Below are 72,089 nucleotides of genomic sequence, written 5' to 3' on the forward strand. Positions count from 1 at the left end.
ATGAAATTATTAATCTCGATCAGATGGGAAAAGTATTTTTTAAGTGATTCTTTTTCATCTAAGCATGCCATAGTCTTTATATGCCAAATCAAGATAAGCATGAATGTTCAAGACGTAAAGGCAAAATCTTATAAAACAACTCATCAAGCAAGATTTTAAACATCCATTTTTAAGTCATATAAAGAGTAAGTCAAGGATTCAATTATCTCATGTCATGAATTCCAATAGGCATCTCAAAATATCAACATCACATTAAAAAGATATTTCAAAAAATATATCAATAAGTGATTCATTTGTATCATTTCATTCGTTTAGAAGATTCTCCTCTTTGGTAAATAAATGTAGGAGAACAAAATGAATTAAGGAGATGTAACATGATTGAAGCATTGAACATGATTCATATTTAAAATGTGTCTCATGTCATAAGTATGAATCAAGCATTTGTAAAATCCGAAATCATCCTCAAAGTCACATTCAATAAATTCATTCATGACAAGCATAGATTTATTGAAAATACGATAAGATAGAGGATCACATTTTATTTTTATAAATTTTTATTCATGTAATTTGCTTCTTATAAGCATGCCTTTACTTTTAATAAAACAAGTGTCAGCATTTAAGACGGAAAGGTAAAAAACAAATCATCAAGCATGATTCCATGATAACATCCTTTTAATATCTTGATATTCATCATCAAGTATGATTTCAAAAAGTATGTTAAAGAGAAATCATTAAGACCAAATGCATGATACACTCATTTATTTTCAAAATATTCATCATGTTTATTTTCATGAGATTCACAAGATTGGTAAAATAAATTCATTAATCTCAATAGGATAGAAAATTATTTCCATTTCATACAATTGATTTCATGTGAGGGTATTCAAGTCTTTTATGAAAACATGTATCATCATTTAAAATCGAAACATAAGTTTCGTCATGAAGCCATCAAGACCAAACACATCATGATATCACATCTATCATCAAAAGACTATCAAGAAATTCTTACATAGATGTACATGCACTATGTCATATTAATATGTCATGAGAATGTCATCTTAATTCGTCGTAGAAATGATTAGGCCAAAAATATATTAATCTAAAATGAGAGTTTCAAATCAACATTTACTTCAAAAACTTGCATGACATAAAATCATCAAGATATACATGCATGGATTAATCCTAAGCATTATCACATATCATATTATCATCCCTAATATTAAATACATAATTCAACATTTCCAAACATAACATGCATGAAACCTTAGCAATATACTTTTCATGATCAAATTTTTAATTTTTCAAAGATGCTAAAAAGAAAAACATGATATAATTTTTGAAAAATAATTTATTTATTTCCTATTCCTACTATCTAAATTAAGCACTATGAAGGACTTCAAGTAATTTCAAACTAATTCAAGAGAGTTAAGTTACTTACCTTGTAGTCGAAGCCCGTCAAAGTCCAATTCACCGTTTCACCTTTGGAAGTTCTTGATTCATCATTGGTTGCCTTCCTCTTCTTTGGCCTCTTCCTCTGTTCAAGTTCATTGTTTATTTTAGATTTTTGTTTAATAAACTTATTAAGATTTAGCATTCGAAGTTCAAGTTCATCATTGTCCTCATCACTTGAGTCATCGCTCAAGTGGTATTCATTTGTCCTGGGTTCCAAATCCTTCCTGTTCTTTGGAATGTTGTTTTATTCATCATGTGCATTGTGCACCATTTCATATGTCATCAACGAACCAATTAGTTCTTCAAGTAGTAAGTTGTTTAGGTTTTTAGCTTCTTGTATTGCAGTTACTTTTGAATCCCACTTCTTAGAAAGAGAACGCAGAATCTTGTTTACGAGTTCAAAATCCGAAAAACATTTGCCAAGAGCTCTTAAACCATTGATGACATTCGTAAAACAGGTGTACATGTCACCAATGGTTTCGCTTGGCTTCATTTGAAAAAGTTCGAAATAATGCATCAAAAAGTTGATTTTGGACTCTTTCACTCGGCTAGTGCCTTCATGAGTGAACTCAAGAGTTCTCCAAATATCAAAAGCCGAATCACACATCGAAACGCAATTAAATTCATTTTTGTCAAGTGCACAAAACAAGGCATTCATAGCCTTTGCGTTTAAAGAAAAATACTTCTTCTCCAAATCTGATCATTCGTTCATCGGTTTAGAGGGAAGTTGAAAACCATTTTCAATAATATTCCATAAATCCAAATTCATAGAAATCAAGAAAACTCTCATTCGAGTTTTTCAATAAGTGTAGTCCAATCCGTTAAACAACAGTGGACGACCAACCGAAAAACCCTCTTTAAAGCCATGAAGAGCCATTTCTCGGGTGTAAATCTGAAATGAGAAACTACATTTGTACGTTGAAATCCAATTCCGACATAAAAGTCATTTCATGCAGATAATAACTTTGAAAGCTTACAGAAATATATTTGAAGTAAAGTAAGGAAGGCAGTTTGCAGTTAAGATAGAAATCAGAATGTAAGCGCAAACTGAAATATGATGTTCGTACGATAAAACCGATTTCCATCTTAACGCTGATTCGGAAAATACTTAACTAAGAAACACATTTGTAAATGAACAAAAGGCAGTAAGCTACTGAGGAGGTTTACAGTAAAGATAAGATGCTCAAAGTAAATGCAAACCAGAGAAGATGAGAGTTTATAGTGGTTCGGTCAATTGTGACCTACATCCACTACTTCGATTCCTCTTCCATCGAGGCCACCGGCATCCACTAACGATCTTCCTTTACTAGGCGAAGATCAATCTCCTTCTTACACCTCTTTTTTCCTTTTACTGGGTTTAGGAGACAACCCTTACAAGCACTCACTCTCCTCTCTTAAACAGAATTCTAACACTTAAGCTAGAGGAGGGAAATTCTAGAGATTACAGCAGCGTTTTCTCTCTTTTAATCTCTCTGTGCTTATATATTTTACCCAGGGATGGGAGGGGTATTTATAGGCTCCAAACCAGTTCGAATTCCGAGCTCAAAACTGTCATCTCTCGGAATTCCGGGGTCTGGCGGTTGCACCGCCTGGCAGAGCTCGGAGACTAAGACTCTAGGTGGTGTCACCGCTTGTCAGGGGCGGTTGCACCGCTTGGCAGAGCTCGGAGACTGAGCCTCTGGGCGGTGCCACTACTTGACAGGGGCGGTTGCACCGCCCAGTCTCGCTCGGAGACTGAGCCCTAGCGGTGCCACCGCTTGTCAGGGGCAGTTGCACCGTCCAGTCTCGCTCGGAGACTGAGCCCAGGCGGTGCCACCGCTTGCTTGGGGCGGTTGCACCACCCAGCTTTCCTGGGAGACCCTTTCCTAGGCGATGCCACCGCCGACCCTAGCGGTGCCACCGCCTAGTAGGAATTCTAGTCCGAATGGGTCGATCCATTCGGCCCAATTTGGGTCTGTCAAGGGCCCAATTGCCCCTAGATTAAGTTAATGGGATCATCTCTCATTCCTAACTTAATCTACATGTTAACTATGACAATTCTTAAGACATTTACTACAGCTTGCTCCGGTGCGTCAATCGCTTCTTCCGGCGAGCTTCCAGTGAACTTCCGGCGAACATCCGACGAACCTCCAGTGATGCTCCGACGGACTTCCGGCAAACTCGTGGACTTGCGACGATCCCCTTGGCGAGTTCCGATGAGCTTCTTTTGGCAAGCTCTTGGACTTCTCGGATTTGTTCCCGTAGAACCTCCGATGACCGTCCGGACTTCCGTTGAGCTCTCGAACTCCCAACGTGATCATAGTCTTTGACTCCGACTCAACTCCTGCTGTATGTCTTACTTTCATCGTAGTTAATCCTGCACACTTAAAACAAAACTTCGATCGAGATAATTAATCCTAAGCAATTAACTAAGTTGTCCAGCATGTCATTGGTCCCTCGACGCTTCGTCCGATTCTTCCGTGCATCGTCCTCTCCTGCGGCCTATTGCCCAATCGGCTAGTTGACTCTGCAACTCCGATTTCCCTTGCGCAATACCCGCTCTTCTTGGCCCGATGCCCAAGTCCACGGCCTGAAGCCTTCTGTCGATACGTCGACCGATCCATCGGCCTGACGTCCAATCTTCTGACATATTCCTCCAGCACAACATGATTTTTCCTGCTTTAATTGTCTCATCTTGATCGAAGCATCCTGTGTCACTCAAAATGCAGATTAAAATATAAACACATATCAAGTGGTTTCATCATCAAAATACGAGATTCAACAGTACTCATATAGGGTATCATTGGTATCTTAAGTCTAAGGATCAAATACACAATTAGGACCACGGAATCACAGTCTAACGATGAGGTATCATTAACTATTCAATATTCTGTGAATAGATTATTAAGTGAATTTATTCTTCAATAAGCAGTTGCATTGTATCACTAATATCCTCACACAAGCAGCTATGAGACTAATTGTCTCTTTCATAGAGATGAGTATATAATACACAAGTCTCTCCGGTTATCTCGATATCCTTCTCAAGTAATCTATAACCGAAAATATTTAGAGTCTATGTTTATAAACGAATTGGTCTCATTATTATAATCTCATCGTGATCCAATTCTCTATTGAAATCATAATATATCAATCAAATAATATAAAATAAAAAAATATAATAATAATAATAATAATAATATGTCACATATATTATCACTCACGTGATTGACTTACGAAACACCTATAATTAGCATATTAATCATGAAAACTCTCTCAACACCCAGACTCCTTAACCCATTTATAGCTAATCCCTCTCTTATCTTGTCCTCGCTACATAGAGATGGAACGGACTCTTCCTCCCCGTCCATTCCCTATTTGAGTTTCTCGCATCCCTAAGTTACTTCCACCGCTACTCCACCTCAATGCCTTAGTGGATCATTTGGCTACTACCTTTCATAGAGTGATCGAGGAAGGTAAGCTGGCCGAAGATAATCCAAGATCGATGATTAAACTCTGTAGTTACAGTGTTTTATTCCCTTGGGAGGGCCTCACTTTAGAAGAAGGATCCATCTAGTAATGTCATTCCCACCTCACTTTTCCTGAAACAAAAAAACAAAAAGTAAAAAACTACAGTGGTTTTGGAGACCTCATGTATGGAGGAGCCTACAGTCTCCTCTGCCCCACCTCCCTCTTTTTGTTAGCTCTATGTCTTGCACAATACTTTCTTGGAAATACATATGAGCTGTCAAACCTCAGTTTTGCATAATTTTACTTCATATCAAAACTTCTAATTTGAACCTCATCATCCTGTTGGAGACTCATCTGCTTGAATAGAAAAGCCTCTTCTTTTAGCGAAAGCTCATAATAAAATAAACTGGATCAGTACTTTCTCGACTATAGAAGGATGTTCTAAAGGTATTCTGGTGGCGTGGAAGGACCATGCTCTCAAAGCCTCAGTGTTGTTCACAAACATGCAAGCTATCAACTTGATCTTGCAGATTCCAGGTAATGTCCCTTGTCTCCTCACTACTACTATATATGCTAGTACCGCTTCTTATGTTCATAAGTCTCTCTAATCTCTTCCTTCTCATATCGACACTTTTTGTGATTTCATGGCTTATTTGTGATAACATGGACATTATTGTTTGTCCTAGTGACAAGCTCCACGATAGCTCTTTTGTTTTTTCCCATTCGGTTTCAGACTTTAAAATTTTTATTTTTTTATAGTGGTTTGGCTGACACTGAATTCTTTGGTAATTGTTTTACTTGGTGCAACAATCAATTTGAGAAAGATCATATTTTTGCTCACCTTGATAATTTTTTTTAATAATTATTGGGATTCTATTTTTAGCATGACTTCTGTTTTGCATCCCCATGCATTGCCTATGACCACTTGCCAATGGTTATTAAACTTAGTCACTTTTCTAATCAAAAAATTTCTAAACTTAGTATTAAGATTGAAGTCCATTGGTTTAAACTTGAAGACTTTTTCAAGTTGGTTGAAAACTTTTACTCCTCTACTAAGTCGACTGGACTCACCCTGTTGGGCTTCCCCCCTCACTTATTAATCTTAATAAAACCATTTCTAACTGGGCCAAATCTAACATGAACTTGGACCTCAACATCAAATTTACCACCAAGGCTATTGTTGCTCGAGGACAAAGATACGAATGGCCTGCTCTTTGATGATAAATTTACCTTCCTTCTCTGTGATTACAATTACAATAAAATTACTATTTTGAATAGACAACTCAACCTCAAATGATGAGTTAGAGATAAAGTGTAATGGAACCTTAAAGGTGACAAGAACTCTAAATTCTTTCATCAAATTATCAATTCCAAATGCAAAAAAAAAAAAAATCTATCATATTAAAATAGACAACAATATAGAGTTTCATGATTTTCCTAATTTACTTACTCGATTTGCCCTCTGGTACAATAATCTCTAGAACAATTTCCCTTAGCCCTCTTTTACTAAGTATACTGGTTACCTGATTTTATCTAATTTTCATAACTTTAAATAGAGAAACCTTAACCAACCTTTTTCTTTTCTTAAGATTTGGAATACTATTAACCGGATGGGTCATGAAAAAACCACATGGCTAGATAGTTATAATATTGAGTTTAACCTTAAATTTTGGGGAATGAGTCGAATTCAATCTGAATTTGACAGCATTTACTACACTATCACTCTTCCCTTGGTTGGGGTAAGACCTAATTAGTGTTCATCCCTAAAAAACCTAATATTTTTTGTTGGTAACCTTATGCAATGTTCTATGTAAGATCCTTGCAAAGGTTTTGACCAAATAGACTTAGGATGAAGATTAGCCCCTTAATCAACAACAATTTATTTTCATCAAATGAATGATGATTCATGAAAATATTTTTATTGTATGAAACGAATTTATTCCGTAAGCAACTCTAAAGGGAAGCACCTCTTATTCTTAAACTTAACCTAGAGAATGCCTTTGACTTAATATCTTGTTCTGCTATCCTCCTTCCCCGTCAATTTAATAGTTGGATCAAAACATACATCTCCTCTCCCATCTTTTCTAGTCCTATCAATAGTTCAAAAGTGAAAGAGGTATCAAACAAGGTGATCCTCTTTTACCACACTTGTTCATTATTATGCAACAAATCATCTGAACTCTTATTTCCCAAGCTATTAACAAGAGCAAAATCACACCTTTCAACCTCAAAGGTACCAAAGTCTTTCATTTTATTTTTAAAGATGATTTACTCCTAGCTTTTAGGTCCAATCCCAAATCTTGTACTCACATCATGATCATTCTCAAAACCTTAAAAATCTTACCAATCTCAAAATAAATCTAAACAAATCTAACATTTACTTCCCAAAACACTATCTCGTCAAAACACATTATCTATGCTACCATTATCTATGCTACCTTTGGTATTGTCAAGGGAAGCTAGCCTTTTAAATATCTCAAAACTTACCTTTCCAAAGGCAAACTAGGAGATCAATACCAACACTCACTGGTGGACAAATTCATATCCAGGATTCAAAGCTAGTACTAAGGATTATTGTCGCAAACTAGTAAAATCATTTTGATTAACTCAATCATCAACTCTACCTACTAATATCTTGCTAAACTCTTGGATATTTAACAAGGTCCTCAAAAGAATCTTTACCATTGAGTAAGGATTTTCTTTAGAACGGTAATCCTAATAATCACAATATGCACTTTATTAGTTAGAAAAACTTAATTGTTTAAAGAGTATAGGAGTCTTGGCATTAAAGATTTCACCATAGCCAAATGATCAATATATTCCAAAAGACTAACCCTTATCTTTAACAAAGATGACTACCTTTAGATCAAGATTTTCATCTTGAAGTATAAGCCCCTACACTCCTAGATGGACCAGACCTAGAATAAAATTTTCAAACTTCCTATACAAATTTCACCTTATCTCACTCTTTCAAGAATAGCTTCAAGAAACTTAATAGTTTTAGCTTGTCTATAGACTATTAGGATGACCTATGATTCGATAATACTCTAGTTCTTGATTCATCCCAGCTCTCTAAACTTTGTTTCATGATTGAACTCTATTTTATGACTCATTAGTAAATAGAATCTATACCATTCACCTCTCTTATGTCCAATGATGATATATAAGTTTAGGTGCTCACCCTTTTTGAAAGCACCTCAATAAGTAGCAATAAGTAGCGCTTACACATGCTTAAACAAAAGACTGAATAAAGACTAAATCCTATGGAGGGGAATTGGCTGAAAGGTAGATTTGGTGGCATCTAAGGTTAAATTTTTTTAATGAAAATTTCTTTGGCAATACTTACCACTTATTCTTGGTTATGTTGCACACTACATTGTCAATTTGAATATTATTTTATTTTTAAAATGGATTATGATTCCCTCCCCTCATATCTTCTTCTCTTGTCGAATTGTCATATGTTTTTTTGAACCTTCTCCAGTCCAAACTCTCTCATCACTTTAAGCAATTCAATGCTTAGCACCAAGGAGCCTAACTGGAGGAAGGCTTTGATCTTGACAAATCATCCTCTGCCTTACTCCTTTATATTATTGCCATCGATTTTTGGTTCCTTTGAAACAATAGAAACAATGTCAAGCATCACATCAGTTTGGCTAATTCTTTCTCCTTGATTCTTTGTGTTACTTGATTTAAACTTGATCAAAGTTAAGGAATAAAAGGACTATACGATCACTTGATAAAGCTGTAAGCTGTAATTCAAACCTTGGACCAACCTCCTTTAGCTCAACAGACCTAGGACCACCATATTTTTCATATACATGATGCCTAGGTCAAATGATATAAGAAAATAAAATGTCAACATAAAATGCTAAGATTATGATCAAATAAATATGAAGACTTTATAATGATCGTATACTCTAACTCCATCATAGCACAGTATAAGTTATCTACCAAAAATGTATTTCAAGTAGAGGTCAAATAATTACTTGGGATTTTTGTTCATGACAAGCAATAGATACCTATAACATCTAATGATAAAAAAATAAATATTGCAAGATCCTTATTTCCTTTTAGGAGTGAACTAAAATCACAATTAGCAAAAGCAAGCCAATATTGTGGATAAATACTTTAATGCAAAGTTCATGTTGGTTACTAAGATATTGATGTTGAAATGTAGTAGTTTTGTGTGATAGATCTGAAATCTAGTGGATATTGAGAAGAGGTGGCATATTAGATTATAAGTGGCAGTGAAGCATTGATAGCTATAGAGTTATGAGAGATAGATTTTAGATTTTAGATACATTAAAAATCATGGCATTAATCAAAGTTCGTCTTATCAATCCATACTAGTGTACCAATTAACCATTAATATGGTATATACTAAATCATACTAATGTACCAATATGCAATATGGTGGGGTGCTCAGAGCGGGTGGGGATGTTTAGTTGAGGCGTAGGTTTCATTGGACCCTCATGGTAGACTAGGGAGCTTAGATAGGACAAAGGCTTCTCTTTTAGGTAGGATGTAGAGTTGATGATAACAAAGACATAGGTGAGAAAGCAAGTGAGAAAAAAAAAAAAAGTAAATGAGAAACAAGGTTTGGACAGGGTAGGATGCATTGATGAGAAAAAAATCCTCCCTAAATTCATTAAGAAAAAGTATTCAAAAGGCTTCACGATGCCTCTGCTCTCGAGCAATAAGAAGTCTTAAGTCCAACACACAAACACCGTATATAATAGAATTAAAAAAATAAAAAAGACATGGCTAGAAACATGTCTAACACATGTCCAATCATATCAATGATGAATCTGTATTCGATATATGTTAGATGTGATACACCATTCAAACCATAACGCCCGTGCTTCCGTGCCTTCAGATATTCGATTAATTTAGCTAATTATTCTAGATTTGTAAAGGGTCCAATAGATCCAATCTAATATAACTCGAGAGACTTTAATCAACTTAGTCTAAAAAAGCATCACAATATCATCATGGCACACTCAAGCGGATACACTTGCATATGCATATGCATGCGTAACTTTATAACAATGCAACTCATATAATGCTAAATAAATAAAAGAAGATTTGGGATAGTTCCTAATCCTATACATCTATCATTCTCTATAATAGTATTTTCTTTATTAAGAGTATATGGTTTATACCCTATACCTTCTTTTTATTAGGATCATGAATGACACTAAGAGGGGGGGTGAATTAATATTTTTATAAAACTTTCGATGAATCAAAAATTTCATTTGATAAACCCTATATCGAAAATACATTTAACATAAAAGAGTGTAAAATGGATTGTATAGCCAAATATGTAAGCAATATAAAGAGAAAGCAGAATAGAAATGACAAAAAAGAGATCACACTGGATTTATAGTTGGTTCAGTCAACGTGACTTACGTCTACTCCCGATTCCTCCTCCGTTGAGGCCATCCGTGTCCATTAATAGTCTTCCTTCAATAGACAAAGACTAACTACCCTCTTACAACCTTTTTCTCCTTTTCACAGATTTAGGAGATAACCGTTACAACCACTCAACCCTCCCTTAAACAGAAATTACACCTTTAGAGAAGAGGAGGGAAACTCTTAGATTACAATAGCGTTTTTCCCAGTTTATGTTCTCAGTACTGAGTAGGAATAAGTGGGGTTTTTATAGGTCACAAATGGCTTGATAAAGTGGAGCCAAAATGTAAATCCCTGAGATTTTGGGGTACTAGCAATACCACCACCAATACTAGGTGGTACCATCGCTTGTTAGTTCTGACACTGGGTGGTACCACTATCTAGTTTGACTATACTATCGTTTAACGGACTGAAATTATGTGGTGTCACCGCTCAGTTTAGTGGTACCACCACCTGACACAGTTTGGGAGACTATGTCTAGGCGATACTACCGCTCATTCTGACGGTATCATCACCTGACATAGTTTGGGAGACTGTATTTGGATGGTACCACTACTAGACCCTACTATAAGACATTGAATGGGCTAAACAACAAGCCTAATTTAGCCTTGATTCAAGTCCAATTAGTCCCTAATTGAGTTGGCATTGTTTCATCCCAATACTAGCTCAATTAGACCTAAACTAGCTCGATCTAGACAAATTATTACAAAGCATGAATCATATGTTATTCGACATGTCATTGATTCTTCCAACGCTTCGTCCGATCCTTTGGTGCATCGTCCTCTCCTTCGACATATTGTGCAATCGACATGTTGACTCCCGCAACTTTTGATCTCCTTAGCACAATGTATGATCTTTCGGCTTGATGCCCGAACTCACAGCATAAAGTCCTTCTGCTGGTATGTCGACCGATCCTTCGACCTGACGTTCAATCTCCTGATATGTTCAACTCTGGCCTAACGTCTGGTTCCTTTTGATTCAATTAATTTATCTCTCCTTGATCAAAGCTAGTCTTGCATCACTCAAAACGTAGATTAAATCATAAACTTATCAATTAATTTTCTCATCAAAATTTGAGATTTAACAATCTCTCTCTTTTTTATGATGACAATCAATTAATGACGAAATTTAAACTAAACTCCCCCTATCAATATGTCATATTGATATAAACTTTAAATTCAGAAAATCATGACTATTTCATCATTGCATACATCATGAATATTAAAAGAACCAATTAATCACATCATATGCATCTTAAAATCATGAGTATTTCATGCATAATCAAAGTACATCATGCATGATCATCATCATAATGTTTCCCCCTTTGTCATCAACAAAAAAGAGAAGTACAACTAGCAAGTTTTCAAGCTAGCAATTTAGCAAAATTTACATCACTTTAGAACATGCAAGCTAACAAGTTGGCAAGTGTTACTTCTCCTTGAAGTATGAAGGATAGCAAGTTTTGCTTCTCTTGAGATGAGTAAGCTAGCACTTTTCTCTTGAGATGTGTAAGATAGCAAGTTTCTACTTCTTTGAAATGTGTAAGCTAGCAATTCTTGCTTCCTTTTACAATATGCAATTTTGTAAGTTTTACTTCTTAAGATGAGCAAAATAGCACTTTTGCTTAAGATTGTAAGCTAGCAATTTTTTTTTCTTTTGTAATATGCAAATTAGTAATCTTTCTCCCCCTTTGTCATTGTCCAAATGAAGAGAATAATATAATATTATAAATATTTTTTCTTTACATCAATTTCTAAATATGACATAAGGTATACAAACAATTGTAAATATATTAAAAGATATATATATATATATATATATATATATATATATATATATATATATATCAAAGATCATGAAGAATCAAGTCATGATTCATTTTGATAAGTTTCTTCTTTTATAAATAGCAAAAAGAAATTTTAAGAGATCAAATACTAGATAATCTTCAAAGAAAATTTGAAGTCATGAATTTTGAGAAATCAAGAAAAAAATCATGATTCATAAATATTCTCTTTAACAAAAGAAAATATAGGAGAACAACGACCTTGATTCATAAAAGATATCAAGTATCAAATTTCAAGAAATTAAGAATTTAACATGCCTAAGTTTAATATTCAAGCTAGCACTTTTTGCTTTCTTTTGCATTAATGTTCTAATCATAACATAAATACAAAGGAGTCATATGAAAATCATAACATGAAAGTTATTAATACGAAAGATCAAGAAGGGTCAATTTGTAAATACTAAAATATATAATTCATTTTGACAAATCTCCTTTTTAGTGAAAGAGGGAATAAAAAATGATTCATAAAAAAAATCTAATTTATAATTTTGAGAAATCAAAAGAGAAATCATGATTCATTTGGATAATTCTTTTTAATAAAATGAAAAAATTATAGTGAACGATTTTGATTTATATAAAAATCTCAAGTTATAATTATCAAAATATCAAGATCATGATTTGAATAATAATTCATTCAAATTCATATCATCAAAATCACAGCATATCTTTGACTTTTATGTCAAATAAAAATATATATTAATATTTAAAAACTAAAAAATAAGTTTCATCACAAAAATCATCAAGATAAACATTTAAGCATTCATAAAATTTTTTTTATTTGATATGCAAGCATTAGATTCAAATTTATATCACTTATTACATAAATACTTAATGAGTTATATCTACTTACATAGAATCTTCAAACAAAAGATTAGATTTGTTAATAATCGTTTTAATTCCAATGATCTTTCTTTTATTATTGTTTGTTGTAGTAATATTTTTTTTTTCTTTAGTGAATCTAACTTATTGCATTTAGTGTAAGGAGTTAACATGTAATTGTCATGCTCATTTTTTATTTTTTTAAAATCACTAAAAAGAGAAGTATGATCCCCCTTTTTTTATATTTTATATACTAATTTAAAAACAACTAATGAAATGCATCAAGTAATTTCATAGTAAAGTAAAGGGGTTTTAATTAAGTCACTTACCTCATTGTCAAAAGTCACCAAGGCGTAGTTCACAACTTTGTCTTTGTTGTTTAGCCCCTCATCTTCGGATGCACTCATTTCATCCCAAGTCATTTTAAGTATTTTTTTCTTCTTTGGTAGCTTATTCTTTTTAAGTTCATTTTTATTCTTTGATTCATGTTTTAAGAATATTTTAAGCTTTATTGTTAAGAGTTCAAAGTCATCATCACTTGAGCTTTTGCTCGAGTGGTCTTCATTTATTCTAAGTGTCAAATCCTTCATATTCTTTAGAAGGTTGTTCTCAAGTTTATCATGTTTGATATAAATCATTTCATAAATCATTAAAGACCCAATAAGTTCTTCAAGAAGGAATTGTTCAAGTCCTTTATCTCTTGTATTATCATCACTTTCAGATCCCAACGAAAGGGATCTTAGTATTTTGTTAACAAGTTCAAAATTAAAAAAACTTTTACCAAGTTCTTTCAAATCATTAACGACATCTGCAAAATGGGTGTACATGTCTCTAATGGTTTCGCTTGGTTTTATTCGAAATAATTCAAAATTATACATTAAAAGATTAATTTTTATTCTTTAATTTTACTTGTGCCTTCTTGTTTGATTTCAAGAGTGTGTCAAATATCATATACAATTTCACAGGTTAAAATATAATTAAACTTATTTTTATCTAAAGCATAAAACAAAGTATTCATAGCTTTTGCATTTAGCGAAAATAATTTTTTCTCAAAATCATTCCATTCATTCATAGGTTTAAAAGGGTGTTAAAAATTATATTCGATAATATTCCATAAATCAAAGTTTAAAGAAAGTAAGAAAACTCTTATTCATGTTTTTCAATACATATACTCCGTCATATTGAACATAGGAGGATGAGTGATAGAAAGACCCTCTTAAAAGTCGAAAAAACTTATCTCTCTTAGGTGTTAAACTAAACAGAGAGGAACTTGGCTCTGATACCAACTGTTAGGATCGTGAATGACACTAAGAGGGGGGGGAGAATTAGTGCTTTCGTAAAACTTCCGATGATTCAAAATTTTCATTTGATAAACCCCGTATAGGAAATGCGTTTAACATAAAAGGGTGTAAAATGAATTGTCTAACTAAATTACTAAGCAATATAAAGAGAAAGTAGAATAAAAATATCAAAGAATAAATCACACCAGATTTATAGTGGTTCGGTTATTGTGACCTACGTCCACTCCCGATTCCTCCTCCGTTGAGGCCACCGGCATCCACTAACGATCTTTATTGTGACCAACTACCCCCTTACATCCCTTTTCTTCTTTTCACAAGTTTGAGATAACCTTTACAACCACTCAACCCTCCTTTAAACAAAAATTACACTTTTAGAGAAGATGAGGAGAACTCTCAAGATTACAATAGCATTTTCTCCAATTTATGTTCTTAGTTCATGTGTTCACTGAGCAGGGATGAGTGGGGTTTTTATAAGCCGCAAATGGCTTCAAAAAGTGAATCCAAAATTCAAATCCTTAAGATTTCGAGGTATTAGTGGTACCACCGCTTATCAATTCTGACATTGGATGGTACCACCGTCCAGTCTAGTAATACTATCACTTAACACACTAATATTGGGCAATACCATTGCCCAGTTTGGTAATACCACCACCTGACATAATTTAGGAGACTATGTCTGAGCGATACCACCACTCAGTCTGGTGGTACCACTGATTAACACAGTTTGGGAGACTGTTTGGGTGGTACCATTACCTAGTTTGAGTGGTACCACCGTCAGACCTTGCTATAAGACATTGAATGGGCCAAACAACAAGCCCAATTCAGCCCTGATTCAAGCCCTATTGGCCCCTAATTGAGTTGGTATTGTTTCACCCCAATACCAACTCAATTAGACCTAAACTAACTTAAGATAGATAAATTATTACAAAGCATGAATCATATATTATCCGGCATATCATTGGTTCTTCTAGCACTTCATCTGATCCTTCAACGCATCGTCCTCTCCTTCAACGTAGGCATGTTGACTGTAATCACCAATAATTTCTCCCTTAACATAAATTAATTACTATAAATGATGTATTGTTTTATTATTAACTTCTATGTTTGTGCACTATAGTTAAGAAAATGATTAAATTTGATTTCCTTAACATGTTAATAAGTTAGAAATTCTATTAATCAATTAAATTATTAATTGATTTATTTCTTAATGAGTGATTTGATTTTTTGGAAGTAAATAGTTTACATTCCATTTTGGTGTGTGAAGTATAAGAAATAAATATTATATTTCTCTCTTTGTGTATGAAAAGAAAATAAAATAAATTAAAAATAAGAATTAAATTATTACTTACCTTCTAGGGATATCACATCTTCTCTATATAAAGGAGACTACTTCCTCCCTCATTCTTCATCGAGCTTAAGAATAGAAGAATTGAGGCGAGGACTTTCCGAGGAGACGATATCGAGGAAGCCGAGGAGAGGTATGATCTTTTTTTTTAATTAGCTTTGATTTATATTTTGAAATCTTGATGTTAAGATTGTTATAATTTTATAATGCATAATGATATTTTAATTTTAAAATTTCATGATTAGTAAATAATAATAATTGATTTGTGATGTTAGAATGATTATTTGATTTATATTGATCTGCTTAAGTGAATTTTAATATTGATTTAAGTATTAAAATTTTTATTTTTGAATTAGCATAATAGTTCTAATTTATTTAATTAGATATATCTATGTTTTAAGAATTATGTGTAAAATTCTATAATATAATTAGTTTCAAATTAAGATCATGAATTTAAATTTTTAGTTAATAGATTTGAGTTATCCTTTAATAATTTTAAATATTAAAATTTTATTTCATAAGAGGAATCTAATTGGGGTCTGACTTGAGTTAGGTTGATCTATCAGATCGGATCAACTTAGCTCATATGGTCATGTACGTCCTAGCCTATGTGATTGAGCATGACCTAGTCCATGTGGTAAGGTATGACCCAACCACATGGCCAGGCATGAGCCAGCTTATGCGGCTAGGTACAACCCAACTCATGTGTCAGATATGATCCCAACTCATGTTGTTAGATGCATCGTTGCTCCTCTATCTAGCCCGTTGTAACTCAACTCAACCTATTACTTGGAATAGGCATGTGCAGCACATATGATCCATCCAAGACTCACGTGGGCTAGTTTGGTTTGAGTTAGCACTATAAGACATAGTCTAATTTCTTTCTCCTTTATTGGTTTGAGCTCATAATTAACTAAATCAAACAGGTTTAATCGGTTAAAGCCAGTTTAGGGTGATTCCAAACTAACTTGACTAGTTCAAACCTACTTGACTTAATTGAAATCAATCAAATCTAAATTAGACCAGTCTAGGATACTTCTAGATTGGTTCTATAAGGATTTGAGATTGGTTTCGTTTAAGTTATAATCAAATTGAGTTTGGTTTAAGTTAATTGAGCTATTCCAATTAGAGTTTTGGTTGATTGAGGACTATTGAAAAATTGATGTTTCATATCTTTATGATTTAATGAATTTAAAGGATTTATCTAAAGATATCATTTAAAAATGATTATTGATTTTCTACTTTTTCTCGAGTTTATGATATTAATATGAATGTTACCACGTAGTAGATGTGACTATGCTAGTAGTTCATATTGGAAGTGTAACCTGTGAAAGGAGCTGCGAGCCCATCATAGTGCAGAGCCACTAATGAACATAGTCTAGCAAATTTATATTAAGTATGACCTCTCATAATATTTAACCATATTGATTTTTTAATGCATGCATGAGTGAATAGATGAGTATAAATGAATAACCATAGATATTTAAGTGTCGAGGGCAGTATGGTGATTCCTTTCAAGGATTAGTGAGCCATTATATGTGATGGTTATACATTCCTCCGTTGTTGGGAGGAACACTCCATCTGCTATTGGGAGTATGATATGGAGTCTCTTCATCCGCTGTTGGGAGGAATCCATCCCGTGAAATATACCTCTCCATCTATTGTTGGGAGAGTGCACCATCGGGTGATATACGCCTTTGTTATTATATATGTGTTGCATGTGACTGATACATGATTTTATTTATTATGTAAGAAATTATTATCGTTTTTCTTATGCATTAATTTTATGATGAATCGATATATTATCATTTCTTATAGAATTATTGATATTTATTCTTATTTCATGAATATTGAAGATTATTATTATGATTTTTTTAAGGTTCCTGCTAGTATGTGTAGTTGCTAATATATTTTTATCTTATATTTATTTTCAGAGTAATCTACTACTTTGTAATAGATCTGAAGCTTGGGTGAGAGAGACTTTGACTCTACTAAGAAATGTAGTTTTTTTTCTAATTAATAGAATATTTACTATTGTAAAGATAAGAATTTAAATTCAAAGACGAAAAAAAAAAGGAAATTTATTATGTAAATTATGAATAATAAATTACTAATTTATTATTCTTTTTATAAATCTGGGTTATGACATTAATTCTCGCAACTTTCGATAGCGCAATGTCCAATCCTTCGGCCTGATGCCCAAACTCACGGGATGAAATTCTTCGAAGTTAGTACTGTATCACTCAAAATACAGATTAGATCACAAACTCCTCAATTAATTTTATCATTAAAATATGAGATCGAACGAACTTTTATCTCCCAACATATTTTACATGCCCAAGGATGAAAGTGACAAATTCAAATGCGATCATTACAACAAAAAGAAACAAATAAATTTTCACATACTTTTTTATCCCCGTGTGATGGCTTCGCCATTTCTACTCATTCCCCTCCTACTCCCATCTTTTTCTCCTATTGAAATTTTGAAATCAACTAAAATAGGATAACTCCATACTTAAATCAATTGTAGTCATTTTCAACGTTTGCTAACTATACTACGAAGAAATTGATCCAAATTGGATCAATCTTGCCTGTGATATCAATATCCAAGTATATGATAATAAAATCGGCCAATGCCACAAACTATGCCTAAAACCTTAGAACTAATTGACCACTAAAGTCAAAGACATTAACTTATCCAGATTCTGATGTCTTTCCATTTCCACACATAGTTCCCAGTTTTATAATAAAGAACAAAAGATAGGACATGAATTGACCACCAACCAAGCATCAAACTCCTTTTAGCAAATAAATTAAGCTACACAAAAACAAAAAAATTAGGCATATCTTACTCGTAAAATTGTCAAGAATTGGGTGTGGATAAGCCTCCGACACTGTTCCCACTACGTTTTTTTCCATAATATCATGCCTCGTCACCTGAAAGATAATAATAAAATATATGAGTGTGTCAACAATCTTCAAATATCTAGAAAAGAAAAGTACTTGTACATACCACATTGAGCAAGCCAAAGTATGCAGTTGGAGCAAATGACAAATGGCAAACAATCAACCATCTGGTTCACCCCGATGTTCATGCACGACAAGATTCAATAATTTCCGAGATCACCTATGACAAAGAAAACAGCTATGCCAAAGATTTCATTAGTGGTGCAGCCCATCGGGATACACAACTATCAAGTAGCAGGGCATACCAAACAGGAAAAGCTAACATATTACATAAGCAGTGTGGAAGAGAAGGAACATAAGAGTTGGTACATGCATGAATAAACACACAAATCTGTGCAACCACAAAGTGGACATTCTCTAATGAAATTAAAATGTTAATATAAAGATGTCTAGGTCGAAGGATTTATAAGATTTTAAGCATTACTGTAATCCATCCAAACAACAACACCAAGACTACAAAAGTAAATGTGCTGATCCATGACAACCTACACTTATACAGACTCAACTTGCTGAGGGGTAATAGGGTTTGATTAAGCTTGAGTAAGCTTGCCTATAAGGCAAAGACTACAAATTCAAGCCTACAAAATTGGGCAAGAATTATCTAAATCATTAGCTTTGCCATTAATAAAGTAATAGTACCACAATGTATTCAGAAAAGAACAAAAAACACACCTGACCACCACGATTCATTCTTGTTGAGTTGGGAAAGACAAATTTTAGTTCCTACAAGAACAACAATACCAAGTTAAACTTTCAGATATATGATTAGTACTTCAACAAAACCACAAAAATATGCAGCTACTTACTTTGACAAACTGAGGAAGAGGTTTTGGCTTGGATTACGAGATGTTGTCACCAAAAATCTTTGGATCCTTTTCTGATGCTGTGGCGTACTCATCGTCGACGTGCGTTCTTGGTACTACTAGGCAAAGACAAAGACAAAACAACGAGAGCTTTGAACGACCACACACTTAAAGAAGTATTCTAAATAGATGAGTGATAGACCAAAAAAATGAAAAAACACCAAGAAAGATAAAAGAAAACATATTACCTGCAGTGTATTGGAGAGAACAGGGATCGCAGCTGAAAGCTAGGATAAACACAGAATTGTCTTCTTGTCAAGCAGCAATAGCAGTGCAGATTAAGAGCCTCGTTTCTCTTGATTTGGAAGGGAAATCTTCCAAAGATGTATTGCGTCGAACTCCTGCCTTACTCCCGGACGCTGCTGAAGCTTGGATACTCTCTTTATGGTGGAAATTGAAAATATGTGAGGAGCTGTTCAGCACATTACTCGGTGGAATCAGCCAAATAGCACTGTCTTGCGGAGGCTAGCTCTTGAGAGTGTTGCACATTCGTCTGAAGCCCCTTGTCCTGACGGCTTGTGCTCGGTTTGCTTCTAGTTTCTTTTTTTTGTTTTTTGGATGTGGATATTGATCTTCCTATCATACACCAAGTTGTGAACAGATATCATTCGCTTTTGAAGTTTGCTCTTCGGAACAAGCTGGTGTGTTAAGAAATAATCATGGAACTATGTGAGTCCTTTCCGCTAGAACATAGTTGTTCTTCTAAAATTTCATTAATTTTTATTGTATTGGACACCTTATTATCTTATTATTGATAGCAGATAAGATTTTTCTAACTGTACGAAGAAATTTCTCTATTCTATTGAAGGAAATCCTCTCCCTTAATCCCCTATAAATAAGGGGAGAATAGTAAAACAACTTCTTTAATAATTCTTCTTATCTTTTATTCTTTCCAATAGTTATGGGAGGATTACTTGAGGTTATTAGATTGCTGAGGCACCATCATATTTTATAAGCTCATTGATTTTTTAGCTAGAATAAACAATATACACTAAAAATTTTCACATATGTAATGAATGATAGAGCTATGTAAAATGTTCTTTTTATTACTATCTCATCATTGAGCTTTTAGCCACCATGCCATATCTCATTTCGGTATCATCTGAGTTTTTCTTTGTTTAACCAATTTATGTTAGATTCTCACAAAGCATATGTTATATTGCAGGATGGAAAAAAAAACAGGCTGTTCCTGTTGTGCAGCTCAATCGTATATGTCTTCTTTCTGACTTGAGCTCATCCATTAAAAAGTGGGAAGTTATAGACATGATATTGCCCCTCTTCTTTGAGAGTCTTGAAGAAGGTGATGCTTCTGCTCCATGTTTATTGCGTCTCCGAGTATGAACCCTTGCCTCTTAAGAATGTATATGCTAGTGAATAATGCTATTTGTCTTTTTTGCGCTTTGCTTAGTATTTGATATATCATTTCAATTGCTTCTGTGGTAACTATTGTCATCCATATTGTGGCAATCAAGTTCAACTGTTTTCATAAATGTTTCAGCCACTTGATGCGGTTCTCGCATGGCTTGTTTGGGTTTTGATTAGTCTTATCGTGAGACAATAGTTCTAGTGACCAGAAACTATTTAGATGAACTCAAGAATGTCGGATTGGAAGAAAGCAAAACACTGCCCCCAAGAAACTACTACAGAGCGTGTAGAAGTATGTGTTTAGGTGTTTCTTTGTAGTTTGGACTACATATTATGTGCTATTTTGCAGGCTTGTAACTTCTCATAGTTTTGCTAACTTCTTCAGTTTATATTTTAGAGACTCCCTGCAGGGTTTCTTCTGGTTGCCTCTCGTCTTAGTAGCTCAAAACTGAGGTCTGATTACCGCCAATAGGCTATGGTCTTCATGCTCGGATGTGGCAGTGGCTGCTGAATCAAAAAGTGGAACGTAGAGTGCTGATGGGTGTCAGGCTTTTATGTCAACCTTATTGCACTGCACGCCTATCTGCATCCCATGTCTTGTTAGGGCCTTGACGCCTGAGCAGCCACCTGATTGTGTTTGGTATTGCTGATTAATATGGATGATACAGAGACTATTGAGCGAGCACCGGGTGCTGGCGTGGCGTGGAGTGCCGTCTTAGATCATAGCAGCCTTGGGAATGTTTGGACTTTGGAGTTTTGGTTACTTAAAAAGGATCATCTGGAGTTCTTTTCCGTTTGACTCTTTTCTTCCTTTTTCTCAGTATAATGCTTTCGGATTTGCAGGAGTGGTGCTGATTTCTTGGGGCCATTATTGCCTGCAGTTGTCGAAATTTGCTTTGAGTTTGATCCTGCAGCCAATGTTGAAGTAAGTACAACGGTCACGTATTATGAGATCAATGGTCTTCCTCTTCTTTTTCTAGAAAGTGAAAAGTCTTTCCAAGTCTAAAATAACTATATATTTTGCCTTATTTTGTAGTAATGATTCTGATATATATAAATATATATATATATATATATATGCCACATTTTCTCATGTATGCATTACATAATTAGCTTCGGTATTAAATATGCAGCGTCCATCCCTTTCCAAGACAAACTGATTTGATGCCTGAGTGCTACCTTTTCTAATGTACCTGGGATAATCTCTACCTTTGATGTAATCGATAAGTTTCCCTTCTGTACTACTTTGTGTTTTTTAGGTTCGCAACTACTTAAAACTTTTTTTAATCTACAAGACTAGTAGATAGGTTTCTGACTAGTCTAAATCCAAAATGTCAAAACCATGATTTTCTTTTTTTGATAATAGACACGTATGTCATAGATTGTTAGTGTTAAAAGAGATAAAAGAAAAAAAATTATTGAAGAAGCTATATTGCATTTACACGTTCTCTCCCTATTTATACAGGTTGAGAGGAAAGATTTTCCTCAAAAGAATAGAGAAATTTTCTCATATAATTAAAAAAAATCTTGAGCTAAATATACTGTACAACCCATTATGACAGTGGTAATAAAATAGCTGCTGTTTTAAGAGAGCTGCTTTTTTTGCTGCATTAGGACAGGAAGAGTTAAGGTAGAGTACAATTTCAGGTTTAAGTGAAATTTTATGCTGAAAAATTAATTAATTTATTTATTTTCTTTCTGCTTGTTCAAAGTGCTCCTGTTATGTTATGGTTGGGTTTTATGAGTTTGATTTGTGAAAATGAGAAGTTTAACACATCATAAACAATCTGTATTAATGCCATCTGAATTCTTCTTTGCATAATAGGTGTTAGAGCGACATGTCTTCTTGGAGTTGCTTTTTTGGAGATATTACGGTTTAGTTGTAATGGTGGTGTACTCTGTGTTGACTCCTCTTTAACTACATTAAGAAGTGCATTCGGTTATGTGTTCGAGTATCTACTTACTCCAAACTTGGTGCCACCAGTGTTTCAATGCTTAACTTGCCTGTAATTGTATATAGATCTTTTGAAGCGGCAGTGTCACGGCTGGTAAGCTTTTGCACCTTTTTTTTATACACACTTTTCTTTTAAATTTTGCTCAAAATAATTTTTTCTTCATATTTATTTTATTCTAATTATTTCTCAACCATGGATGTAGATATTAACAAAGGAGATCTTAGATTCTCATACTTAAGTAAAACGTTTGAGGAACTCTCTTGTCCATCTCTGTGAATCATATCAGATGTATAAGCAATGAACACCACCAATTCTGTAGTATAGTTTTAATTATCAAATGGAATGACTTCACATGCAAATATTTTTGGGAACCGAGGCTGAGGCTTCCCATCACACATACTGAAACTCTTGCCTTGCAGTTTCATGTCATAGCATCAAAGTTATTTTTTCTGTACATGTGCCCTTAATTCATTTTGCTCTTTTCTTTTTTGCAAAATTAGACGCTTGGATATGCAGTCAAATCTGATTCGCACTTCAATTATACTTGAACTTATATTGCTAAAAACAGCATCCAATAATTAACCCTCTCTTAGGCACTTAAATTCGTTTCCTGATGACAGAATGCTCTAAAGTTTCCTGATGACAGAATGCTCTAAAGCATGAAAGTTTTGTGCTACTTAATTCTGACCCAGTTCCGTGAGATTATAGTTTGACCTGTTTTAAGTGAAGGTGAAAGCTTTTGAGATCATATCTAATACATAAATGTAGAAAGTTATATTAATATCATAAAGATAAGAAAAGTAGAAAACTAATAATCATTTTCAAATCACATCTTCAAATAAAATATTTAAATTCATCGAATGCATAAAACATCAATCTCTCAATTGTCTTCGATCAACTGAAACTCTAATTAGAATAGCTCAATTAACTTAAACCAAATTTAATTCGATTATGATCTAAGCATTTAAGGTTGATTCTGTTAAACCAAATCTAACAAAATCAACCTTAAATGCTTATAGAACCAGTTTGGAATCACTCTAGACTAGTCTAATTTAGATTTGATTGATCTCGATTATATCAAATAGGTTTGAACTAGTCAAGTTAGTCGGGAATCACCCTAAACTGGCTTTAACCAATCAAACCTATTTGATTTAGTCAATTAACAAGCTCAAACCAATAGAGAGTGAGGAAATTGGACTATATCATATAGTGCTAACCTAAATCAAACCAACACACCTGAGTCTTGGACAGGTCATATACGTTGCATATGTCTGTTCTAAATAATAGGTTGAGTTGAGGTACAACGGGTTATACAAAAGAAGCAATGATATGTCTAATGCCAATCGCATAGTCGGGTAAGCTTAACTTCATGAACTAGGCTAAGCCTCACTTATAAGTTGGGTTAAGCTTTACCATTGAACTAAGTTATTCTTGGCTCATGAGTTGGTCGTACCTAGACACATGAGTTGGGGTCGTATCTGACCATATAGATTGGGTCGTACCTAGTTGTATGAGCTGGCTCATGCTTGGCCACATGGTTGGATCATACCTTACCATATGGTTGGGTTATACATGGCCATATGAATTGGATTGTACCTAACCACATGAGTTGACCCATGCCTTACCACATAGTTTGGTCGTACCTTACCACATGGGTTAGGTTATACATGGCCATATGAACTGGATTGTACCTAACTACATTGATTGAGTCATGCCTGGCCATATAGGTTAGGTCATACCTTGCCATATGGGCTGGCTCTTACCAACCACATAGACTGGGTCATGTCGAGTCACATGGGCTAGGTTGTACTTAGCCACATGGGCTAGGTCGTGAACACATAGGCTGAGTCAATTCGATTTGATAGATCAACTTGACTCATGTCAAAACCCAATTAAACTCCTCTTATCAAATTAGATTTCAATATCTAAAATTATTAAAGAATAACTCAAATCTATTAATTAAAAATTTTAATTCACGATCTTAAATTTAAAACTAATTACGTTATAGAAATTCACACATAATTCTTGAAATATAGATATATCTAATTAAAATAAATTAGAACTATTATGTTAATCTAAAAATAAGAATTTTAATAATTAAATCAATATTAAAATTTACTTAAGCTTAAGAGATCAATATAAATCAAATAATCATTCTAACATTATAAATCAATTATCATTATTTACTAATCATAAAATTTTAAAATTAAAACATCTTTATGCATCATAAAATTATAAATATACTTATGAGGAATGAGGGAGGAGTAGTCCCCTTTATATAGGGGAAATAAATATACTTTCTCTTCGAAAGGTAAATAATAATTTAATTTAATTTTTAATTTATTTTTATTTTACTTTCACACACAGAAAAAAATATAATATTCATTTCTTATAGTTCGCACACGAAAATGAAATATAAACTATTTACTTCCTAAAATCAAATCAATCATTAGAAAATAAATCGATTAATAATTTGATTAAGGAAACCAAATTTAATCATTTCCTTAACTATAGTACACAAATATAAAAGTTAATAATAAAGCAATACATTATTTATAGCAATTAATTTATGCTAAGGGAGAAATTATCGGTGATTACATTTCTCCCTCACTTAATAGAAATTTAGTCCTAAATTTGATTAAAAATAACATTAATTGATATAGTTAGCTTTTAAAATACTAAGTCAAAGGGCAAAACTAAATTAGCTTGAAAAATATTTTGATTAAATGTATCACTCGAAAACTTTTAAGTCAAAAATATATATTTTTTAACATAAAATATATGATAGATTAATGAAACTTATTGAATAAATTTGATTTTAGATTACCCATAACAAGTATATCAAATTCTATATCTAATAAATCAATAAAATTTTTAAGTTTTAAAAATTAATTGATTGTTGACATAAAATATAAGTTGAGACAACTCAACAAACAAAAGCAATTAAAATGATAGAAAAATTATCCAACTATTCAACATATATTTCTTTTTATAATTTCAAATTATTTATATATTATATGTGTCAAAGAAATAACATTATATTTAATTCTCATTAGACTCGTCATTACATTAAACAAATAATATCTGATAATTAATTTGACATTAAATTAAAATTTTATTTAAATTAATTACTCATACAATTAAGTTTAAATATCAATGCACTAACAAATTTATTCAACTTCAAAAGCACATATTTTATTAATATCAATAATAACTTCTACAAACCATCCTAGCACATGTCAAATCTAATCTCAATTTTAAGAATAATGTATGATAACAAAAATTATAAAGGTAAATACTTTTTAATTTATATTTTTAAAAGATCCTATAAAATTTTAAACTTAAAATTATCAAAACTTTTACATCCGAGAGAATAATTGATACTTAGTATAATCTTCAATTAGTAAAACTAAATATGTTAACTATAAACATTCATAACAATGTAAGACAAAACTATAAAAGATAATTAATCATCGATCCTAAAGAATCCACGTAGTAACAAATATGTTTTATTAAATTTACCCTATTCATAATTATAGATAAAATAATATTCTAGAACAAATGGTAACAAAAATAATATATGAAACTATAATAGAATTATGTCAAAGTTCCTTCATTATAATCTACTTTAAATTTATAACAAAATTTTATGAATTAATTTTAGATCTCCAACATAAAAATGATATGGTCAAAATAATAAATGCTATAAGACTTGTGCAAAAACTTAATTTATTTACTTTTTTATAAAATAAAATATAAATATAAATATTTTACCATGAACATAAGCATCATATAATATTTCTAATCTGATTACCAAATTATTATTATTATTATTATTATTATTATTATTATTATTATTATTATTATTATTTTCGGTATTAGATATAAATCTAATATGTGCATTGAATAACTAAGTCAATTAATAATATTTATTTATCATATATATCTCAAAAGAAAAATAATACATTCTATAATTAAATTAGCAAACCTTATCTACTTTGTAAAAATGGGAGAAGAGGGTAATGGCAAAATCATATTCAAAATATAAAACGAGTTTATAAGATAAACTAATAGAACACTTATTTTAATTTAGAAAAAAAATAAAAATTTTGACCTTTTACTCAATAATCTCATTTCAAGTCGAGATTCTAACATCTTTAATCAATTATTTTTTTAAAAAAAAACTCATATTTGACTCACTAAAATAATCCTAATATCTTAAATTCATATTTTAGTTGCATTATAATCTAATTCTCATAATCTAAATTTTAAAAACGAATTGGGTAATCTAATATTCTAACCTTAGGATCCCATATTCCAGTTGGTTCTCAGAATCATTACTTTGATACTTGCCCTCGGTAGAGATACATAAACATCCATGATCATTCATTTATATTCATCCATTCACTCACGTATACATCAAGAAATTAATATGATTAAATATTATAAGAGACCATACTTAATATAAATCTGCTAAACTATGTTAATTGGTGGCTCTGCATTGGCCCGTAGCTCCTTTCACATGTTGCACTTCTAATATAAACTACTAGCCTAGTCATATCTATTACATGATAATAATCATATCAATATCAGAAAGTAAAAATCAATAATCATTTTTAAATGATATCTTCAGATAAAACATTTAAATTCATCAAATCCTAAATGCATGAAACATCAATCTCTCAATAGTCCTCAATCAACCAAAATCCTAATTGGAATAGCTCAATTGACTTAAACCAAACTAAATTTAATTATGATATAATGGAACCAACCTCAAATCCTTATAGAACTAGTCTAGAATCACTCTAGACTAGTCTAATTTAGATATGATTGATTTCGATTAGGTCAAATAGGTTTGAACTAGTCAAGTTAATCTGGAATCACCCTAAATCGGCTTTAACCAATCAAACCTATATGATTTAGTTAATTAACGAGCTCAAACCAATAGAGAGAGAGAAAATTGGACTATGTCGTATAGTGCTAACCTAAACCAAACCAACCCACTTGAGTTTTGGATGGATCATATATGCTACATATGTCTGTTACAAATAATATGTTGAGTTGAGGTACAACTTGCTATATAAAAAGAACAACGATATGTCTAATGCCAATCGCATAGTTGGGCAGGCTTAACTTCATGGACTAAGCTAAACCTCACTTATAAGTTAGGTTGAGCTTTACTATTGAACTATATCATACTTGGCTCGCGAATTGATTATACATAGACACATGAGTTAAGATCATATCTGACCATATGGATTGGATCGTACCTAGCCACATGAGTCGAGCCATGCTTGGCCACATGGTTGGGTCATACTTTACCATATGGGTTGGGTCATACATGGTTACATGGATTGAATCGTACCTAGCCACTTGGGTTGGGTCATGCATGATCACGTGGGGTGGGTTGTACCTTGCTCTATGTGTTGGCTCCTACCCGGCCACATAAGCTGGGTCATGCCGAGTCACATGGGCTAGGTTCTACTTAACCACATGGACTGAGTTGTACATGAACACATGGGCTGAGTTGATTTGGTTTGACAGATCAACTTGACTCAACTCAAACCTAAATTAAACTCCTCTTATCAAATTAGATTTCAATATCTAAAATTATTAATGAATAATTCAAATCCATTAATTAAAAATTTTAGTTCACAATCTTAAATTTAAAACTAATTACATTATAAAAATTCATACATAATTCTTGAAAGATAGATATATTTAATTAAATAAATTAGAACTATTATGCTAATCTAAAATTTAGAATTTTAATAATTAAATTAATATTAAAATTCACTTAAGCTTAAGAGATTAATATAAATCAAATAATCATTCTAACATTATAAATCAATTATCATTATTTACTAATCATAAAATTTTGAAATTAAAACATAATTATGCATCATAAAATTATAGTAATATTAACATTAAGATTTCAAAACATAAATCAAAATTAATTAAAAAAAATCTTACCTCTTTTTGATTATCCTTTTTTCTCGATATCATCTAGTCCTCACCTTAATGCTTCAATTGTTATATATCATTTATAATAATTAATTTACGTTGAGTGAGACGCTTTGATTATGGACTGCTGTCTCAATAATCGCGCAGAAGAGGCATTGGTCTTGTTCGATGAAATGCTAAAAAAAGGGGTTAGAGATCACAGACAGGACAGTCGTCGCTCTGATCTCTGCCTGTTTTCAGATCGGCAATCTGGCCTTGGGCAGCACAACACATGCTTACGTATACAAAAACTGTCACGCATCACGAAGATTGTGTGTTCATCGGCACTGGATTAGCGGACATGCATTCCAAATGCAGATGCCTTGCCAGTGCCCTGAAAGTGTTCGACAATATGAGGGACAGAAACGTGTAGACATGGAGCGACTTGGTAGCAGGGTTCGCGATCCACGACGAAGGCAAGGCGGCGTTGAAACTGCTGGAAGAGATGGTGAAGGAAGCCCTATGGCCCAATGCAGTTACCTTCACAGGATTGCTCTCTGCGTGTTGCCACCGTGGGCTGGCCGAGGAGGGTCTCTACCTGTTCGACGCCATGAAGAGCAAGTTCGGAGTTGAGCCATTCATGCGGTTGCATGGTGGACCTTCTCGGGCGAGTTGGGATGGTAGAACAAGCACATGCGTTCGTAAGAATGCCGATCGAGCCGGACGCGATCGTGTGGAGGGCTTTGCTGGGCGCTTGCAGGATCTACAAGCACGAAAAGCTCGGGCGGGAGATTGGGAAGATTCTGCTGCAGTTGGAGAAGGGATCAACATAAAAGCCTGACAACTGCGAAGATTACGTTGCACTATCAAATATGTATGCTGCAGCAGAAAGATGGGAGGATGTGTTGACACTGAGAGAAGCCATGAAGAATAATGCAGTACATAACAGAACAAGTAGAAGTGCAGTTTGAACCATCAAACTGGCAAAACGTGAACATAGAGGAAGGACTTAAAAAGCAGATGAACTCATACATGCTGGGCAGCACATTCGTGCCCACTCTTCGGAGGGAGGGCTAATTTCACTGTGTAACCACCATTGTTTTTAGCGTAGCTCTGTACGCGAAAAGTAACTATTATCTTCAGGATTGCACATATTCTTGGTCTGCAAGATTGTACATATTTTTGGTCCGCAAAAGTAGAGAAACACACTATTTATCTGCGTGGCAGTTGTATGACAAAATATCCGCACTTGCAGCTGCGGCTGAGTTCCAACCAACGCATCTGTAGAATAGATGTTGTAAATTGTTGACAGCAGGATAGCAATTAAGAAAACTGTGTAAGTTCAACTCTATCAAGGACATTGTACGAGAAACATTTTAAATATGTTGCGAGGGACCTGTTTTCTACCATAAACTAAAAAGATTGATTCCCTTCTAGATTTGTCGTGATCTGATCCGAACACTTCATAAATTTGATAGGTTTAAATCATTAGTTTAAAATGTTTAAGCAACTCATATATCCTATAACCCATGTCAAATATCCTTCCACATCTCTTAACATAAAAAGTATTAAAGAGAACCTAATATTGAACATGGCGAGCAATCGAAGAAAGAAATATTCTCCATTAAGATTGGATCTCACATGCACCAATGACAAACCTTAACAAATAGGAAAAACCATGACATCTTAGTTTCTATATTAAATGTGAAAGACGATTTGGATTAGTTTAGAGGGCTTTAGGGATCTATTATTATCAATCTGAGTTTAAATATTTCGGGTCAATGATCGAAACTTCAACTTAATGGGTCAATTATCTCATCGAATCATGATAGGATTCATTCCTTCACTCCACTTCATGAAATGTCTTACACTAAAACGAAGCCTGTGTCTAGAACTTGGAAAAGCCACAATAGGTCCTTTTATTCGGAAAAGAAATTTCTGCAGGACACTAATGGAATTTTTAGATTGTCTGCAACAAATCATCTACAAAGGACCATTCTTCAGTCCCTCCCATATGGTTGTTTTCAGAAAGAAATCCATTCAGTATCTTCCACGTGTTTGTTTCCATAGAGAAATGGATATCATTAAAGTTTGTTGACCAATACAAATGAACTATTGAGAACAAAAAATGGACCTTAGTTGGCAGCCATTAAGGGATTTTAACTCTTTTTCCAAAAGGCACCTGCATAAAACATTTGTTTCTTTTACCCTCCTTATTCAGCTATACAGCTCAAATTGTGAATGAAAGAGACATAATATGAGAGTTGCTCCACTCCTTTAGTTAATAGCTAGGACAGGAAAGAGAAGAAAAACAAGGGAGAGGGAAGTATTTGTCCCTATACTGAAGGCAACCCCATCATTACGTCATGTTTAGAATTGTATGTATAAATTACACAACTAGTAGTCACTTACAATATAGACAACCATTTTGAAGCACACTGATAAACTTCATTCTTTTACATAGTCATAGAACTAGTACCTTAGACAAGAAGATACTCTTTAGCTCAAAAGTAATAAGATAGGATAAGATAAAAAGCTTGCTGATTAAACTAGGTCATAAACCAATTTGCTAGATCAAGTTTTTCGTCCCTATATTGGATAATCACACCAAAAGAAGATAGATAGCATCAACATTTGGTCCATGACTCCATTAACCAGCCTAATGTTGTAATGTTAGGTGAAGAATTTCGAAAAATTAACTCCAGATCTTTTACAGGGATGTAAGGCCAAGTTAAGAAATGGATAAGTATATTTACCATAAAAAAAATATAAAAAGAAAAGATCTAGGGATTGAACTATTTAAGCCTTCAACATAAGCTACTTTAAGTTTGTTTCGTACCGTAGTAAACAATTCCTATAAATAAAAAAGGAGGCATCCAAGTCTCTTTTGATTCTCTCCTTGGCTGCATGCTTCCCAAAGGTACTCCAGGCTCCTAGGCACGAAAGTTCTTCCAGATCCAATACGGTTACAGAGTGATTCAAGTCTGGTTTACAAAACAATTCCAGAATAGGAATTCCTTTGCTACAAGTTGCATTTACTGGTTTTTCTCTTTGTCTGTTCCCCTGTTTTTGTTCATGTTATTTTATATGTTTCAAATAAATACATCTCACACAACATTATTCTGTTCTCTATGTCCCTTGATTTCTTTTTGAACTTCTAGCAAATGTACCATGTCGTTCTTCAAAATCCGGATTACCACACGAACTGCTTAAAATGCCAAAACTTTGACAAGTAAAATACTGGATTAAGGATACCCTAGTTCACAAGTTCATCAGAAGGTTCTCTTATCAAGATTTGTAGCTATAGAAGATGAATCTTAAAAGCAGTCAAATAAAGGCTCAACTGAACTAGATTTCCTAATTCCAATCTATTTATATGCATAGGCTATGTTTTCAAACCACAAATAAGGGATTGGTTATTAAGATGGTCACACATGTACTTGTATAACATGCAGTTAACAATTAAAATAAAATGAACTTGCAATTCTATGATCCTGGAACTCTTTAGGATTAAATAAATCAGTATTCTCTTTGTCTATCAGCAATTGAACACCAGGACAAGAGTAAGTGTTGCAAAGAAGAATTATCATGCTAAACCAACAAGCTACAATTCTGAAAGGACCCTTTGCAGTTGTTTAGTACATACAAATTATGAAAGTGTAAGAGAAACAAACATAAGAGTAACAATCCAAATAATGTCACTAATAAAGCAACAATCATAAACAGATGAGTGTAATAAAGCTGAACCTGAACTAATACAGTGGTTTTCGATACGAGTGGGTTTTCTACTGATCTACAGCTACATTCTTTTAAATCTGTGATCCTCCAAATTGCAAGCAACTTTATCTACCCAAAATAACCAGAAACTGAGCAATATGCAGAAGTAGCAGCTAGAAAGCAACCAAAAACAGACAAAATCACAATCCACTCACGGCTTAATCCTCTTTCTGCAATTAACTCCAGGCATTCAAGCATCAGTTGCAAGAAAAAAGCAGCAAGCTGAAGTAAAGCCAAGTAACAAGAGAATCAAATTCGTTACCCATCACTTAGGCTCCATCAAGCTCAAAATAAGCCTCAAAACTTCGTCTCTCAGCTTGTCCACCGCATCAGCATCGACTTCCTCCTTCAAGGCGGCGAACCACCCGTCCTCCCCGTCCGCGCACCCCCCACGGGCGACATACCAGTCATAGACCACTTTGGCGATGGCCATCACAAACAACCCGCAGTCGTACCCGTTGGTCTGCTGCGGCGTGAACCCCTCAACGAACCGCGGGGGCTCGCCGCCATCATCGACGAACCCGCTGACGGCGTGGAAAAGCCGCTCCCCGTGACACCGATTGGCGCCGCGGCAGCTGTCGTGGTGCACGAATTCGCCGGTCTCCCGGCAGTAAACGAGGAGGCTCCAGTGGGAACCGCCCCCAGCGACCGTGACGTCGACGTTGCTGTTGACGGGGAAGAGGACGAGGTCCCGATCGGGGAGGCGGAGGGGGTCGGCGAACTGGCGGAGGGATTGGGGGTCGTGGCAGTTGGCGAGCCAGAAGGAGATGGAGGGCGGAAGGAGGAGGGCGCGCGGGGAGGGGCAGAGGGAGGCGAGGTGGGCGAAGTAGAACTCGATGATGCGGTCGTTGAGGTAATGGGGGCCGCGGAGGATGTCGAGGTCGGATCGCCTCATAACCACGTCGAGGTAGCTCAGGATCTTCTCGTCGCCCTTGTTATTGGGCGGCGCCATGGGCCCTCGCACTGAGAGCGGGCGTGCAAGGAGCGACAAGCGGCTTCACTTCGGAGGAGAAGGAGATGCCAAGCGGAGAAGAACGCGTCGAGCCGGAAGATAGCAATAACGAAGCCCAATCCGTTAAGAGGACGACGTGAGGCCGAAACCGCACCATGGCCGGTCCGCTATTGCTCTTAGGTTAAATATGCTAAGACATTAAATTAGATAAGCCTGAATTAAACAGTAAACTGATAATCATCAATACAATCTAAAATTATATATCAGTTTCAATATTTTTATATAAATCTTCATCACACATATCACATAAATGATTACCTCCTCGATTGCATTTGGTAGATCAAATTACAGTTTGACCTATTATATGCTAGATAATTACACGATGTGATCCTCCTTGTATCTTAGTTGTGCATAATAATATCTATGTGAGGAACACTACTATGATACTGACAACAATATATCAAAATAGGGTGACTAAGCTACCGAAGAAAGATTGATAAGAGCAAAGCACAGAAGAGATTTATACTACAAGCTTTCTATTCTCAAAATTCTTTGAAAGTATAAAGTAAAGCAGGTTCCTGATCAGCTCGATGAAGAGTTGGGGTATCTTAAGGTTTGCCCCGTAGAAAGTGTAGTAGTAAAGCAGGTCACTTCACTAAGGTTTTGTCCTGTAACAAGACAATCACCTATCAGATAAACATGCAGCCTCCGACTCAAAATAAATAATATCAATTAATTTTATCATTAAAATTTGAGATTCAATAATCTTTTTTTTTTATAATGATAATACGAAGTTAACCTTAACTCCCTCTATCAATATGTCATATTGATAGAACCTTGAATTTAAATCAAAGCAATATTTCATCATGAATATTTCATACATTATATGCATATCATTGTATTGCATATATCATTATTATAAGTTTTGCATGCATCATCATAAATATTTTAAATCATCATGGTATCAAAAGATCAAAGAATATTACATCCTACCATGTATGATTCTTATATCATCATATCCTCTCCCCCTTTGTCATCAACAAAAAGAAAAAGTACCGTTGAATCTCATATTTTGATGATGAAACCACTTGATATATGTTTATGATTTAATCTGCGTTTTGAGTGACGTAGGATGCTTCGATCAGGATGAGACAATTAAAGCAGGTAAAATCATTTTGTGCCGGAGGAACATGTTAGAAGATTGGACGTCAAGCCGGTGGATCAGTCGACGTATCGACAGAAGGCTTCGGGCCGTGGACTCGGGCATCGAGCCAAGAAGAGCGGGTATTATGCCAAAGATATCGGAGTTGCGGAGTCAACTGGCCGATTGAGCAATAGGCCGCAGGAGAGGACGATGCGTCGAAGAATCGGACGAAGCGTCGAGGGACCAATGACATATCGGACAACTTGGTTAATTGCTTAGGATTAATTGTCTTGATCAAAGTTTTGTTTTACATGTGTAGGATTAACTATGATGGAAGAAAGACATGCAGTAGGAGTTACGCCGGAGTCAAGACCATGATCATGTTGGGGTTTCGAGAGTTCGATGGAAGTCCGAACGATCGTCGGAGGTTCTGCGGGAACAAATCCGAGAAGTTTAGGAGCTTGCTAAAGAAGCTCGTCGGAACTCGCCAAGTGGATCATCGCAAGTCCAGGAGTTTGCTAGAAGTCCGCCGGAGGATTGCCGAAGGTTTGTCGAATGTTCACCGGAAGTTCGCCGGAAGCTCGCTTGAAGAAGCGATTGACGCACCAGAGTAAGTTGCAGTAAATGTCTTAAGAAATATTGTAGTTAGCATGTAGATTAAGTTAGGAATGGGAGGTGATCCTATTAACTTAATCTGGGGGCAATTGGGCCCTTGATAGACCCAAATTGGACCAAATAGATCAATCCATTCGGACCAGAATTCCTGTCAGGCGGTGGCACCGCCCAGGATATGATCTCCTAAGAAAGCTAGGCGGTGCAACCGCCCAGGTCAAGCGGTGGCACCACCTGGGCTCAGTCCCCGAGCGAGACTAGGTGGTGCAACCGCCCAAGTCAGGCGGTGGCACCGCCTAGGCTCAGTCTCCGAGTGAGACTGGGTGGTGCAACCGCCCCTGACAAGCGGTGGAACCGCCTGAGCTCGGTTTGCGAGCTCTGCCAAGCGGTGTAACCGCCCTTGACAGGAGGTGGCACCGCCTAGAGGCTCAGTCTCTGAGCTCTGCCAAGCAGTGCAACCGCCCCTGACAGGAGGTGGCACCGCCCAGAGGCTCAGTCTCCGAGCTCTGCCAGGCGGTGCAATCGCCCCAAGCGGTGCAACCGCCAGACCCCAAAATTTCGGGAGATGACAGTTTTCAGTTCGGAATTCAAACTGGTTTGGGGCCTATAAATACCCCACCCTTTCAACAATGAAAGGGCAAACCAAAAGCACCGAAAATCCAATCTTACTTTGTGATTTTTAAAACTCAAAAGTATTGTAAAGGCTAGAAGTTCTCCTCCCTCTTTTCTTCTAAGTTTTGAGCTTTCAAGAGAGGAGAGAAATTCTGTAAGGGTTGTCTCCTAAGCCCATTAAAAGGAGTGAAAATATAAAAGGGTAGTTGGCCTTCACCTATTGAAGGAAGGCCTCTAGTGGACGTCGGTAACCTCGTTTGAGGAGGAAGCCGAAAGTGGATGTAGGTCACGTTTGACCGAACCACTCTAAATCTCGGTTCGCATTTACTTTGAGCATCTTATCTTTACTGCAAACCTCCTCAGTAGCTTACTACCTTCTGCTCATTTACGAACGTGTTTCATAGTTAAGTATTTTTCGAATCGGCGTTAAGATAGAATATTTAAATCTTTTGTTTCTTGTATTGCCGTTACTTTTGATTCCCAAGCTTTAGAAAGTGATCGCAAAACTTTACTAACAAGTTTAAAATTTGAGAAACATTTGCCAAGAGCTTTTAAACCATTGACGACATCCGTGAAACCAGTGTACATATCAATAATGGTTTCGCTCGGCTTCATTCGAAAAAGCTCGAAATCATGCATCAAAAAATTTACTTTAGAATCTTTTACACTACTTGTGCCTTCGTGTGTGATTTCAAGAGTGCGCCAAATATCGAAAGCCATTTCGCACATAGAAATCCGATTGAACTCATTTTTGTCCAAAGCACAAAATAAGGCATTCATAGCCTTTGCCTTTAAAGAAAAATACTTCTTCTCCAAATCCGACCATTTGTTCATCGGTTTAGAGGGAAGTTGAAAACTGTTTTCAACAATATTCCATAAATCCAAATTCATAGAAATCAAGAAAACTCTCATTTAAGTTTTCCAATAAGTGTAGTCCAATCTGTTAAACAATGGTGGATGAACAACCGATAAGCCCTCTTGAAAGCCATGAAGAGCCATTTCTCTCGGGTATAAATTCGAAATGAGAAATACTGGGCTTTGATATCAATTGTTAGGATCAAGAGCACTAAGAGGGGGGGGTGAATTAGTGCAGCGGAAAATTTTCGACGATTAAAACTGCATTCGTACGATAAAAGCGATTTTGGTAAGAAAGTCGATTCGTAAATCACTTTAACTTGTGATCAAGCGAGATGCAGTTAAAGCAAAGATATAAAAGCAGTTTGCTGGGACATAGAACATTTGAATACCATTGGAGCATAAGCTCAAGTGATGGTGAACAAGAACTACTCACTAAGAAATTTAAAAGATTAAAGAAACAAAAATTTAAGAACAAAAAGAACGGAACTACTTGCTTTGAACGCAAGAAGAAGAACATAAAGTGGGATGAATCGAGCTCCTCCGAAGACGAGGAGAAAATCAACAAAGGCGAGGTAGCAAACTACGCCTTAATGACATTCAACGATGAGGTAATCAAAACCCCCTTAATTTATTTTGAAATTACTTGATGTTTTTCATGATGCATTTTTTTTTAGAATAATTATTTTTCTTAAAAATTATATTTTAAAAGAAATTAAAAATGCAAGAATATGATCATGCTCATAATTTTGAAAATAATCATGAAAAATACATATTTTATGATAAACAAACAAAATGATTTTGATTGAAAATATGAAATCATGCTATATGTGGTTAAGAAATAATAATGTGTATCATGTTGATTTCCATTGTTATTTCTCGATTTTGATTAAATAAAATCATGTTTGAAGAAATGCATAATGATGTAATATTAAACATTTTGATACCATGATTAATAATTTTATGCATGAGATTTTAACTTATACATGATGATAAGCATGTGTTATTTTCATGAGTGTATTTGAAAAACATATGGCAAAACAATGTCCGAATATATGAAAGTGTTAAATTTCATTTTTCGATTCTCTTGATTTTTATGATTTATTGATCTTGATGGTTTTATGACGAAATTCATTTTTCGATCCTAAATGTTGATGTATGTTTTTATTTAACATAAATGAAAAAGCATGCTAACATGAAATCAATCACTTAAAATAAAATACTTAAAAAAGGGAAAATATATTATCAATGAAATCATGAATCTACTTATGTTATGAATTTTGTGAACCATAAAAATGATTTTGGTGATTTGAATTTGAGATGAGTTTTATCAAAATCATGATCTTGATTTCTTGGAATAACATGAGATTTCTCTTGATGATCATCTCGATTATTTAAAAAGAGATTTGTCGAAATGATTCATGGAATTTTCGATTCATGGAATTTTCGATTTATGGAATTTTCGATTCATGTTATATGTTGAAGATTTGAAACCATGTTTGATATAATGCATACCCAAGAAATGTTGATTTGGCAAAATGAATGATGATTTTTCTCTTGAATATAACTTGTGATATGTTTTTTTTTTATGAATCATCATCTTGATTTCTCGATATTCGATACATGAAATTTTATTATGAATCAAGATTTTTTGTTTAATCGATCTCCTAAGATTTTCTTTCGATTATTTATGAGGAGATTTTTCAAAAAGAAATCATGTCTTTTGGTATTCACATGTTTAAATCTTTCATGATACGATCTTTATGCAATTCCTTGTATTCATGAAATATTTATCTCATCACCCAACTAATTCTTCTTGATATTTTTTATGTGATGATATGAATGCATGAAATATTCATAAATTTGTATTGATACATGCAATACTTATGATAATGATGTACATAATGTATTATATATGATGTGTATCATGAATGCTTTAAATGATGAATGTTTAATATCATGATCAACATGTTGATAAATGCTTAAAAATTTTAATGCTTGAATATCATGTATGATATGCTCATAATGATGATTGATTTATTTATATCATGCATGAAAAATGAAATGTATGGTTTTGAAAATGTGTATATTTTAATTTGAAAATATAATGATAAGATTGATACTTACCTTTGTCATGATTTAGAAATTGACGCAAAGGGTCTTCCCTTCTTTTTGACATTGACAAAGGGGGAGAAATATCGCTAGCTCATCTTGCAAAATTTAGAAACATGCACTTTGCAAAGGAAGCAAATATTTGCTAGCTTACATATTGCAAGGAAAAGAACTTGACATCTTGAACATCACAAAAATTTGCTACCTTGCACGATGTAAAATTTGCTAAAATTGTTAGCTTGTGATCTAAAGAGAAGTAAAAAGTTGCTATCTCAAAAGAAGCAAATTGCACAATTCAAAAAGAAAGCAAAAATTACACTTATCAAAAGAGAAGAAATTGCTATCTTGAACATCGGCAAGAATTGCTAGCTTGAAATCTCAAGAAAATGCAAAAATGTGCTATCGTGCTTATCTCAAGAAAAGCAAATATGCTAGCTTAGGTAAGTTTTACATGAATGTCCCTCTCAATTAGAACTCTCCTAGCTAGAGTCCTAACAGCACCCCTCACTTTTCTATTGAAAAAAGATGCCTTCCAATGGTCAAACAAAGCCTTCGCTACCTTCGACAAACTTAAGGCACCATGACGATGATGCCGATGCTAGCGCTACCAGATTTCAACCGACCCTTCATCATTAAGATCGATGTATCTGGAGTTAGAATTGGAGTCATTCTCATGCAAGATGATCGACCACTCGCATACACTAGCAAGACGTTATCTCCCTCCCATTAAAACATGTCAATATATGATAAGGAGATGCTCGTCATTGTACACACAAGAACATAGTGGAGACCTTACCTGATCGGCCGATGATTTCAAATTAAAACCGACCATAGAATTCTCAAGTACTTTTGGAGTAGAAAATATCATCTCTTGAGTAGCAAAAATGAGTAACCAAACTTCTAGGATTTGATTATGAAATTATTTATAAAAAGGGAAAAGAAAACGTTGTTGCATATGCACTCTCACGGTTGCCTGAGCAAGCTAAATTTTTAGCCATCTCCCTTCGTACCACCGGCTTCCTTAAGGACATTAGGGAGGAATGGAAGAAGGATCCAGAGATTAGCAACATCATAAAAAAATTGGAGGAGGATCCAAGTACAATAGCACACTACACTTGGGATTCGAGGGATCTACGCTATAAAGGTCGCATTGTGTTTATACCCGACTCTCCTTGCATCAAAATCATCCTGCATGAAATGCACTCCACACCTTCAGTAGGGCACTTCAGATTCCTGAGAACCTACAAAAGAGTGAAGTAAATTTTTTATTAGAGAGGGATGAAAAAAATTATTTCTGAATATGTGGCACAATATGATGTATGTCAATAGCACAAGGGTGAAACAGTGGCAAGTCTAGGGAAGGTGCAACCACTACTCATACCGGACTCGGTGTGGACTGACATCTCCATCGACTTTATCAAAGGTCTACCACCTTCCAAAGGTAAAAGCACAATTCTCGTGATGGTTGATCGACTTATGAAATATACTCATTTTTGTACTGTACGAAATCCCTACTCTACTGCTAATATTACCCAGATTTTCATAGAAAATATTGTTAAACTATATGGGATGCCAAGGTCCATTATAAGTGATCATGACAGAATCTTCACCGGTAAATTTTGGACCGAGTTATTTCAGTTATAGGGCACCAAACTCAAGATGAGCATAACATATCATCTACAAATTGACGGCTAAACAGAGTTAGTGAACAAGTGTTTAGAGACGTACCTTCGGTATTTTGCTAGTTACCGACTAAAGGAGTGGGCTAAATGGCTCCCTTAGGCCAAATGATAGTATAATACTATATAACAATCATCTACAAAATGTGCCAAGCATTGTATGGTCGGCCAGCCCCTGTGATTCCAAAGTATGTAATTGGCTCAACTAAGGTAAATCAGGTCAATTAAGAATTTATTGACAGAGACAAACTCCTACAGTTGGTAAAAGATAATCTCTCTACCGCTCAAGCTAGAATGAAGCAGCAAGCCGACAAACAACGAAGCGAAAGAGAATTTTCAGTAGGAGATTGGGTTTATCTTCGCCTATAGCCATAAAAGAAACTCTCCATCAACACACGAGCCTCCATGAAGCTATCCCTATATTTTTATGGGTCATATCAGATCACATAGCATATTGAAGCCGTGGCATACAAACTTAAATTGCCTAAGGATGCTAAAATTCACCCTGTCTTCCACATGTCATGTTTGAAGCCCAAGTTGGGAGAACACGAGTCACCCCATATCCAACTGCCCAACACCACTAATGATAGAGATATTCAAGTCCAACCACAGGCCATCCTCGACCGCAGAATCATGATGCATCACCGACGTCCCTATACTGAAGTACTAGTGCATCGAAATAATTTACCACTCGAAGACCCGATTCCTTGAGTTCATAGAACCTCAGCCATGAGGACAATGTTGATTTGGAGAGGGTGGGCTTGATAGGACCCTACCAGGGTTGGGTCCTACTTAACCAAGAAGCAGCTAATCAAAAACCTTGTGAGATTATAATAAACCCCACCTAGCCATCTCTTGCTAGTCATATGTGCCCTACAAGCTAATCACATAAGTGATGACACGTGTGACTTGACACGTAGTCTTTTTGCTTATTATATTTTGATATTTATCACTTTATATTGCTTGTTGCATATATGAATATATATATTGTGATGTCTTGGATCTATGCAATGGGAATCGGATCATGATGAGATCACGATAATGAGACTGATTCGCCTTTAAACAGAGATCCTAAATAATCCCGATCATAGGTTACTCGAGAGGGACATTGAGATAACTGGACAGACTGGTATGTTGTATATTCGTCTATATGATGGATGTAGCTAGCCTCATAGCTACTCATGTGGGGACACTAGGGATACAATATAGGTGCTCATTGGAGAATGAGTTCACTGATTGATCCGCTTACGAAATGCTAAATGATTAATGATGCCTTATTGTCAAATAGTGACTCCGTAGTCCTAATGGTGTATATGGTCCTTAGACTTAAGATACCAAGAATGTCCTACATGAGTGCTCCACTCTTTGATACAGGACTTACAAGTTTGGATGTCTCAAATCTAACACAGCCGGTTATCGGGAGTGATAGTCATCCTTACGAGGGCTATTGAGTATCGGTAGAGAATCATCTACTCTTGATATCATGAGAGGAATGTTTCATATGTTCTTACTCAGACAAATCCCTGGCTAGGGTTATTCGGATTGAGAGAGAAAATATTCTCCGGGAGAATCCAATTAGAGCGAGACTCGAGTAGAAATCGTATGGGTCTGATAGCATCATGCCTGGTATACGGTCTCTAGAATATTAGATAGATGAGGGACTATGTACCCGACAACTAAGGACAGATAGGTCTAATGGATTAGATTCCCCTGTATCGTCTGGTGACTGCGGCGTAGTGGCCTAGTATATCTGTAGTCGATGAATCTAGTGAATTATTATGAAGATAATAATTCACTGAGCGAGAAGGAGTTCTGACAGGTATGACTCATGGCCAGCTCGATATTGGGCCTAGAGGGTCATACATATATGGTAGGCATTGCGATGAGTAGAGGTTCAGATATGAGATATCTATCGGAGCCCATATCTAATTGGATATCCAATAAGCCATAGAATTATTGGATCCTATGGATGAGATCCAATATGAGCCCATGAGATTCTTGGATAGAAATTCACTAATCTAAGATGCTTGGGTAGTTGGATGGAGATCCAATACCCAATAGGGGAGGATTAATTAGGGTTAAGTTGGCAGGGGACTTCTATAAATATAAGGGTTTCAATAGTTTATAGGCTAGAGCTTTTTACTACCTCTCTTATTCTCCTCCCCCTCTCCACCTCAGAGCAGGCCTAAAGTTTTGAGGAGCATCATCGCAGCCCTGCTGTGTGGATCACCACTAGAGAGGAGAGTGCTTAACCTCCTTCACCCTCTCCTAGAGATCTGTTGGGATTCAAGGATATACGATCTCCCTAGGTAACACAATTTATCTCGCATGTGGTTTTCTATTTCATGGATTTTTATGCATCAATCTTCGCACGACGACGAAAGTATCTTTGGGAATTGAGGACTTTATTTTATGTTCTTCCCCTACGCATATGATGTCACCCCTAAGATTTTCCAACAATGGTATCAAAGCCAGGTTATTCGTGCAAAAATTAGTTTTGAACTACGTGTATTGTGTTTTGGAGAAGCTTTTAATATCAAAATCGTTGACGCAAAAGCGAGAAAGGGTTGCAACTATTGATTCCCTTGCTACCCTCGTTGCCATCTGTGTGCAGTAGGCTTGCTACCAGCAGTCGGCAGCCTGCAGGAGCCGATAGTCTGCTAGCGCAGCCTGCAGCAGTTGGCGCTACCACTGGCAGCCCGCGTGCAGAGGCGTTGTGAGGTAACGACACTTGTAGCCGCTGCGCTTAGGTGCAGTGGCGCGACGGGGTAGTGGTGTCTAGGGCCGTTGTGCCCGCGGGGTGAGGCGTCGTAGGGCAGCGGTGCCTGCGGGCGTTGCGCCCGTGAATAGAACCGCTCGGCGGCGATGCCCATAGGGGCGCTCGCCAACGGTGGCGCCCACCTGCGGGGGTGGCGCAGCCCGTGGGCAAGGGCGGCACCCCCCGTCGCACAGGCCGCCGTCGGCAAGGTGGCGACAGCCGCAATGGGAAGAGGGAGAAAGGGGCTTAGGGTTTTCTGGGCAAAAGATAGTTTTGCCCCTCGAAATTTCAGAAATTTCAGATTCTATCTTTTACCCAAATTATAAAAATACCCCTCAGAATTTAAAAAATTTTCTGTATGTCCCTGATTATTATTATTTATTATTATATAGTATTCCTACATGATGATGATTTATAATGTAATGTATGATATGATATGTGTACAGATGATCATGGACTGTGTGATATGTGTACTTGTGATTATTATTATTGGGACCTACGAGCCTCCATTTTTATTTTTCATTTATTATGTATATAATTAAGTTGTAATCATATGAGGAGGCGCAGTTGGAGTATGAAAGCGATAGTAGGACCGACGAGACGAACGATTGTGATGTATGGAGATGTGTCGAGAGAACGATGGAACTGACGAGGACGAGATGGATGATTATAAGGTTGGAGATGCACCGCTACACACATAGATTTTGATGTAAGTGATTAGGCCCATTGGCTCGGGCCTGATTATATTAGATTATGGTCCATGATCATTTGGTGTAAATGCTCATGTGATGTGTGATCGTTTATACACCTACTAGATATGTATATATATATTTGCATGCGATGTAGATATATATTAAATATGTATGTGTGTGACATGTCATATTAGGAGACAAAATCAAAGAAACCCCTCTCTCGACAATATTAAGTTGGTAAACATGAGGCAATTAGATTGACCCACATATCCTTCCATCATTATAGGTAGGGATCGATTCTCAGTGTAGGTTGAGTTGGTTGAGTCCCTCGAGGCTCACCTATATCATGATTCGCTATCTTGCCTACGACATAGAAATGTCACCGGTGACCTGAGAACATGGTATGCTTAGTCGAGTCCCTCGAGGGTATATCATCGAATCAGACTCATCTCATAACGATGGTGTTGACTTAACCGAACATCATGGTTGGTCGAGTCCCTTAAGACCATGGTGATTCGGAGGCCAAATAGAATGAAAATCATAAGGAGTTGTGATCGGCAAGAGTTGCCTATCTTTTGAGCTTAATGTGATTTGTCAAGTCCCTCGAGGTTATACTAAGACGTTGATTGGATCCTGATCCCCACTAGAAGTCTGTCGGAGACTTCCGTTTCATATGCTAAGGGAGTCGCATGACTTACCAGTAAAATAGTGGGAGCATATTAAGATAGGAAGTTCATATCTTGATTGTTTATTTTTACAAAATCTGCATATTATTTATTTATGCTATATCTTTATTTTCAGAAAATGTCACTTTCAAATCCCTTACGTGACATACTTGATGTTAACCGCCTCACTAGTCCAAATTATATGGATTGGCTCCGCAACTTGAGAATTATTCTCACGGCGAAGATAATCACATATATCCTTGATACAATGATGCCTATGCCCGAGAAAGGGGCAAGCGAGGATGAAATCACTCGCTATGTGAAGTACATTGATGACTCCACTCTTGCTTAGTGTTACATGTTGGGCTCCATGACTCCTGAGTAACAGAGATAGCATGAAAATATGGATGCCAGATCTATTCTCCTATATGTCCGCAAACTATTTAAGGAACAGGGAATGACTTAGCGATATGAGATATCCAAGAGCCTCTTCCGCACTAGGATGACTAAGGGGACCCTGGTTCAAAAACATGTCCTAAAGATGAATGAGTGGATAGAGAAACTCACAGATCTAGGAATGGTCCTAGAGGATAACCTATATATGGATCTTGTGTTTCAGTCCCTACCAGATTCCTTTTCACAATTCATAATAAATTTTAATATGAACAAGGTTGAGGTGACTCTCCCGGAGCTCCTCAATATATTGAGGGAGGCAGAGAGCACTATCAAGAAAGAGAAGCCAGTTCTCTACACTAGTGAGACCAGAAAGAAAAGGAAACTAAAAATGTCCCTTAAGAAGGGCAAGGGCAAGGGCATACTAGGTAAAGCAAAGGTTGCTAAGAAAGACCTAGCAAAGGACAAAGGCGAGTGCTTCCACTACGGAAAAGATGAGCATTGGAAGAGGAACTACAAAGAGTACCTTGCAAAGAGGGCGAAATAGAAGCTTGGAGAAGCTTCAGGTACATTCATGATCAGTTTTCATTTGTCACTCTTATGATAACATATGAGTATTGGATACCGGTAGTGCTTATTATATTTGTAATTTGTTGTAGGTTTTGACAAGGCCTAGGAGACTGGCGAAAAGCGAGATGGACCTCACGATGGGCAATGGAACAAAAGTTGCTGTAGTTGCTATTGGCGAGGTTGCCCTACATCTGCCTGGTGTAGCTATTATTTCATTGGATGCATGTTATTTTGTTCCTTCTATTATCAAAAACGTTATTTTCATTTCATGTTTGATAGTTAGTGGATATAAATTATTTTTTGAGAACAATGATTATTCAATATTATTAGATAATGAGATCATCATGAGAGGAATACTGCATAATGGTTTGTTTATGGTAGACACTACTCCACATATCATGAATGTAAGTGTGTCTAAGAGGAAACGAGATGAGGTGAACAGTGCATACCTGTGGCATTGTAGGCTAGGTCACATCTATTCGATCATAAGTCATATGCAACTTGTGAGCCTTGCCTTCGTGGAAAACTGACCAACTCTCCATTTAGTGGAACTAGAGAAAAAGCCATTGAACTACTAGAACTCATATATAATGATGTTTGTGGACCCATATCAACTCATGTCATTAGTGATTACTCCTACTTCATTACCTTTACTGATGATTTCTCAAGGTATGTATATGTGTACTTAATGAAGTACAAGTCTGAGGCCTTTGAGAAATTCAAAGAGTATAAGAATGAAGTGGAGAATCAAACTAGAAATAGTATCAAGACTCTTCGATCAGATCGAGGAGGTGAGTACTTAACTACAGAGTTTATCCAGTTACTCAAGAACCATGGGATTCTATCCCAATGGACACCTCCTTATACACCTCAGCTCAATGGTGTATTTTAAAGGAGGAATCATATATTGTTAGACATGGTACAGTCCATGATGAGTTTTACTGACCTACCCATCTCATTCTGGCAATATGCCCTAGAGACCATAGCTTACCTTCTAAACAGAGTTCCAATTAAGTCGGTAGTGTCTACATCATATAAGATATGGAAAGGAAAGAAGCCCGATCTTAAGGTTGTTAAGATTTGGGACTACTCTGCTTACATTAAAAGATATAATCCCAATAAGTTGGAATCAAGGACGGAGCAGTGCAAGTTCGTGCGATACCCCAAGGAAACTTGTGGGTATTATTTCTATCATCTTGAGGACCAAAATGTCTTTGTAGCCAAGAGAGCGGTGTTCCTTGAGAAGGAACACATTCTTGGCGGAGATAGTGGGAGTATGATAGAGTTGAGCGAGGTTGGAGAACCTAGCTCAAGCACCACTCTATAACCCGAGTATGTTTAGGTACCTAACACACAAGTTCCAACTTTACGTAGGTCCGGCAGAGTATCCCATCCTCCTAAAAAATATGTGGGACATATTGGAGAAGAGGATGTTGAGGATATTAATCCTTAGACCTACGAAGAGGCTATTATGAGTATAGACTCCGGGAAGTGGCAAGAAGCCATGAATTCTAAGATGGATTCAATGCACTCCAACAAGGTTTGGAACCTAGTTGATGCGCCCGAGGGTGTTGTACCCATCGGTTGCAAGTGGATCTTTAAGAAAAAGATCAGAGTAGATGGAAAGGTAGAGACCTATAAAGCAAGGCTAGTGGCTAAGGGGTATTATCAAAGGTAAGGTGTTGACTATGATGAAACCTTCTCAGCCATAGCCATGCTAAAATCCATCTGAATTCTATTGGCTAATGCAGCACACTATGATTATGAGATCTGGCAGATGGATGTGAAAACCGTAGTCCTCAATGGCAACCTTGAGGATAAGCTGTATATGATATAGCCCGAGGGATTCGTGTCCAAGGACTGCCCAGATAAGATGTGCAAGTTGCTTAGATCCATTTATGGACTAAAGCAAGCTTCCCGAAGTTGGAACATAATATTTGATGAGGTAATCAGATATTATGACTTCGTTAAGAACGAAGATGAACCTTATGTGTACATGAAGGTAAGTGAAAGCGTTATCACCTTCTTGGTATTATATGTGGATGACATCCTGATCATTGGGAATGATGTAAGAATGCTATCCACAGTAAATGCTTGGTTATCTAGTGTTAGGACTCTAGCTATGAGAGTCCTAATTGAGAGGGACACTCTGTTAGGACTCTAACTAGGAGAGTCCTAATTGAAAGGGACACTCTGTTAGGACTCTAACTAGGAGAGTCCTAATTGAAAGGGACATTCTGTTAGGAGGTTTTTTCTTATAGAAGAATTAGGAGTTGTAAGGGAATAGGAGTCTTGAGTATGAGTCATATTAGGAGTTGGTTAGAAGTAAGAGTCTTAATTAGGAGTCCTATTAGGAGTTAGGGTTTAGAAGCCCTATAAATAGCCATGTATTCCTTCTCTTTTCATAAGCAATAGATGAATCTTTTCTGCAGCCTTTGAGCAGCAACTTGGAGGGAGGAACCCCTATAGAGTTCCAAGGAGGCCGATCCCCTAAAGAGATCAACCCCAAGTTTAGAATCTGCAAGGGTTCTAACACCTGGTATCAAAGCAGCGTTCTTGGCGTCTCGCTGCCCTTCCACAGCCATCCATCAACCCTCCACAACCATCCAAAGCAATTCCCACAATTGCTTAAAAGACCGTCGTCGAATTCCGCCATCATCTCCACCACCGCAGATCATCCTTTGATCTCCCCGTGAATTGCAACAGGTTCTGGTTTCCTACCTTACTGCTGCTGCAATTTATTTATCCCTATCCGAAAATCCAAAAAAAAAAAAAAAATTCGTTCCTATTTTGCTGCAAATTTTCATCGTAAGTTGCTGAAATTTTTCGACGAGAATTCTGCTATCGTAACTTACACCAATTATCTTGCTGTTACTGTCGAAATTTTCTTGATGGACATCCTTGCTGTCATATAAACTGAGATATTGCTGTCAACTCTCTCCTCAAATCTCTCAAATTTTTTGTGGAGATTTCGTCGAGAAACCGCTGTTTCTTCGACGATAATTCTGCTCTTACAAGATAACACAATTCTACAGCAAACTTTCACTGATTTCTATCAAACCTATATATGCCTTTAACTCGTCAACAAAAGAGAGATCTTAACATCACAGATTTGGAGTCATATACTATGGCATCTGAGGAGGCAATCAATGCTAAATTTGAAGCCTTTGAGGCACGAATGGAGGATAAGATTCGGACTCTCCTTACCGAATTCAGTTTGGGCCGACCACCAAGCCCGAAGAAATCACATCAAGGAGAGAGCTCTAACCAATCACATCATGCCCAAAGAGATGACTTCCAAGAGAGGGGAGGCTCTATGACCGACCCCAACTATTCGTGCATGAGAGTGGACTTCCCTAGATGGGAAGAAGGAGACCCAATTGGTTGGATCTCGTGCGCTGAGCGATATTTTCGGTACCATAAAACTGCGGATGCATCCATGGTGGAAATTATAGCTATACATCTTGAAGGGGATGCCATACAATGGTTTGACTAGTTTGAACACACTTATAGAGCCCTTTCATGGCGACAATTCAAAGAAGGACTACTGATCCGCTTCGGACCAACTTATTACGAGAACATTGACGGACAACTAGCAAAGATCCGACAAACCTCCACCATTCAGGAGTACCAAACCAGGTTTGAAAGGTTATCTAATCAAACTCGTGATTGGTCTGAAAAACAGTTATTGGGAACTTTTATTGAGGGCTTAAAGCCGGAGATCCGGGGAGAAGTTAAGGCGCGACAACCATACACGCTTATGGTAGCCATCTCTTTCGCACGACTTCAAGAGGAGCGATTGAACCATGAAGTTCGGAGGACAAGGATCACTCCACGACCTACAATACTAAAGCCCTCAGCCCCCCCTACTATCAACCGAGTCCCTGCACCGAAAAGGTTAACAAGAGAAGAACTTCGGGAGTGATCTGCGAAGGGGTTATGTTGGCATTGCGACGAGCCGTGGAGCCGCGAGCATCGCTGTAAAAAAGGTAGACTTCTTATGATTGAACCAGTAGAAGAAGAGGTCATTGAACATCTAGAAGAGAGCCTTGAACATGAAGAAGAAGATATGGAAGAAGAGCCACAGCCAACCGACATTACGGTACACGCACTAGCCGGCTATTCAAATCCGCAAACGATGAAAGTTGGAGGCCTTCTCAAACAATAGCCGATCACTGTTCTCATCGACACGGGTAGCACTAATAACTTCCTGAATAGTAAGGTTGCTGCTCGGATGGCACTACATATTGAAGGTTGCAGCAAGTTCGATGTAAAGGTTGCCGACGGTAGAATCCTAAAGTGCGACCAAAGATGCCCGCAGGTGAAATTATTACTGTAAGACCAAGAAATTATCACCGATTTCTTCCTCCTACCAATCGATGACTATGAGGCAGTGCTTGGTATAGAATGGCTGATTACACTAGGTGATGTCTCTTGGAACTTTTCTAAATTAATTATGAAATTCTACTGTAAGGGCAAACAAATCATCCTACGCGGGAAGCGCGGAAGCAACGTTACCACTGTTTCGACCCAACGAATGGAGAAAGTTTTACACAAGGTAAATGGTGCCTTTTTGATGCACCTCCAGCAGCAACCAGAGGGGAAGAAAATAGAATTTGAAGATCAAAATCTTGCCCAATTGCTTACTGAATTTGCCGACATATTTGCTGAACCGCGCGGTCTTCCTCCTTCTCGGCAACATGACCATCGAATTCCAATCCTTCCGGGCAAGCCACCAGCGAACACTTGACCATACCGATATCCTCACCTCCAGAAAGATGAAATTGAAAAGATCATAAAGGAGATGCTTGAAACAGGGGTGATTCGACCAAGTTGCAGCCCCTATTCCTCACCGGTGCTACTTGTACGCAAGAAGGACGGAACTTGGCGGATGTGCATCGACTACCGAGCTTTAAATGGCATCACCGTCAAGGACAAATACCCAATACCAGTGGTGGATGAACTTCTTGATGAATTGAAAGGAGCTCGAGTCTTCACGAAGTTGGACCTCCGATCCGGTTACCACCAAATTCGGGTATATAACGATGACATTCCAAAAACTGCATTTCGCACACATGATGGCCATTATGAATTCTTGGTAATGCCTTTTAGACTCACTAATGCTCCTTCAACCTTTTAAAGTCTCATGAATGATATATTTTGGAGCTTTCTTCGTAAATTTGTGCTGGTATTTTTCGATGATATTCTCGTTTACAGCCCTTCTCTTAAGACTCACTTTCAGCATTTACGGATTGTTTTGACGATCCTTCGGGAGAATACTCTTTTTGTTAAGCAACCAAAGTGCAGCTTTCTCCAACAAAAAGTAGAGTACCTTGGGCATATAATATCAGAAGAAGTGGCAGTAGACCCAACAAAAATTGAGGCAATGCAAGGCTGGCCGAAACCTACAAACGTGAAATTACTGCGAGGGTTCCTTGGACTAACGGGCTACTACCGAAAATTTGTTAAGGACTATGGGAAGATCAGTGCACCACTCACTTCTTTACTGAAAAAAGATGCTTTCCAATGGTCGGACAAAGCCTCTGCTGCCTTCGACAAACTTAAAGCAGCCATGACAACGACGCCAGTGCTTGCGCTACCAGATTTCAATAGACCCTTCATCATTGAGGCCGACGCATCTGGAATCGGAATTGGAGCCGTTCTCATGTAAAATGGTCGACCACTCGCATACACTAGCAAGGCATTATCTCCCTCCCATCAAAATATGTCAGTATATGATAAGGAGATGCTTGCCATTGTACACGCAGTAACGAGGTGGAGACCCTACCTGATCGGCCGGCGATTTCAAATTAAAACTGACCATAAAAGCCTCAAGTACTTTTTGGAGCAAAAGATATCATCCCCTGAGCAGCAAAAATGGGTAACCAAACTTCTTGGATTTGATTATGAAATTATTTACAAAAAGGGGAAAGAAAACGTTGTTGTAGATGCACTCTCACGGCTACCTGAACAAGCTAAGGTTTCAGCCATCTCCCTTCCTACCACCGGTCTCCTCGAGGACATTAGGGAAGAATGGAAGAAGGATCCAGAGATCAGCAAGATCATAAAAAAATTGGAGGAGGATCCAAGTGCAATAGCCCACTACACCTGGGATTCGAGGGATTTACGCTACAAAGGTCTCATTGTGCTTATACCTGACTCCCCTTGCATCGCAATCATCTTGCATGAAATGCACTCTATACCTTCAGCAGGGCACTCTGGATTCCATGGACTTCATTGCTGAATATGTGGAGAGGGATGAAAAAAATTATTGCTGAATATGTGGCACAATGTGATGTATGTCAACAGCACAAGGGTGAAACTGTGGCAAATCCAGGGAAGCTACAACCACTACCCATACCAGACTTAGTGTGGACTGACATCTCCATGGACTTCATTGAAGGGCTGCCATCTTCCAAAGGTAAAAGCACGATTCTCGTGGTGGTTGATCGACTTACGAAATATGCTCATTTTTGTGCTGTGAGAAATCCCTACACTACTGCTAGTATTGCTCAGATTTTCATAGAAAATATTGTTAAACTGCATGGGATGCCAAGGTCCATCGTAAGTGATCGTGACAGGATCTTCACTAGTAAATTTTGGACCGAGTTATTTCAGTTACAAGGCACCAAACTCAAGATGAGGACAGCATATCATCCACAAACTGACGGCCAAACAGAGGTGGTAAATAGGTGCTTAGAGACGTACCTCCAGTGTTTCGCTAGCGACCAACCAAAAGAGTGGGCAAAATGGCTTCCTTAGGCCGAATGGTGGTATAATACTACATATCATTCATCTACAAAATGTGCCCCTTATGAAGCATTGTATGGTCGACCAGCACTTGTGATTCCAAAGTATGTAATTGGCTCAGCCAAGGTAGATCAGGTTGACCAAGAATTGATTGATAGGGATAAACTCTTACAACTGTTAAAAGATAATCTCTCTACCGCTCAAGCCAGAATGAAGCAGCAAGCCGACACACGACGAAGTGAAAGAGAATTTTCAGTGGGAGATTGGGTTTATCTTCGCCTACAACCATACAAGCAACTCTCTATCAACACTCGAGCCTCCATGAAGCTATCCCCATATTTTTATGGGCCCTATCAGATCACAGAGCGTATTGGAGCCGTGGCATACAGACTTAAATTACTTGAAGATGCCAAAATTCACCCTGTCTTCCACGTATCATGCCTAAAGCCCAAGTTGGGAGAACACGAGTCACCCCAGATCCAACTGCCCAACACAACTGAGGATGGAGATATTCAAGCCCAACCACAGGTCATCCTCGATCGCAGGATCGTGATGCGTCGCCGACATCCCTCTACTGAAGTACTAGTGCATTGGAATAATCTACCACTTGAAGACGCCACATGGGAACCATATGAGGAGCTGAAGACCCGATTCCCTGAGTTCATGGAATCTCAGCCTTGAGGACAAGGTTGATTTGAAGAGGGCGGGTCTGTTAGGACTCTAGTTAGGAGAGTCCTAATTGAGAGGGACACTCTGTTAGAACTCTAACTAGGAGAGTCCTAATTGAAAGGGACACTCTGTTAGGACTCTAACTAGGAGAGTCCTAATTGAAAGGGACATTCTGTTAGGAGGTTTTTTCTTAGAGAAGAATTAGGAGTTGTAAGGGAATAGGAGTCTTGAGTATGAGTCATATTAGGAGTTGGTTAGAAGTAAGAGTCTTAAGTAGGAGTCCTATTAGGAGTTAGGGTTTAGAAGCCCTATAAATAACCATGTATTCCTTCTCTTTTCATAAGCAATAGATGAATCTTTTCTGTAGCCTTTGAGCAGCAACTTGGAGGGAGGAGCCCCTATATAGTTCCAAGGAGGCCGATCCCCTAAAGAGATCAACCCCAAGTTTAGAATCTGCAAGGGTTCTAACATCTAGACACTTCTTCATGAAGGACTTAGGGAAAACATCCTATATCTTAGAGATTCAGATCTATAGAGATAGATCTAAGAGGATGCTTGGCTTGTCCCAGTCCAGGTATATAGACACCATTGTCAAAAGATTTGGCATGAAAAATTCCAAGAGAGGTCTCATACCGATGAGACATGAGATATCGCTTTCTAGGAGTATGTCCCCAAAGACTCCTGAAGAAAGGGCAAACATAGATAGGATACCCTCTGCCTCAGCAATAGGGTCTATCATGTATGTCATGCTTTGTACCAGGCTTGATATAGCATATGCTTTGAGTGTCATGAGCAGGTATCAGGCAGATCCAAGTTTGAAGCACTAGAAAGCAGTAAAGTGTATCCTTAAGTACTTGAGAAGGACTAAAGATTTTTTACTAGTATATAGAGGTAGTAGCCTTAAGGTTGAAGGCTACACAGACTCGAGTTTTCAGTCCCATGTCGATGATAGCAAGTTGAATTCGGGGTATGTGTACACCTTAAATGGAGGAGTAATGTGCTGGAAGAGTTCCAAGTAAGATACTATTGAATCTTAGATTTTAATGATAAAACCAATTAATAGTGTTTATGATAGTTTGATCTGCATTTTTAGTGACGCAAGAAGCTTCGATCAGGGAGAGATAATTAAAGCAGGAAGAATCTTGTTGGGCCGGAGTGAAACACGTCAGAAGATTGGACGTTGAGCCAAAGGATCGGTTGACGTATCGACAGAAGGCTTCGGGCGATGAGTTCGGGCATCGAGCCAAGAAGAGCGGAAATTGTACCAAGGAAATCGGAGTTATGTAGGTCAATTGGCCGATTGGGCAATAGGCCATAAGAGAGGACGATGCATCGAAGAATCCAATGAAGCGTCGATGAACCAATGATATGCCGAACAACATGATTCAAGCTTTGTAATAATTGTCTAGATCGAAGTAGGTTTTATTTGTGTAGGATTAACTATGATAGTGATCAAGGCATAAAGCAAAATGAAGTCCCGGAGTTAAAAATGAGATTTCGTTGGGAGTTCGAGAGTTCGTCGAAATTCCGGACATTCTGTCACGGACTTAGCTGGTTTTGCCTAAGTCATGCGGCACCCTTACGTGTCCGTCCACAAAGGTCAGCCTCACCGAAGCCTCCCATATCCCTTAGGACCCACAAAAGAGAGAACGGGTTAGAGAAAATACCTCATTCGGGATCCACAAGTAAACATTTCTGAAAATACTTCATAGACAAAGCAAATTATAAACAAACTTTACAAGCTCTGAATAGTTACACAACAAAGGGTAAAATGGTCCATTACAGACCAAATTAAAATGGGACTATTAAGCCTTCGGCTATCCCTCTACATGCTAGTCAAAGTATGAACATACCAAAAGATACGGACATACATAAGCATTACATCAAACATCTTGTTTAGAAGTTTGTCCATGACATTCTCCCCCACTTATTCCTTCAACGTCCTCGTTGAAGCCTTTGTCGACACAACAACTCCTCGCCTTTGCTGAGTCTTCAATCTTCTGCTCTAGCTACAATGCGCCTCTTGGCTCCCAACTGCTCTCCGCTGCTGTTTTTGAGTAGTCAAACCTTTGATCTGCCATGCTGCTTCAACTCACCAATGACTCTGACTCTGGTGTGGGGTTGGCTGAGTTGCGTTGATCCTTGTTGATTCATGCGGATCCTCCAAATGAAGAAAAAAACCATCCTTACTGCGCTAGTCTCTCAAATGCCTCATGTTGTTTGAACTGGGTGAATTCTTGTTGGAGCTTTTAACGAGCATCGTCTCGCAAACTTCTGAAGTTTTGGGTCCTTCCTCCACAAAATTTGCCCATTGACTCTTTTTTCACTTAGTTGTCACTTCCAAGTAGGTTCGCATCACTTCCGCTTTCGATTGGAATTTCATTGGGAAATGAAGCGGACAATCTACTCTCAGTAGCACTGATCACCGTTGGTGAGGATTTGATAACTATTGTCTTTCATTATCTTTGAAGAGTCTTTGAACTTGTGTAGAGCTCCTCTGCTGGATAGATAAAAGAATTGGGGTACTCGGTTTCACCCATTCTCTTAAGGATTGAGAAGGCAAAGGTTACTTGACTTCGCTCGCCTCCTCGAGGTTGTACTCCATGCATCGAGCTGGTTATTGGCCTTTGCCTACTCTTTGCTCACACTTCTGAAGCACATGAAGTGTTTGCACTCCTTGCGTTGAGTTAGCTACTGTGATTCACCTTCTCAATGCCATCGAACTTTTGGAATGCAAGAAGTTTTCACCCCAACTTGGAGTAATTCTCTAATAGATTTGGTCGTCTCTGGGATTGTACCATCTTCTCCATCAACCCTGCTGCCTACTCCCCTGAGTAGCAAAGGTATAGCACTGCGTATTGCCTACTTCGTTCCTTGGTCGTGCACTCTTACATGACCCGAAGTCCTCTACTTTCGGCTATCTTGATGAGAAGCTCGTTGACATCGATCTTATGAAGTTCCTTGGCCTCGGCCCTGCAGCCTTGTCTCGGTACTTGGAGATTTGCCTCTGCATGCTCTACCTCCTCGGCCCCTTTTACGACCAAGCGCTCTCCCTCCATGAGAGCAAGGGATCAATGCCTTTCATGAAAGTCCCGCCTCTGCGGTACCATAGCGCTGCCATGCCCATGGCCCTACTATCCGTCGCCTCGCATCTGCATCCTTTTCTTCAGGATCAGTAGATATGTCACCGTGGCACTCCTCTGAGTTCACCTCTATTCTAACTGATGCTTGATTTTGGGTAGCTAAGTCCCTCTGGACTCGTCGTCGCTTCCTTGCCCCTTTCGACCCCTTGCTTCAACACCTCTGTGTTATCCAAGCAGCTCCCTTTGGTCAATGGAAAGACAGACTGCAACTCCCATGCATGGCCTCTGCCATCACATTGTAGGGTTTGCACCGATTCCGTTCTCCTTAGCTTCCTTGGTAGCAACGTTCGCTTACTCGACTTTGTCCTTTGACTTGTCGGGCACCCTTAAGCGAATATGAGCTCTAGAGCAGTCCAACTCTCCAACTACTTCGATCATACCTCTGTATGATCAAGTCCCTCCCATGGGACTTACTGATACTTGCATTCAAACTTTTCCCTTAGTGGAACACAGCCCCCATATGCTAATGACCAAGGCTTTCATCCGATGCAAAATTCGATGCATGCACGGAAGACCCGCCTCTGCGGTACCATAGCCTTCACTCCTTGAATTCATAGCCCTTCTTGCCATCGTGTTGTTCACCGAAGTGGAGCTTCTAGTAGCTCCCGATCATGCCTTTGTATGATCTAATCCCTCATGGGACTATGTTGTGTGTATCACATTGCCATGAACTATTCCACCATGATCCGCTGCACCATGTCGCCTCTTGGTGACATCTCTATTGCATTCTGATCCTTGTGAGATGAACTCGAATTGTGAACCCTTCATGTGTGGCCTCTGCCAATACATCGCAGGGTCTCTTCCACCTTCGATTTTGTTCGATCCTTTGGCAATCGACCTTCATCCACCCACTCTTGGGTCACACCTAGATGAAGCACCGCTCTAGGATAGTCCGTCGCCTAGTAGCTCCCGAAGTCCCCCAACTTCGCTGCAATTAGTGCACCATTGTCTGTATCCTAGGCCTCTACTCCTACCAGCACAATCTTCGTTGCGCACCGCTTCCTTCATGGCAACTTGAATGGCAACATTGTGGCATATTCTTCAAGAGTACCCGCCTCTGCGTCCTCTTGCCCCGTGCTAAGGCCTTCCGAACCCAACTTTGCCTCCGCAAATTGAGTCGCCTTAGTTCCTCCATCAAATGCTTTTCCGAGATAAGGTGCATGTGCCTAGAAGCTCCCTTTGTCTTTAGTACCATGCAAGATGAGTCCACTCCGTTAGAATGAAGGACCCATGGAACAACATGATCCTACTCTTGCCTCTACAAGAGTTCATGTCCTTGACCTCTGTTTAAGGAAAGCATTGTGCCTCTGCTCCATGTTCCAACTTCTATGCTGGCTCCCTTCATGCGACTTGGGTACTTCACCAAGTTACACCCAAGTTGCTCCGCTCCTCGTTTTTGCATTGAGTCGATGGTGGCCCTCGCACCCACCATTCCACGGGTCAGCCCTCCCTTGAGTCCGATCTCCATATTGACTCCAAGTGTGCCTTCATTTGAGTTGCTTTGGGTCGCTCCCCCACTTGATCTCACAATGCATCTACCAATGCATTCTCTCGAGCGAGATCATGCGACGACTCCTCGCTACTTGCTCAGTCCGTTGAGCTTCGTGGAGTTGTTATTTGTTGAGGTACTCCTCCTCAACTTGTGAGGTCCGTCCCACATGATTTTCCCTTTGGAGAGCTGAGACTTATCCCTCCTGGATAACTATCCCATTGGAGCAACATCTCTCTTCGTTTCGGAGACCACCATCCCCTTAGACTACTCCGATCTACTGAACAAACTATGCATTGTTCTGCCTCTTGCAAACGCACTTGCTAGATTGTGACTCCACGTCAATACAGCCCCGCTGCCCCCTCAAGGCCTAGCAATATGCTGAACTAGTTGCACCCTTCAGCCTCATATGTATGTATCCTTCACATGCCGAAGAGAAAGTTTCAATGCTCCATGGCACCGAGTTTCTGTTGGGAAATCATAGGGGGGGCGACATCATATGCGCAGCGGAAGAACAAGAAAACAAAAATCCCCGATTCCCAAAAAGATGTTCATCGTCGTGCGAAGATTGGTGCGCAAAATCCGCAAAAACACAAAACTGCGTATAGAGATTGTGTTACCTAGGGAGATCGTATATCCCTGTTTCCTTGCAGATCCTTAGGAGAGGGTGAAGGAGGTCAAGCGTCCTCCTCTCTAGCGGTGATCCACACAGCAGGGTTGCGACGACGCTCCTCAAAACTCCAGGCCTACTCTGAGGTGGAGAGGGAGAGGAGAATAGGAAGGGCAAGCAAAGACTCTAGCCTATGAGGCTGTGAATCCCTCCTATTTATAGAGATCCCGTGTCAAAACCCTAATGGGTCCTTTCCCTAGTGGGTATTGGATCTGCATCCAATAAGACAAGGGCTCCGTCGGATATCTCATATCCGAACCTCTACTCATCGCAATGCCTACCATATGTGTGTGACCCTCTAGGCCCAATATCGAGCTGGCCGTGAGTCATACTTGTCAGAACTCCTTCTAACTCAGTGAATAATTATCTCTGTAATAATTCACTCGACTCATCGACTACGGAAGTACTAGGCCACTACGCCGTAGTCCCCAGATGATACAGGGGAATCCAATCCATTGGACCTGTCTGTCCTCAGTTACCATGTACCTATAGTCCCTCATCCATCTAATATCCCAGAGACCGTATATTGAGCATGGTGCTGTCAAACCCATACGGTTTCTACTCGAGTCTCGCTCTAATCGGATTCTCCCGGAGAACTCTTTCTCTCTCAACCCGAATGACCCTGGCCAGGGATTTGTCTGAGCAAGAACACATGGGATATTCCTCTCATGATACCGAGAGTGGATGATCCTCTATCGACACTCAATAGCCCTCGTAAGGTCGACTACCACTCCCAATGACCAGTTGTACTAGATCTGGGAACAGCCAAACCTATAAGTCTGGTATCAAAGAGTGGAGCACTCATACAGGACATCCTTGGTGTCTCAAGTCTAAGAACCAGATACACCACTAGGACTACGGAATCGTTGTCTAACAATAAGGCATCATCAACCATCCAGCATTCCGTAAGCGGATCAATCAGTGAACTCATTCTCCAATGAGCACCTGTACTGTATCCCTAGTGTCCCTACACGAGCAGCTATGAGACCAGCTGCATCCATCATATGGACAGGTATACAGCACACCAGTCTATCCGGTTATCACGATGTCCCTCTCGAGTAACCTATGACCGGGATTATTTAGGATATGTGTTTAAAGGTGAATCGATCTCATTATCGTGATCTCATCACGATCCGATTCCCATTGCACAAATCCAAGGACATCACAATATATATGCATTTATGCAATAGTTATAAAGTGATATACGCTAAAATATAATAAGCAAAAAGATTCTGTATCAAGTCACACGTGCCATCACTCACGTGATTGGCTTGCTGGGCACTTATGACTAGCAATCTCCCACTTGACCTAAAGCCAATCACCTATGTGTCTGATCCCCATCAGACCCCTGTGACGCTCAAAGACAATCTGAGACAATGGCTTTGTTAGTGGATCTGCAATGTTATCTTCGGATGGAACTCTTTCCACTGCTACATCTCCTCGGGTCACGATCTCTCTGATAAGGTGGAACCTCCTCAGAACATGCTTAGATTTCTAATGAGACCTAGGTTCCTTCGCTTAAGCAATTGCCCCGTTGTTGTCGCAATATAGGGAAATCGGCTCCTCACTATCCGCACGACTCCCAAATCTGTGATGAACTTCTTCAACCAGACTCCCTCCTTTGCTGCATCTGATGCAGCAATGTACTCCGCCTCTATGGTCGAGTCAGCAGTGGTATCTTGCTTGGAACTCTTCCAGCACACTGCTCCTCCATTCAAGATGTACACATACCCTGAATTCGACTTGCTATCATCGACATCAGACTGAAAACTTGAGTCAGTGTAGCCTTCAACCTTAAGGCTATTACCTCCATATACTAGTAAAAGATCCTTAGTCCTTCTCAAGTACTTAAGGATACACTTTACTGCTTTCCAGTGCTCCAAGCCTGGATCCGCCTGATACCTGCTCGTGACACTCAGAGCATGCGCTATATCAGGCCTAGTACATAGCATGACATACATGATAGATCCTATTGCTGAGGCATAAGGTATCATATCCATGTTCGCCCTTTCTTCTGGAGTCTTTGGGGACATACTCGTAGAAAGCGATATCCCATGTCTCATCGGTATGAGACCTCTTTTGGAATTTTCCATGCCAAACCTTTTGACAATAGTTTCTATGTACCTGGACTGGGACAAGCCAAGCATCCTTTTGGATCTATCTCTATAGATTCTAATCCCCAAGATATAAGATGCTTCTCCTAAGTCCTTCATGGAGAAGTGTCTAGATAACCAAGCCTTTATTGTGGATAGCATTCCTATGTCATTCCCAATGATGAGGATGTCATCCACATATAACACCAAAAAGCTAATAGCGCTCCCACTTACCTTTCTGTATACACAAGGCTCATCTTCGTTCTTAACGAAGTCATAAGATCTGATTGCCTCATCAAATCTTATGTTCCAACTTCGGGAAGCTTGCTTTAGTCCATAAATGGATCTAAGCAACCTACACACCTTATCTGGGCAGTTCTTGGACACGAATCCCTCAGGTTGCATCATATACACCTCCTCCTCCAGGTTCCCGTTGAGGAATGCGGTTTTCACATCCATCTGCCAGATCTCATAATCATAGTGTGCTGCAATAGCCAATAGAATTCTGATGGATTTTAGCATTGCTACGGGTGAGAAAGTTTCGTCGTAGTCAACACCTTGCCTTTGACGATACCCCTTAGCCACTAGCCTTGCTTTATAGGTCTCTACTTTCCATCTACTCCGATCTTTTTCTTAAAGATCCACTTGCAACCGATGGGTACAATACCTTCGGGTGCATCAACTAGGTTCCAAACCTTATTGGAGTACATAGAATCCATCTCAGAATTCATGGCTTCTTTCCACTTCCCGGAGTCTATACTCATAATAGCCTCCTCGTAGGTCTGAGGATCAATATCCTCTACATCCTCTGCTCTAATATGTCCCACATATCTCTCAGGAGGATGGGATACTCTATCAGACCTGCGTAAAGTTGAAACTTGTGTATTAGATACCTGAACAGACTCGGGCTGTAGAGTGGTGCTTGAGCTTGGTTCCCTAACTTCGCTCAACTCTATCATTCTCCCACTGTCTCCGCCAAGAATGTGTTCCTTCTCAAGGAACACTGCTCTCTTAGCTACAAAGACCTTTTGGTCCTCGAGATGATAGAAATAATACCCACAAGTTTCCTTGGGGTATCCCACAAATTTACATCGCCCTGTCCTTGATTCTAACTTATCGGGGTTGTGTCTTTTAACATGGGCAGAGCAGCCCCAAATCTTAACTACTTTAAGATCAGGCTTCTTCCCTTTCCATATCTCATATGGTGTAGACACCACCGACTTAGTTGGAACTCTGTTCAGAAGGTAAGCTGCGGTTTCTAGGGCATATCCCCAGAATGAGATGGGTAGGTCAGCGAAACTCATCATGGACCGTACCATATCTAATAATGTACGATTTCTCCTTTCAGAGACACCATTGAGCTGAGGTGTATAAGGAGGTGTCCATTGGGATAATATCCCATGGTCCTTGAGGAAGTGAGTAAACTCTGTACTTAAGTACTCACCTCCTCGATCTGATCGAAGAGTTTTGATACTCTTTCCAGTCTGGTTCTCCACCTCATTCTTATACTCTCTGAATTTCTCAAAGGCCTCGGACTTGTACTTCATTAAGTACACATATCCATACCTTGAGAAATCATCAGTAAATGTAATGAAGTAGGAGTAACCTCCAATGGCATGAGTTGACATGGGTCCACATACATCACTATGTATGAGTTCCAACAACTCAGTGGCTCTCTCTCCAGTTCCACTAAATGGAGAGTTGGTCAGTTTTCCACGAATGCAAGGCTCACAAGTTGCATATGACACATAGTCGAATGGATCTAGATATCCATCATTTAGTAACTTTTGAATCCTTCTTTCATGGATGTGGCCTAGCCTACAATGCCACAGGTATGCACTGTTCAACTCATCTCGTTTCCTTTTGGACACATTTATATTCATGATATGTGGAGTGGTGTCTAACATAAATAAACCATTATGCAATGTTCCTTTCGTGATGATCTTATCATCTAATAATATCGAACAACCATTGTTCTCAAAAACAAATTTATATCCACTAACTGTTAAACATGAAATGGAGATAATGTTTTTGATAATAGAAGGAACAAAATAACATGCATCTAATGCAATAAAAGCTCCACTAGGCAGATGTAGGGCGACCTCGCCAACAGCTAATACAGCAACTTTTGCTCCATTACCCATCTTGAGGTCCATCTCGCCTCTCTCTAGTCTCCTAGGCCTTGCCAGAACCTGCAACGAATTACATATATGATAAGCACTACCGGTATCTAATACCCATGTGTTATCATAAGAGTCTGACAAATGGAGACTGATCATGAATGTACCTGAAGCTTCATCAAGCTTTTGTTTCGCCCTTTCTGCAAGGTACTCTTTGCAGTTTCTCTTCCAGTGCCCATCTTTACCACAGTGGAAGCACTGGCCTTTGTCCTTTGTTGGGTCTTTCTTAGCAACCTTTGCTTTACCTTGTTTGCCCTTGCCCTTTCCCTTCTTAAGGGACCTTTCTGCTTTCCTTTTCTTTCTGGTCTCACCAGTGTAGAGAACTGGCTTCTCTTTCTTAATAGTACTCTCTGCCTCCCTCAACATATTGAGGAGCTCTGGGAGAGTCACCTCAAGCTTGTTCATATTAAAGTTCATTATGAACTGTGAAAAGGAATCTGGTAGGGACTGAAGCACAATGTCCACACACAAGTTATCCTCTAGGACCATTCCTAGACCTGTGAGTTTCTCTATCCACTCAATCATCTTTAGGACATGGTTCTGAACCGGTGTCCCCTCAGTCATCCTAGCGCGGAAAAGGCTCTTGGATATCTCATATCGTTGAGTCCTTCCCTGTTCCTCAAACAATTTACGGACATGTAGGAGAATGGATCTGGCATCCATCTTTTCATGTTGTCTCTGTAACTCTGGAGTCATAGAGCCCAACATATAGCACTGAGCAAGAGTGGAGTCATCAATGTACTTCACGTAGCGAGCGATCTCATCCTCGCTTGCCCCTTCTTCGGGCGTAGGCATCACTGTATCAAGGACGTACACGATTTTCTCCGCTGTGAGAACAATTCTCAAGTTACGGAGCCAATCCGTATAATTTGGACCAGTGAGGCGGTTGACATCAAGTATGCCACGTAAGGGATTTGAAAGCGACATTTTCTGAAAATAAAGATGTAGCAAAAATGAATAACATGCAGATTTTGCAAGAAATAAACTATCAAGATATGGACTTCTATCTTAATATGCTCCCACTATTTTACTAACGAGTCACGCGACACCCTCAGCACGTGAAACGGAAGTCTCCGGCAGACTTCTAGTGGGGATCAGGATCCAATCAGCGTCTTAGTGTAACCTCGAGGGACTCGACCAATCACACTAAGCCTAAAAGGTAGACAACTCTTGCCGATCACAACTCCTTGTGATTCCCGTCCTGTTCGGCCTCCGAATCACCATGGCCTCGAGGGACTCGACCAACCATGATGCTCGGTTAAGTCAACACCATCGTTACAAGATGAGTCTGATTTGATGATATACCCTCGAGGGACTCGACCAAGCATATCATGCCCTCAGGTCACCGGTGACATCTCTATGTCGTAAGCAAGATAGCGAATCGCGATATAGGTGAGTCTCGAGGGACTCGACCAACTCAACCTACACCGGGATTCGGTTCCTACTCATAACGATGGAAGGCCACGTGGGTCAATCTAATTGCCTCACGTTTACCGACTTAATATTATCGAGAGATGTTTCTATGATTTGGTCTCCTAATATGACATGTCACACATATACATATTTAATATATATCTACATCGCATGCAAATATATATACATATCTAGTATGTGTATAAGCAATCACACCAGATGATCATGGACCACAACCTAATATGATTAGGCCCGAGCCAGTAGGCCTAATCACTCACATCAAGATCTATGTGTGCAATGGTGCATCTCCATGCCTTGTGATCGTCCATCTCGTCCTCGTCGGTTCCGTCGACATCTTGATGCATCTCCATGCATCACGATCGTCCGTCTCGTGGGTCCCGCTATGGCTTCCACGCTCCCGCTGCGCCTCCTCATGTGATTACAACTTAATCATAGGCACGCAGGCCCGACAATAAACGAGAAATATAATGGAGGTTCGCAGACCTCAATAATAATAATCACAAGTACACACATCACACGGTCCATGATCATCCGTCCACTCATCATACATCACATGTATAAATAATCATCATCATGTAGGACTACTAGATAATAATAAAAATAATAATCAACTAAACCTTTTAATTAATTAATATTTTCTGAAATCAGGGATATATAGGGAATTTCTCAATTCCTAAGGGTATTTTCGTAATTTGGACAAAAGACAGAAACTGGAATTTCTCAAATTCCGAGGGGCAAAACTATCTTTTGCGCAGAAAACCCTAATACCCTTTCCCCTTTTCGCTGCTGCGCCGCCGCCGCCGCCACCCTGCTGGCGGCGGCCTGTGCGGCGAGGCGAGGGCATTGCCCTCGCCTGCAGGCGGCACGCCCGCTGGGGTCGCTGCCGCTGCAGGTGGGCGCCCCCGCGGGCGCCGCCGCCTTCGCGGGCGGTTCTGCCCGCGAGTCAGCGCCCGTAGGTGGTGCTGCCTCGCTGGCGGCCGCCCCTGCGGGGTTTTTGCCCGTGGGAGCAGTGGCCACAGGCGCCGCTGCCCTGCGGTGCCTCAGCCCGCACTGCTGCCCCGCGGCGCCTCTGCCCGCGGGCTCAGTGGCCGCAGGCGCTTCTACCGAGCGGGCTGCCAGCCCCGCCGGCCGCAAGCCTGCTGCAAGCAGACCGCCGGCCGGCTGCTGCAGGCACAGCGCTTGCGCATGCGCCGGCGCTGTGCTGCCTGGCTGCGGCTGCGGCTGGTTGCAGGCATGCAGATCGAGGGCAGCAACTGTTGCTGCCCTTCCTTGCTTTTGCGTCAACGATTTTGACGTCAATATTCTTCCTAAACACAACACACGCAGTTCAAAAACCAATCATTCGCACGAACAACCTGGCTCTGATACCACTGTTGGGAAATCATAGGGGGGGCGACATCATATGCGCAGCGGAAGAACAAGAAAACAAAAATCCCCGATTCCCAAAAAGATGTTCATCGTCGTGCGAAGATTGGTGCGCAAAATCCGCAAAAACACAAAACTGCGTATAGAGATTGTGTTACCTAGGGAGATCGTATATCCCTGTTTCCTTGCAGATCCTTAGGAGAGGGTGAAGGAGGTCAAGCGTCCTCCTCTCTAGCGGTGATCCACACAGCAGGGTTGCGACGACGCTCCTCAAAACTCCAGGCCTACTCTGAGGTGGAGAGGGAGAGGAGAATAGGAAGGGCAAGCAAAGACTCTAGCCTATGAGGCTGTGAATCCCTCCTATTTATAGAGATCCCGTGTCAAAACCCTAATGGGTCCTTTCCCTAGTGGGTATTGGATCTGCATCCAATAAGACAAGGGCTCCGTCGGATATCTCATATCCGAACCTCTACTCATCGCAATGCCTACCATATGTGTGTGACCCTCTAGGCCCAATATCGAGCTGGCCGTGAGTCATACCTGTCAGAACTCCTTCTAACTCAGTGAATAATTATCTCTGTAATAATTCACTCGACTCATCGACTACGGAAGTACTAGGCCACTACGCCGTAGTCCCCAGACGATACAGGGGAATCCAATCCATTGGACCTGTCTGTCCTCAGTTACCATGTACCTATAGTCCCTCATCCATCTAATATCCCAGAGACCGTATATTGAGCATGGTGCTGTCAGACCCATACGGTTTCTACTCGAGTCTCGCTCTAATCGGATTCTCCCGGAGAACTCTTTCTCTCTCAACCCGAATGACCCTGGCCAGGGATTTGTCTGAGCAAGAACACATGGGATATTCCTCTCATGATACCGAGAGTGGATGATCCTCTATCGACACTCAATAGCCCTCGTAAGGTCGACTACCACTCCCAATGACCAGCTGTACTAGATCTGGGAACAACCAAACCTATAAGTCTGGTATCAAAGAGTGGAGCACTCATACAGGACATCCTTGGTGTCTCAAGTCTAAGAACCAGATACACCACTAGGACTACGGAATCGTTGTCTGACAATAAGGCATCATCAACCATCCAGCATTCCGTAAGCGGATCAATCAGTGAACTCATTCTCCAATGAGCACCTGTACTGTATCCCTAGTGTCCCTACACGAGCAGCTATGAGACCAGCTGCATCCATCATATGGACGGGTATACAGCACACCAGTCTATCCGGTTATCACGATGTCCCTCTCGTGTAACCTATGACCGGGATTATTTAGGATATGTGTTTAAAGGTGAATCGATCTCATTATCGTGATCTCATCACGATCCGATTCCCATTGCACAAATCCAAGGACATCACAATATATATGCATTTATGCAATAGTTATAAAGTGATATACGCCAAAATATAATAAGCAAAAAGATTCTGTATCAAGTCACACGTGCCATCACTCACGTGATTGGCTTGCTGGGCACTTATGACTAACAGTTTCGGTCGCCTTGGGATGGCCGCGAACATTCCATCGTCCATATACAAGCCCATGTATGAGTACTGAATTCTTTGAGTTAGCAATTCCCCTCACCTCTGTGAGCTTTGCACAACTCTTACGGTCACTGAGCAACTCATTCCATCTTACATGGTCTCATCCTTTACCAAGTGCCTCGCTTGCCTTGAGCACCATCAAGTATAGTTGTCAACGTTGAGCCATAGCTTAAACTCAACCATCCCAACCTTTGTGCACTTTGCATTCTTCCAGGCTTGCCTGTTCTCGTGGTGCCTCTTGCGCGAAGGGTTGGCCATGTTGGGAAATCTTGGGGTGACATCACATGCGCAGCGGAAGAACAAGAAAACAAAATCCCCGATTCCCAAAAAGATGTTCATCGTCGTGCAAAGATTGGTGCGTAAAATCCGCGAAACTCAAAACTACGTATAGAGTATATTGTGTTACCTAGGGAGATCGTATATCCCTGTTTCCTTGCAGATCCTTAGGAGAGGGTGAAGGAGGTCAAGCGTCCTCCTCTCTAGCGGTGATCCACACAGCAGGGTTGCGACGACGCTCCTCAAAACTCCAGGCCTGCTCTGAGGTGGAGAGGGAGAGGAGAATAGGAAAGGCAAGCAAAGGCTCTAGCCTATGAGGCTCTGAATCCCTCCTATTTATAGAGGTCCCTTGTCAAACCCTAATGGGTCCTCCCCTAGTGGGTATTGGATCTGCATCCAATAAGACAAGGGCTTCGTCGGATATCTCATATCCGAACCTCTACTCATCGCAATGCCTAACATATGTGTATGACCCTCTAGGCCCAATATCGAGCTGGTTGTGAGTCATACCTGTCAGAACTCCTTCTAACTCAGTGAATTATTATCTTTGTAATAATTCACTCGACTCATCGATTACGGATGTACTAGGCCACTACGCCGTAGTCCCCAGATGATACAGGGGAATCCAATCCATTGGACCTGTCTGTCCTCAATTACCGTGTACCTATAGTCCCTCATCCATCTAATATCCCAAAGACCGTATATCGAGCATGGTGTTGTCAGACCCATACGGCTTCTACTCGAGTCTCACTCTAATCGGATTCTCCTGGAGAACTCTTTCTCTCTCAACCCGAATGATCCTGGCCAGGGATTTGTCTGAGCAAGAACACATGGGATATTCCTCTCATGACGTCGAGAGTGGATGATCCTCTATCGACACTCAATAGCCCTCGTAAGGTCGACTACCACTCCCAATGACCAGCTGTACTAGATCTGGGACAGCCAAACCTATAAGTCTGGTATCAAAGAGTGGAGCACTCATACAGGACATCCTTGGTGTCTCAAGTCTAAGGACCAGATATACCACTAGGACTACGGAATCGCTGTCTGACAATAAAGCATCATCAACCATCCAACATTCCGTAAGCGAATCAATCAGTGAACTCATTCTCCAATGAGCACCTGTACTGTATCCCTAGTGTACCTACACGAGCAGCTATGAGACCAACTACATCCATCATATGGACGGGTATACAGCACACCAGTCTGTCCGGTTATCACGATGTCCCTCTTGAGTAACCTATGACTGGGATTATTTAGGACATGTGTTTAAAGGTGAATCGATCTCATTATCGTGATCTCATCATGATCCGATTCCCATTGCACAAATCCAAGGACATCACAATATATGTATGCATTTATGCAATAGTTATAAAGTGATATATGCCAAAATATAATAAGCAAAAAGATTCTGTATCAAGTCACACGTGCCAGCACTCACGTGATTGGATTGCTGGGCATCTATGACTAGCAGGCCATTCCTCTGAATGCCAATTTCAGATGCCCGCTCCTCCGAGCGACTCCTTTTTCCTATATCTCTATGCCCGTTTTCCCCCAAACGGTCGCGCATGTGCTGATTGCCCTCAACGCAGCCCCGCTAGGTCCCCTACATTTGCATGCTAAGTGTTTCTATGAGTGCTTGTCCCGCTCTGATACCATTTATGTCACGGACTTAGCTGGTTTTGCCTAAGCCGTGCGGCACCCTTACGTGTCTGTCCGCAAAGGTCAGCCTCCCCGAAGCCTCCCATGTCCCTTAGGACCCATAAAAGAGAGAACGGGTTAGAGAAAATGCCTCATTCGGGTTCCACAAGCAAACATTTCCGAAAACACTTCATAGACAAAGCAAATTACAAACAAACTTTACAAGCTCTGAATAGTTACACAACAAAGGGTAAAATGATCCATTACAGACCGAACTAAAATGGGACTATTAAGCCTTCGGCTATCCCTCTACATGCTAGTCAAAATATGAACATACCAAAAGACATGGACATACATAAGCATTACATCAAACATCTTGTTTAAAAATTTGTTCGTGATAGTTCGTCGGAAGTTTATCGAAATTAACCGAGAAGTACAGGAGCTTGTCAGAGAAGCTCGTCGAAACTCACTAAGAATATCGTCATAAAGTCCAAGAGCTTGCCGGGAGTCCACTGGAACATTGCCAAAAGATCATCAGAAGTTCGCCGGAAGCTCGCCGGAAGAAACCTAGACTTATGGACTTATTTAGCTTAGTAAATATCTTAAAATTCATAGTTAGTACATAATTGGGTTAGAATTGGGCCAACTCAATTAGGAGCCAATTGGGCCAAGTTTGGGTTGTGTTGGGCCAAGTGAAAAGGCCCAAACAGTGACCTAATAGATGGAACCGACGTGGCATAGCCTCCAAGACTGTATCAGGTGGTGGTACTGCCAGTCAGGTGGTGGTACCACCCAGATTCAGTCTCCAAGATTATCATGTGGTGGTATCGCTAGTCTGGGTGGTGGTACTGCCCAGTGTCAGGCTACAAGCGGTGGTACCGCTCGTACCTTGAAATTTTGGGGATTTGAATTTTGGCTCCATGTTTTGAAGCCATTTGAGGTCTATAAATACCCCTACTATTCTTACATGGAGTAGGAAGAAAAGTGAACAAAAACTCTATGTTTCTATAGTTGAAAACCCTTGTAAAGTATAGTGTCCCTCCTCCTAAAGTTTAGAGACCATTCTAAGGGAGAGTGTGAGGGAAGTTTTGTAAAAAGGGGTTGTAAATGTTCTCTCCTGAACCTGTCAAAAGGAGAATTAAGTTGTAAGGGTAGTTGATCTTCACCCATTTAAGGAAGATCATTAGTGGATGCCAGTTGCCTCGACGGAAGAGGAATCGGTGGAGTAGATGTAGGTCACGACGACTGAACCACTATAAAATGGTTTGCATTTATATTTGAGCAATTTATCTTTATTGCAAACTTCTTAACTTGCCTACTGCTTTCACTACCTTACAAAAATGCTTTCAAGTTAACATCTCTCTGAAATGGTTTTCGTCGAAATCAGTTTTTATCGTACAAAAATATTTTAAACCGACACTTATATCCGCTACACCAATTCACACACCCCCCCCCCCCTTTTAGTACCGACTCATTCCTAACAGTTGGTATCAGAGCCTTGTTATTTCTCATTTGATTTAACACCTAAGAGAAATGACTCTTTTTGGATTTCAAGAGGGTTTTTCAATCATTCGTTCTCTCATGTTCAATAGGACGGACTACACTTTTTGAAAAACTCGAATGAGAGTTTTCTTGCTTTCTATGGATTTGAATTTATAGAATATTATCAAAAATAGTTTTAAAAAGTCTTTTACTTCAATGAAAGAATGGAATGATTTGGAGAAGAAAATCTTTTCTTTAAATGCTAGAGCTATGAACGCTCTATTTTGCACTTTGGATAAAACTGAATTCAATCGGGTTTCTACTTACGAAACGACTTTTGACATTTAGCACGCACTCGAAATCATACACGATGACACTAGTAGAGTTAAAGACTCTAAAATTAATTTTTTGATGTATGATTTCGAGTTATTTTATATGAAACTAAGCGAAACTATTGTTGATATGTACACCCGTTTTACCAATATCGTAAATAGTTTAAAAGCACTTGGTAAAAGTTTTTTGAATTTTGAACTTGTTAATAAAGTTTTATGTTCACTTTCTAAAAATTGGGATTCTAATGTAACGGTAATACAAGAATTAAAGAACTTGAACCATTTTCCATTGAAGAACTGATTGGAACTTTAATGACCTATGAAATGAATTGTATAGAACAAAATAAACTTGAGAACAACCTTCCAAAAAATAGGAAGGATTTTGCACTTAAAACAAAAGAAGACCACTTGAGCGAAAGCTCAAGTGATGGTGAACTTGAACTTCTCACTATAAAATTTAAAAAGTTCATGAAACAAAAATTAAAAAATAAAAATAAATTTAAAAAGAATGTAACTACTTGCTATGAACACAAGAAGAAGGATGCACTCTAGGACGAATCAAGCTCATCCGAAGACGAAGAGAAAACCAACAAAGGCGAGGTGGAAAACTACACTTTAACGGCTTTCTACAACGAGGTAATCAACATCCCCTTAGTTTACTTTAAAATTACTTGATGTTCTTCATGAGTTATTTTTAATTTAGTTTTAAAAAATTATATAATTTTTTTTTAAATTGCATGTTTAATGATGTAATGAAAATGTTAAAAGTTTTAGGATCATGCTTATCTTTCTAGTAATTTTGAAAAAGATCATGACAATTGCATGTTTTATGATAATGCAATAAAATGTTAGATATAAATATAATGCTTATATACCTAAAATTATTAATTCTATATATATTTTAAAGAAGCAATAATGAGTATCTTTATGATTTCTATATTGCTTTTTGATGACGATGCATGGCTTTTGTATGGAAGGCATGACGATTTTTGTGATGAATCTTGTCTTTGGTTTTCGAGTTTAAACATGATGTATGGTTTTGATATAAGAACAAATATTTGGGCATGCTAATATAAATTCAATCACACAAATTGAAACTAAAGAAGTTTAGATATCTTTAAGAATCATTCAACATTATGTTAAACCATGCTTAATGTCTTAATGAAAATGTAATGATGATTTGAAATCATGATTAATGAGTTTATATTTTAAAATTATGCATGATGATTCTTGTGATTTATGGATTATCGATCTGAAAGTTCCTTTTCAGTTTTAAACGTTGATGCATTTTTTTTTATTTGGCATAAATGAAAAAGGCATGCTTCTATGAAATAAATCACATGAATTGAAACAATTAAAAGGATAAAAGTATTTTTCTTAAAAAAAAAAATTCTACCTTATCATTTTTTTACTAAGAGATTGGTAAAGTTGTTTATGTCATTTTGAATCTCTTGAAAGTAATTTTGATGATTTAA

The 72,089-nt window shown here is 38.4% G+C and overlaps 1 protein-coding gene and 1 long non-coding RNA gene across 4 annotated transcripts; one reads left to right on the forward strand and one right to left on the reverse strand.

The window, feature by feature from the left end:
* Positions 1–19,643: 19,643 nt before the first annotated feature.
* Positions 19,644–22,769, forward strand: LOC135594303 (uncharacterized). 3 transcript variants are annotated; one of them, XR_010480057.1, is made up of 4 exons: positions 19,644–20,118; positions 20,615–21,106; positions 21,212–21,739; positions 22,640–22,769. It is a non-coding gene; the product is annotated as an uncharacterized LOC135594303 (long non-coding RNA). The 3 variants fall into 3 exon arrangements; XR_010480056.1 differs by having other exon boundaries at positions 20,615–20,749; positions 20,948–21,739; XR_010480055.1 differs by having other exon boundaries at positions 20,615–21,739.
* A 7,039-nt stretch (positions 22,770–29,808) lies between these two features.
* On the reverse strand, positions 29,809–33,584 carry LOC135593386 (NEDD8-specific protease 1-like). The gene is made up of 2 exons (XM_065083372.1): positions 32,752–33,584; positions 29,809–29,993 (listed from the first exon to the last, which is right to left on the reverse strand). The coding sequence occupies exon 1, from the start codon at positions 33,439–33,441 to the stop codon at positions 32,755–32,757; it is 687 nt and encodes a 228-aa protein (XP_064939444.1). The 5' UTR covers positions 33,442–33,584; the 3' UTR covers positions 29,809–29,993; positions 32,752–32,754.
* Between the last annotated feature and the right edge of the window lie 38,505 nt (positions 33,585–72,089).

Source organism: Musa acuminata, chromosome BXJ1-9 (genome assembly GCF_036884655.1).
Source record: "Musa acuminata AAA Group cultivar baxijiao chromosome BXJ1-9, Cavendish_Baxijiao_AAA, whole genome shotgun sequence".
Classification (NCBI taxonomy): domain Eukaryota; kingdom Viridiplantae; phylum Streptophyta; class Magnoliopsida; order Zingiberales; family Musaceae; genus Musa; species Musa acuminata.

Coding starts and splice junctions, on each gene's coding strand:
- LOC135593386 (XM_065083372.1), bottom strand. CDS start 33,441: ATGGCGCCGCCCAATAACAAGGGCGACGAGAAGATCCTGAGCTACCTC.